Raw genomic sequence first — 72,089 nt, 5'->3', positions numbered from 1 at the left:
AATGGGCCTCCAAAAGAAGAATAGCAATGATATGATAAAGGAGTTGCAGAATCTAGTCAAAATGTAGCAGTGGGAGAAAGGAATATATGTCTTGGGATGGATATTTAAGATGCTAGATTGAGGGGATCGGAATAAAATTGTGTAGAGGAGCTCAGTCACGGAGCACTCTCCCATGATAAGGAATTTAATATCCTGGCACGGACCCCAGTTAATGGTGCTATCACCATGCCAGTATGGATCTAAAAATCAGAATAAAGCTATAATCCGTGCTATGCAATATAGAACTCCTATAACTGCTATGGTAGAGGAAAGAATGGGTTGAGTGTGACCATAACCAATTTAAGACAATGTGTAAAGGCTCAAAGTGGACAGACAATTTGAATAAACTACAAAACTTTTTTAAAATACATTATCTAATTGTGGAACCACATCCATATCTGATTGTGGTTCTACAAGATAACTTTGAAAACCTTCCACTCACCAAGTCAATCAAGACTATTGTTGTGAGGAAGACATCCATGTTATCAAGCAGCTCCATTTCTGAAGATAGAGCTGCTGGGTGGCAGTGTTATAGCAGGGCTGGGTTCCTTGATATTAGTGAGGAAGACAGAGGACCCTGAGGAAACAGGAAATAAGTGGCAGTTGATATGGAGATGTTATGATATTCTGGCCCAGGTCTAGTTTAGAGTGATTCTCCTGGATGCACAAGCCCACCCAGTGCCAATTCTCAGTCCTTCACAGTTAGAATCACGATGAATACACCTGTCCCTGGGTAGTTGGGAGAATGCCTATAGTGACCTATAGATTAAGATCCCTTACAGTGGAAACAATGACTGGCCAAGATACTAAGACAAATATAGTATTACATCCCAGAGGAAATAACAAATATTAGTGCTACCTTTAAAATGTAAAGGACACAAAAGTGAGTGTCTGTATTATACCTGTATTTAATTTACCGGTCTGGCAAAGAAAACAGGTCCTGGAGGAGGATCACAGACTGCTAAAATCTTAACCAAGTATCAGCTTCAGTGATGTTTGTTGTGCCAGAAGCTATTTGCTGGAGCCACTCAATACAGCCGTGATACGCAGCCACTGATTTCTATTGAAGAGGAAGATCAGTTGGAAGAAATAGTGGCTCACATTCATGTTTTTGCTGCAAGTCTATTTAATTCTGCCCTTCTTTTATCATAATATAGTACGAAAGGACCTGGACCATGTGAAGATCCTAAACAAATTCCCCATATATATCAAATTTGTCCACTAGTTAATGACATAATATCCATGAACAAAAGAAGCAAGTATAGCAGAAACCTTGGTAAAACCAAAATACTTGTAAAATCTATGAAGATTCAGGAATCTATCACATTTGCAAGTTTGGGGATTCTGTAATCTAAGTCATGCTAGACTGTCCTCTCCAAACCAAAAGACAAATTTCTGCATCTTGTAGCTGGTAGGCTTTACTAGGTTCTACAGGCAGCATGTTCATACCTTGGAATTCTCCTTTGACCAGGAGATGCAGAAAACATTTTGTTTTGGGTGGTCTCCAAATTAGGAGGTGTCTCCACATCAAAGACATACTGAAACATGCTGCTCTGTTACTTATGCAATAATGCCTGGTAAACTTACGGTCTTAGAGCTACCTGTCATAGGGAAAAATATCCATAAATTTTATGGCGAGGGTCAATAGAATAAACACGACACAGACCTCTGGTGTTCTAGAATTAGACTATCCCATTGTAAGGATAAATTATTTGACCATTGGATATTAAAGGATCACACAGCCAGAACCACCCATCATGGGCCAGACTGTGTCATCCATTCATCAGGTTAGACAGCCCCCGCAATAAGCCCCCGCAATATATCTATCTGTTATGATAGAATAATATGGTATAAATAGAGGGTGCATGTAAATGTATATACAGGAATCTGTAACCCTATGTCCTCTGCCATTGCGGTCATCTAGGGGTGGGATCTTCATAACAAGCCATCTACAGAGTAAAGGGCCGACTCTGCCTCGTAAATGGATTGATTCACCTGTAAAGTTTAGCCTAAATACAGAGTGCTGCTGCAAAACAGTCCCAACTCAGATATAGTTCTAGAAGACAGCAGAGATGTGAAAAGCAGTACACGTATTACTTATTTTGTGTGGAAGAACTTGCCTTGGGTCAGAATACAGATAATGTTATAACAGTGGCAAATGGCTTGGCTAGCAGGTCAGAAGCCTGGAAACTGTGGTAATGAAAACAGAAAAATAGAGACATGTTAAAGTGGCATGAAGAGTAAAGATATTTGTATGTAAACATATAACACTGGCTATCAACCAGAAGTAGACACAGTGAAGCCAGCTGCCAGTGGTCATCTCTTTCATTAGCATGCATGCAGGTATAATAGGACCATGAAGATTAGCTATGACTGCAGGGACAGAGACCACACATTAACCCAACAGCATGCCTTTTCACTAATAAACACTGATCTGTTTGTCACTGCCAAATGCCCAACCTATAAAGATCAGAGACCAATTCTGAGCTCCCATACATCACCATACTTTGAGTAGACCAATGAAACACTTGGTGGTAAACTGATTATACCAGATTGGGCAACAATTCATCTTGAAAGCAACTAACTCATACTCCAAACAGGTGTTTGTCTCTCCTGCCTGTAGGGCTTCAGACATCATCACTGCCTACAGAGTATTCGGTCCACTGGCACAGGATACCACAAACCACCTCAGATCCAGGAGAAACACTTTGTGGTAAAAGAGGAGGAGACAACAGGCATTTGGTCAAGAGATCCAGTGGCCCTATCATGTACTATGCAATACAGAAATTGCTGGCTTAAATATAGAACTGAAGAAACATTTTTAAAATATATCTTTTATTCTAAATTGAAGATAATACCCCATAAGACATGGACTCTTATTATTTTCTATACAAAATACACAGTATATCAGTGACCATCATGGTGCCAGTCTCATCCCCAACTCTTGGAATACATGGCTCAGGAGAACATAGTGTGGGAGCAGAAGGGTCCCTACTTTTCAGCATTCATAGAGAGTGCTTGTGCTTGGGAGAACTGTGCTTTGTACACCTGCAAAATTAGCTTCTGTAGAGCTATAGTTTTGCACCCACCAGGAGACTCAAGAAGAGTTCCATGAAATTTTGAGACATACCTGTTGCCTAGTCATTTGAGGAGCTTCACACCAAAATACCAACAAGCAAGGAAAAGAGTCACTACGTTAGCAAGTGTAATTTACTGTGATGGTTAAGGCTGATGTTACAAAATAGAGGCCAGAGAAAAGTTTGGCATACGTGCAAGCTACTGAGGGCCTGTCAGTACTCCCTTGGCCAGTGTGACTGAAATTGGCAAATGCAGTACCCACACACTAAGAAGATCACCTTCAGGAATGATCTGGGTTACTCCTCACAAAAATCAATAGAGGAGTTATCTGAAGCTAGAACAGACAAGAAGAGTCTAGAACAGACAAGGATAATTTGAGAATGGATTATAGGCCTGAGACCAGCTATCACAGGCACTATAATACATCTCCCTAAATTTCCTTTTGTAAATTCCATAGTAAATGAGACCAACTAGAATTCTGGCGGGGAAGATCTCAGATGAAATGAACCTGCACAGGTCAAATGGACTTGAGGATGTCCTGTTAGGATGAAATCATACACCATTGGGATTCTTCCTCCAGGACCCAGGCATTCACTCTCCAAGCTTCTGGCAATATTTACCACTTAGTGTTTGCAGCTGAGTCTTTCTCTAGGCCTTTTTCTCCGCCACTAGAAACTGCCTCATGCAACAAGCCCCATTCCCTCAAAGACAGCCCACAACTAATGAGGCTAATTCGGGAACACAAAGGTCTGGCTCCCGTCTCATTTGGAGACAGCTCCACAGTACCACTTGGTGCCCCCTGTGATCGACTGAAGTCTTTGTTGAAACTCCTGTTCTTTTTTTTTTTTTTTTTTTTTTTGTTTTGTTTTTTATTTTATTTAAGAGGAAAAAGAGAAAAAGACAAAACAAAACAAAGTGGTGTAAGGTTACACATAATACAGAACTACAAAAAAAACATAACAGTAAGAAATCACCTATTAATAGATTACATACTATCATCTAGGAAATAGTTGCTCACATCACAGTATCAAAGAATACAAAGTAGACATTCAAACAGAGAGACTGCAAACAGAAACTCCTGTTCTTCATTATCTCCTCATTATCTTACAAAACCTGTCGCCAAGAGCATCTGACTCTAAACCCTGCATGGAAGTTTCCATTTCAAGGTCTTTTCCTGGGAAAGAGCCTACAAGACAAAAGTATGATCACCACAATACCACACAGTTTGTGTGTTACAGTTTCTACAGCATGTGTTACCTTATTGCATTCTTTTTTTTTTTTTAAAGCAACATGGGAGGACTTTATTGCCAACTGGGTGTGGTTAGGCCAAGAGCAAAAAGACTGTTGGCACCGAGCAAAGGGTGAGGGCACATTTTTATAGGGGAGTTTAGGTAGGGGAGGGAGGTATTGCATTCTTAAAACAACTCCAAGAGATAGAATAATTATTATTGTAAAACTCAGTTTCAAAAGGAGCAAATTAATTCCCCAGGCAAAGGGGAAAAATTATATTAATTAGCTGTTCATATTACATCTCATTTCAAAAAGTATTGAGGGTGGCCCAGATGTACAGGATAGTTAGGGTAAAATGTAGGTCTTCTTAACGTAAGTAACCTGGTTTCTATCTCCGTGCCACAAAATAACAATGGTAATAGTATGACTTACAGGAGAGAATAGACAAGTTACTTTATTTATAAGTTTATTAAGGGATTCATTTGGAAAAATTACATTACAAAGTCAAGTCTTCAACTCTTTTCAAGATAGAGCAGATAGGTTGAAATGAGCTGACACTGCAATAATTTGAAATTATTACTTCACAGCTGGCTTTTTCACATTGCTCTAGGAAGCATTAACTGCCCTCAGGTACATCAGTCACCTTGGAACCCACCGTAAGAACATATGCTGGACCATCACCCACCTGGACAAGTGTCTTCCCGCCTCTCTGATTACCTCTCCTCCATTGGCTAATTTATCTATGCACATGATAGACCACTCAGCATAAAATCTAAATGTAATAAAAACAATCGTCACTCATCTTATGTAAGAAAGGGATAGATGAATAGAAAAGCAGAGTTAATTTTAATAGTGGTCACCTTTAGAGAGGGTTGCAGGCCCTGTTATTTCAACAGTCACCTCTCTGCAGGATGCTGCATGGAAGATGGTGGGCTACAGGAGGGGGGTCCCTCCCACAACTCAGGTGAGAGGGCTGCTTTCTTTCCAGTGCTTCTGCTAGCACAAAACAGGGTTCAGTTTTTAATTTGTATTTTTGTGATGAAACTCCATCCTTTAAATGCAGATTTGATTTTTGAGAGCAAACAAGTTACTTTGAGCCAAGCCGCATTGAATAGGGTAAACGCACTGTACTGTGGTTTTATGTTTTGGAAACTAATTTCTGTGGGAAAATTCTCAAAATTGCCAATTCTCTATGACGCATAGGAAGCGAAATCACATAATCCAGAAGTCTTCAGAAAGGAAGACTGTCTTTTAAATGCAAAGATATCCAGTGATTTGCAGAAACTTTATGTTCAAAGGAAGCCTTTTCTCTCCTCCACAAATCCTGAATGGTCTATAATGTAAATTAGGAGAAAGGAAATGAGAATTATTTAGTTCCTTCACTACACTCAGAAATCCACAAAGCAGGCACTCCATGAGAGGTCTGGTTATTCTTTTATAATAGAATTTTTGTAAAGATTTTGCAAAACTCCAGAATTTTGTCATTCCCTGTTTATTATTTCCTGCTTGCTTTTCTAAACCTTAGGACATGGCAATGGCAAAGGGAAGCAGGGCTGGGGGAAAGAGAGAACTTTAGGAGACTGGAGGGTAGTGGCAGCCAAGACATAGGGCAACAACCTTCATCCCAGAGCTGAGCCCCAACAAGACAAGGAGGTCAAGGGATGAGAAAGAAAGAAGGTGACCAGAGCAGAGAGAGAAGCAGCCATTCTTGTTAATGGTACCCCCGCCTAGACTTAGCACTGGATTGCCTGTCTTGTGAGAACACTATCTCTCCATTCAATTAAAACACTTTTGAAAGCAAGGTCCATATCTCCTAGCTCATAGTGATCTCTCTGTGCCCAGAAGCATATCCTAAAAATCCTGGATGCTTATCCTGGATGCAAATGATTTTTTGTCGTTTAAATTTTACCGTAGATTTATATGTATGAACGCCTTATTGTCTCAGTAGTATAAGACCCTGACACAGTAAATAAGATCCAAAAGTCACAATAGATATAGTGAAAGAGAAAAAAACTGCTCAAAGGAAAATCATATTGTTTGATCAGTCTTGCATGCCTGTATCTGGTAACCTAAGCCAGCATTTTGAAGATAACAATATGCAATATAACAACAATTGTTAAATTACTATCATCTTGTTTTGAAATCCTATATTACTGTTGTTTTGTTGTTATTGTTGTTCTTGTTATCATTTTGCTGTTGCTGTTGCTTTTGTTTGCTTCTTGATTTTCTTTTTAAAATAAAAAAAATTTACCCTAGAAATACGTATTCATGATATCTAAAACCATTATCAATTTATCATCTGTGTAGCTAAGGTGAGCTGTCTTAATTGGAACACATTTTTCAAACTTCTGAGCTTTTTATCTTTAGCTCATTTGTTACAGGATGCCCATAAAATCCCCTGGAACTTTTCTCAAAACTTGTGTGCTTTTTTTTCAGTGCTGTAGCAAATATCTCAGTAGATCAGTTAAAAAGTCAGCCGAGCGTTTGGTTGTAACAGATCCTAAAAGTAACTTAGGCATATCCAATGTATCCTCATAAAAATTACTTATAACTCCTGTTCCATAGAGTTTCTAGGTATTAAAAGAGTGTACATTAGAGACGAGGTAGGGAACAGATGTGCATGTTCACCAGCGGTTGGATGAGTCAGCGTAATGGTTCGGTACTGAAGAGCAACAAAATGTTACAGATGCTAAATTAATCACTTCACATATTTCTAACTTGCTGTGTTGAACAAGGGGGAAAAGTGACACAAGCGTGTCCATCACCCTCTTCTGGGAAGCAGTCTTGGTTTTTTTCCTCCATTATAAAGTATCAGCTATCTCCCTTTGTGTAACTTTGTTTTGAAACAAACAGAAACAGATGGTGGTTACCATTCACGGGGCAAAAATAAAATTGCAAAATTTTGAACTTTTATACTTATTACATTTTGAAACAAGTCTCCAAGGAAGAGAGCTCCATCACATATATCAGTTTCTTTATCATTCCGCAGTGTTAATAATTGTTTTAATATTTAGTTTCATTAGCACCTATCTGCAGTACATAGTGATTACATTCACCAAGGGGAGCTGGTGCACATGGCGACCACAGCTCAGTTCTTCTTATGTAATCTTACCCTCCCTCCCTCACTCTTCCTTTTGGTTCCCTTCCCATTTGCAAAAGGTCTGTCTCACTCTCTCCTATCATCTATTTTTATCTTGCTTTTTAATTTATTTATAATTTGGGTCTCTTACATAAGAGAAACCATGTGATACTTAAGGTTGTGTGTCTGATTTATTACACTTAACATTCTGGTCTCAAGGCAACCATTCTGATAGTTTATATTTAAATTCTAATTCCCAGATTTAAAAATAAAACTCAATAGAAATATTAATTTAAAGTTTCCAGGGAAGTGAGTGAATAGCCTTTTAACAGTTTATTCTTTTATAGTATCAGGACAAAAAGAAAAAGACATATAAACAATTTCAAAGTATCTCAATGAATATCAATATTTTGCCAAAGTCCCTTAATTCCCAGAATATAAGAATGTTTTTGTGTATCATTAGATTTTTCTAATTCATAGAAAAGTAAGTGGCACAAAATTATATCTTAGCTCTTATGTCCTTTCCAAAAATTTTTTTGTTGAAATCATTATCACGATTATATGGCCACTTTTCTAATCCTTGGATCTTGGAGCATCGCTGGTCTTTATTCATGAAAACTAAAACTGTCCTAATTATACTGCATCACAAATGTTCACATTTACCAAATCCATTTACACTGGATCTTTAATATTTTACATTTACTTGTCTATCCTCTAATTAAATTCTGCAATCTAATAATAAATTTGGGTCGTTCAATAATAAGAATATTACACTTCACTTTGTATGTATGTATTGTTCATAGGTAATTTCCTTTCTTTGTTTTGGGGGTGGATACTTATCATCTGGGAAAAGGTAGTAACAAAAATTTCATGCACTCTACCGTGGTATCTCCCCTCACTCTATCGTATCTCTGAGGTCCAGGACACAGACACGGGCAGCAGCTCAGCCAATCAAACAATGGATATTCCTCTTCAAGTCTTTCCATCTTGGGGCGGGGGAGGGGGATATGAAAACAGGACAAGCTAAAAATCAGTCACTGTGAAACTGGCAGTGGTCAGAGGCGATCAGACATGGGGGCCATCCACAGAGAACCAGCAGAAATGACGCTGAGGTCCCAGTAGCTATGGCTGTAACAGGACTGTGAGTGGCACAGGTGACTCTGGTCATAGCTTCTGGAGTGGGCAGTGCCTGCTGGTTTCTGAGCCAGTCCCCCTACCTACCTACTGGTTCTGTGAGCTCTTCCTAACACATTTCATTCCAGCTTTAAATTACCCACTCTCTTACTGTTACTGGCAGTGAAGAGCCCTAACTGGCGTGGTCTTAATAAGTCCATTGGTTTTCTTTTAATCATCTTTCATAATATTTTAGTTTCTGCATATTGAAATAATATTTTCCTTGTTAGCTTTCTACCCCCACTGATCTTGGTAGCATAAGATATGATCTTTGGACTTTCTGTTTCAAATACCCAAATATCTTTTTAATCCTCATTTTATTTTTCATTTACTAAAATACAGACTTCTCATACACAACATACACAAATCATATATGAATTTTTTCTGCATCTGAATTTTTTCATTTTAACAAAAAAATTAAAATCATCCCTTTCCCTTATGAACTGTTTCCTTGATAATAAAGTACCTACATTCCTCCATGACTATCTTGTCTGTTCCCTCAGTGTTTTTATGAGTAAGACAGTGGGCTTCTATTTAACTGATCTTTACCTCACTTCTTCATTTATTATATCTACCAACAAAATAGTATTTCCTAAATCATGTTCCAGAGAACAAAAATGTTAAAAGGTAGTTCTCTGCAGCCCGTCTCAGAACCTTTAACACCCTGGTGTGCTTTGTGAACCTGTAAAAAGGACATAAAATATTTCCTAACAGTATTTGTTCATGGAACTGTTTGCCCAGAGCATTTTCCATCATGGTTCTTTGGAATATGATTTAGGAAATGCCACGTGGAAGAGACCTTTCTTGATTGCAAATAAAATCATATTTCTTCTTGATTAAAACTCTTTGATCATCAATAATAGATCACAGACAACAGGAATGGAGGTTTATTTGGCTTTAGCCCAAATCCAAACTATACTTTATTTTTGTGAAGTATATGAGCCAGGGAGTCTTTTTAAGATTTTTAATCTTTAAAAAAAAAGAATACATTTATGATATATAGAAATAAGTGAAATTCTAATCTTAGTAGTCATCAATAAAGTTTCACTGGGATACAATTCACACTCACAAGGTCCAAGTTGCTTTCATGGTACAGTGACAGGGTGGCATCATTATGAAAAGAGAACCAATTTAAGTTTATTTATAAACCAAAAGATCAAGTGATAAATAATCAGAAATATTAAAATGCATGGCCCATAAAATCTAGAATATTTGCTACCTGACTTCTTGCAGACAAACTGTGCCAACGCCTTTCTTACCAAGCAGATGGGCCAATTAAGGACCTACGTACTGAGATGACCCCTCCATATTTTGCCACTTATATTTGAAACCCAAAAGAACTCCTTAAAGTTACACTGTCCTCAAGCAAATTAGATTAATGAGTTCTTAACACACTCGCAATATTTTTGTTTAAACGTTGGATAATCAACAAAATTTGAATTTCATTTTTCTCCTGTAACCACAAAAACATTTTAATTACATCTGAAAAAGAAATTTCTCATGGTTTACCAACCTCAAAAGCACTGTATCTTGGCTTTTGTCAAGAAAACTACTTCACCAGATGTTTAAGAGTTCTTGTGTACACATTTGTGCCTTCAGAGATAAATTTATTACCTGCATTTACTGGAAAACAGCCTTTCCACAGAGGAAATGTAGATTTTATGCTGAAAAATTTATCATATATTTTCTCTAAGGAATTTTAGTACTAAATTAATTCTTTAAATTATTGATTAAAGTGGCCAGGGTTTTTGATAAAGTTTCCAACTATCCTTTACCTACAAGATCATTTTGATGTAGCAGAAATACAAACCCTAGGCAAAGAACGGCAATGCTCAAATCAAGCATAAATAAGAGGAAAACACTCAGCATTTCTGCATGACTTGCCTATTTGGTATGCATCATTCCACAGAGAACTTTTAAGACTCAGAGTCCCTTAGCCCAGTGGTGGCTTCTTTGTGGAACATTTTTCAGACCTGGGGATGTGCAGAAATACATGCAGGTTACAGCATAACATGGTAATAAGAAAACAGTGTTAATGGGGAAGTACTAGCCATTTATGCATCTGACATTTCCTCAGCATGTTTCCTGACAGGAAGCTCAAGATCAGTATTTTTAGTTAAAAAATCAGATACTTGGAAACCCCAAGTTTATTTATGCACTAAAATGTCAGTTTGCTAATAAAGGGAGATACTAAAATGTCAAAATGGTTCTTCCCACATCTGAATTATACTTTCCTTAGACTAGGAATTGGGTATAATATGGATATAGCTATGTATCCTTTCCCTTTCTCCTGGATGTCTGCATCAGGAGATACAAAAAAAGGAAGCAAGACCCAAGAGACAATCACTTCTTCCAAGAATTACGCATGTGCAAAGACTTAGTAAATTAGCTTGTTCTTAACTCCAGTGACAAGCATGTTCCTTAATTCTTTTCATATCATTGATGCTCCTCATTTCCAAGGTTATGGAAGGAGGAATTCTAGAAAATCAAAGTTGCAAAGAAAGTACTGTGGCATGGTGTAACTCCTACAGGGTGCTCACCAAGGGTAGGAGTGTATCGTGTGTGAGTGTGTCCTTCTCTCCAGGCTGCAAACATGCCTATGCTGGGTTTGCAAATCGATTACATCCTGGTCATATGTTGCTGGGAATTCCACAGCTCTCAAGAATGACAAACCACATTCCTTTGTCTGGAGCAGATCCTACCTCTATTTCACTCACTTGTTCAGCCAAGACATGAGTTTATTCAATAAATATTAAGCTCAAACATTTCTTAGACATAGAAGTTGTATTCTGTATAGAAAACACTTATCAAGGACCTTCAGAGGATATAAATACATAGCTATATCCATATTAAACCCAAGTCGGGTAATACAAGGCAAATAATGCTAGCAGACATTCAGGAAGCAGGAGTCACTTTTTTTCCAGTTAGTAGACAAGATAGAGCACACGGCCCATCCTACTGTTCTCAAGTATTTCTTCATTAGTGGTGAAGGCTTGGGCGACGAAGCATGCACAGTTAGATGCCAGTACAATAATGAAAAGCAATGAATCAGCACCGGAACTTGCAAAGAAGCGTATTTTGCAATTAAACCTATTCTGTTGAAGAGGAAAGAAAATCAGGATAAAGTTGTTCTGCTTTCAAATATACACAAAGTAGTCTTCTGTAACAAAATAAAAAGGCAGATAATACAGTGCTAAGAAGTCTCCACATAACAAAATTACTGTGTACTCGCATACTAATAGCTCATTTATTTAGTTAATAAATACTTATTGGGCTCTATCCCATGCAAGTATCCTCATGCAAGTACAATGCCATTCTTCCTTTCATGAAGTCACAGTCTCAAAAAACATGATGTGGCACAGGAGAGCTACAGATAAAAGTCATTCATATCAGGAAGAAAAGAAAATGAGCATATCTGAGAAAAAAAGAATAAAAGTAAAATGGGAAGAGAATATAAATAATACTTAAGAAGTCTCAAGGCTTAGGATGGAATTCCTCTGGCACTGAAATGGCATATGAGAATGGAGAAGGGGGATCATTCTTTCCATTTACCATGCTCAAATCACATTCTTACATTTGTTAATCCTCCACAGAAAACCTAGACAAATCTAATCCATCCACATTTCCTTTAGACAGGCAATATCATCTCTAGCAGTATAGTCAAATATAATAACAAATTCACCCACAAGGAAAACCATCAGTTTGTCATAAAGCGACTTTACCTGTACCTCTAAAGCATTACAATGAAATGAACTCATTGACAACTCATGGCCATCAAAGGAATAGTTTGATTCACATAGGCTTAAATTTACAAGTTATATACTTTTGCTGTAATTTTTTTAAAAAGAGTTTTTCTTATTTATGCTGTCTATAACATCAGCAAAGAACATTTCCTAAAATTCACAATGCAATCATCAAACAGACCCACAGAGGCATAGCAATGCACAAGGAAGCCATGTCCAGACTACTATGGACTTAGCTTCATACAGGATTTAATTCTAAGCAGCTGTATATTTTCAACAATACCATTTTAACCAGAATTCACTTTATTGTTCAGGGAACTATGAAGATTCTTCTGCTTGAACTGTAGGCCCAACAAACCAACTCAGTAATTTCAATAAATGTATTTATATTATGTTTGTAAAGTCATAGAATTTTAGCTTAGACTTCTAAGTGTTAGAATTTTAATGCTTGATTACTTCTTTAAAATATGATCCATCACCGTAGAGACCTCTGAAGCCATTTAAGCATTCCCCAACAGCCAGGAGAAAGTTAAGCTAATTGGCCATGAAATACCTATGACTGCAGACTTCACAGACTGTAGCAATCTAATTCCAGCTAGACAGCCAAGCCACGGTGAGGATGGGGCTAGGCAAAGAATCTGCACTAGAAAAGAAGATCTGTTGACTTGTTTCTTGGGCTTGGAAGGAAGATTTCTCTAGTGGAGCACCATCTTGAAGTTTCCAGATCCAAATGCTTATTTTGAAGCCTTTGGAATGTGGTGCCCCTTTTTTGTTTAACCAAGAGCACATCCAACAATCAATGGAGCAGCACTACATGTAATCTTTAATGATTCCAACAGCTGCCAGCAGAGAAGATGCTGGAGATGCTAGAATCCAAGGAGGCCCAATCTGTGCCATTCTTTTCCCAAGCTCTGAACTGATTAAAAAACAGACACATATGTGAGGTACGTGAAAGTCCAAAATATCATCTTTGCCACTAATAACAAATGACTTGAAAGATACAACTTCGTAAGAGAGCCAAATAGGTCTGAAAACTCCCCAGTCTCCAAATCTAACCCTATGAACTACCACAGGAAAGTTTGAGTCTACAAAACAAAGCATTTACGCAGGCCACTAATTCTTCTGGGCCAGAGTATTAAGGAAAGGTGAAAAAAATCTCAAAAGTGTTTTATGGGCAATCTTGTTTATATTATCACTGTTTTTTAGAGGTCGAATGGCAGCTGAGTAGTGACCCTATAGTAGAACAAAGCTACGCACGAAATCTATGCATGTGTCACTGGACGGTCTAGCCACTTAACATATTTTAAAGAATATCATTTTCTCCTATCCCAATGTAATAGGAAGTCTATTTTAAGTGAAAACATATATATTTTCATTCTGATTCCCTTGATCACTAAAATTAGTTCATCTTTACATTTTTTTATCAATTAATTTTACCCAGAATAATTTTACTCTTTCTAGAAGTGTCAAGGGCAGTGGGCACCACTGAACAAAAACATTGTCCGTCTTCCAACAATCCCTGGCTGTCCTCAGAACTGAGATGGGTGGACAATAGAACCACCATGACCTGATGAAAGCCTTGATGCACAGAAGAAATTACTCCTCCAAGAATCCAGAAAAGTGGAGAAGGACCTCGGGTCATAGCTCTCAAGAATCAGCGATTGGTTCCGTCTTACAAGGTAGATCTGTGGGTTCCACAGAGCCACACAGGACTACTGGGGAGACCTGTGAGACAATGGTCAGAAAAGAGACTATGCCAGGCCCCATCTTGGCATCAGCCTACAGAGAAGCAAATAAAGATCAAGATGCTCTGCTCTATGTGTTTCATGCCTTCTCCTTCCAGGGGAAGGACTGTACCCCACTGTCCTGTAGCTTATAGGAATTCCCTGGGGAAAGTAAGCTGTGCCTTCACCCACCCAGAAATTGTGTCTCAGGTACAGCCTCTCCTGACGAAGGAAACAGCCAGCCCCACAGGATGCTAAACACGGGTGCGCTTGCTCTGAGTGGATGATGGGGAAACCATAGGTGTCACCTAAGTCACCCAAACTACCTTAAGTGACCTCAGTGTCATCATCTAAGAATGCCACTTGTTATAACATAAATTCCTTTCTTTGGTATCAAGTTTTTTTGGTATAATTTCCAGATACTCAGAAGACAAGTGAGCACATGTGACTATTTAAAACATACTTGATTGTGGCACACTCCTATCACCCCAGAACTCTGAGAGATTGAGATAGAAAAATCACAAGTTCCTGCCTAGTCTGGGCAATTTACCAACTCTGAAGACCTGATCTCAAAATAAAAATTTTTAAAAGGTTAGGGATGTGGCTCAGTGTGAAGGCCTTGGTTTCAATTTTACCACCACCATGAAACAAAAGAAAAAAAGATGGAGGAGAGGAGGGGAAGGGAGGGGAGGGGAGGGGAGGGGAGGGGAGGGGAGGGGAGGGGAGGGGAGGGGAAGGGAAGGGAGGGGAGGGGAGGGAAGGGGAAGGGAGGGGAGGGGAGGGAGAACACCCTTGATGAAATATTATTTAATAGGAATATTTCACAAAAACAAAAACTATACAAAGAAAAATCTTCCTTAAAATTTACTGAGGGGAAATGAAACAGCATGAGAGGGGAAAAAAAAGCAGCTTTGAAACAAGGAGATGTTGACCTCTTTCATAAAAGTAGCGTCCTTTATGAGAAGATAAAAGTTGGTGCCCAGTCCCATAAATACATTTTTAATACACAATCTAATAGAGATGTGTTCCAAAAAGAATACATATAATACTAGAAGGGGAAAAATCTCGTTAATGAATAGTGAACACGCATTGACTAACAATGAATTTTCGCTATTGCTGCTTGGCAGAAATATATTTTAATAGTATCATAACCTCTTCAATTAATTAATTCTCCAATCATTTATCACAGTACAACAGCTGCCAAAGCAGGCTCACAACTTACTAAAATGTGGGGCTCATTCACTTTCACACAACACTGAGCGGCTTGGACTGTTATATAATCATAAGCAATGCCATTCATATATCCATTTAATTACATCCATTCAATTATAGAAACCAGAAAACCACAGAGCAGGGCGGCCCAGAAAGGCCAGTTCCTCCAGGAGAAATGGAAAGTGACTTCTGGTGTCACTCTGCCACCGCTGCATTTCCGGGCTTGCATGATCCATCTTTTTCTTTCTTGTTCCTCACGCTGCCATTGTTTCCCTTCCCTTCCACTTTGTTTTCCACATTCTTGCATTGGTAGAGAATTCCAGAAGGGCTGCTGATGCAAAGTGGTGAATTTGTAAGAAAAAACTAACAGCTTCAACATCATCTATCTGAGAACAGGACAGCTGTTCCCTGGAGAAGAGCGCATGGCAGCTCTATGGAGGGAGAGGACGCGGAAAGACCCCTGCAGCGGGTAGCAGAAGGCACTGCAGGGCTGGGACCCACTCTCCACTTCTACCAGCCGCGCTGGAAAATGAGGACACCAGGAAATATCGCCAGGCCAATGATGCCTAACAGGCCCCCACCCTGCTGCATCTCAGAGAAGAAAATCCTTTTCTGCCTCACACAGCTGAATTTCCTCTTCCCCTCTTCCAGAGGACAGAGTGCATGATGAAGGCACTAGAGATTTGGTTTCTCCTGCAGCCCTCTCTGTTCACAGATGGCCATCTCCTCCCTGGCTTCTCATGTGGCATTTTCTCTGTGTGCACACAGCCCTGGGATCATAAAGAAAATATTACAGAAACATTTTCAGCAGTTTGCTCTTGCTTCAGACACACACACACACACACACACACACACTCTTCCAAGCGCTCCCCAACTCTGCTCTGAAGCAGAATTGCAATGACACAGTGACACTGGCATCAGCTTACCAACAGTAACTTGCATTTTGTATTTAAAATTCAGGAAAATGTTCAGAATCACTGAAATTTTTCTACACAACATTGTGAACAAATTGAAACCTATAGCAGGTTTTCAACTCATCTCTTCAAAAAGCTTAGTAAGGTTACTGCTAAAGAATTCAGACATATAATTTTATTGCCATTTTCATCACACACTAATCATTGATTTGTGATTTAGGTTATTATCTTAATAATGTTTCAAAGGTTTCTGAAACAACTAAAAGGCAAAAAGTATCTTTTAACAATAGCATACAAATGTAAAATACCAAATTTATTTGTACCTTTTAAAAATTGTCTGTGTATATCAGAAGTCACATAGACACTGATTGTAGCATTTAAAAAATCAAAAATAACTTTTGCATTGTATCATTTTTGAAATCTTAATTTTATACTCTGCTACTCAAAAGGGCCACAGTTTTCTTGGAGAAGTTTATATTTTAGGCCTTAATGTTTTCACAAGCATCTATCTTTCATTTATAGTGGAATGATTTTACAGCAGATGCTGGGTCATTCTCTGACTTTGCAGATATATTCTGTCAGTCCAGAAGCATAACAACCATCCTTTATTGAAAGACACTGAGCTTGAGACCTTTAATATGTCTAAGGTGACTGATATGAACAAAAACTTAGAGATTTCTCTAAAATCTGCATGCAAGATTTTTAAATTCTGGAATGTGGACCAAAGTTGCAAAATATGACAGATACTTACCTCCTCACATCCTTGAGAAATGGGAGCTTGACATCTGAGTTAATTTGGTTTAGAAACACTGGGGGATGTGATAATTCTAAGGGTGTTATGAGTAAAATTTACCAACCTCATTTCAAAGACAGTCATCAGGATTAAAGAAGTTGTTAAAAGCTTCCTGGGTAATAACCATTATATCGTCAATCATCTGTGTCCTGAGGCCTAACTCAATTTAGATTATTAATAAAAACTCATACGGTTTCTAACCATAAATGTGTCAATCATCCCCAAAGATAAATAAAATTAGCTGCCTATACAATGCCTATGACATCACTTTTTGGTCTCCAAGAATGGACAGATTAACTGAGCAATCTGAATTCAGGGAAGGCCCAACATGAGAAAGTTTTATCATCTTCAATAACCACCATTTTAAATCTCTCTTTCCTTCCTCTCTTTTTAGTGTTTTTATTATATATGTTTGTGATGCATAAGGAACACTTCCTGGGTGGGAACAGGTGCATACAGATATGGTACCGTGATCCTTTAGACTAACCCTCCTCCTCCTCCTCTCCTCTCTCCCCAACCCTAGACCCCTTCCCATCCCATAACCTCTATCTCCCTGTCTTCTATCATCTATCTTATATTCTGCTCTTCTTTAGAAACATCTGAGCCAGAGTCTATAATGCTTTTTGGGCATTTTGAGCTATTCAACTTTCCAATCCTGCCTATGTTTAAAACCTCAATTTCATATCCAATAAACACTTTCTTCTCTTAACTAAGGCTCCTTGTGTTTCTCCTTCTGTCTTCTTTTTAACAAAAAAAAAAAAGAATAAAAACAATGATATAGAATTTGAAAATAAAATACTAGATTAACAGTGGTTAATACATTGCATGTTGTTCCCTTCACTGCCTTCTTTTTCCAGTTCTAGCTTTTCCTTTGCTGAAGCAGAGGTAGGATTAGAGCGAAGGGCTGAAACACTGTAATCCTCCTTCAGCACTCGGATTCCTTCCTTAACCCACGCCATTTTCCAGGCAATGAGCTCCTTCTCTAGAGGAACGCACAGGTGGTTCCCAGGGTTTTCCAGGACAGCCTTCTCATGTGGAACACCTGCTTTGGCCCGGGGCTTGCCTCCCACGGCATCCCTGCTGGGCAAGGACACCTGGCTTGCACTGCTACCCTAACATAACCGCCCAGGTCTTGGTTCCCTAAATAACAGGTGCGCACGCCCCTCGCTTGCCCCTCCCGCTCTGCCTTGCATTTTTTTCACCGAGGCTGCTGTGAGAAACCAGTCCAGGGTTAGGGACTAAATCTACCTCTTCAGGTCACCCCCAAATCCTATGAGCTATTCTCTTGAGCCCTATTTTTCTTGGTTTGCGAGCACATAACTGTGGGGGTTGGGGGGAGTCATAGGACTCCTTCTCGGCCAAGACAACACAGTGAATATCCTCACGCCCTTAACTTTTGTTTATATCAGTTTGAGGTCATAGTTGGACTATCGGAACCAATTCAACACACTCTTCATTTAATTTATTTTCATTTTTTTGTACTTAAAAATAACTTTGCCTACATTACCATACAAAGAGACACAAAAGGAAAGTTGACAAGATGTAATAATAGCTCTCTGTAGAATGTGGACATTCTTGATTTTCTGTTTTGTTTTTGTTGTTGTTGTTGTTGTTGTTGTTGTTTTTTACACATCTTGGATTTTATTACTCCTTAGTGCTTATTACTTTCTTGGGGGGGGGGGAGAATACAGTCAAATATGGCAAAACAAAGCTGTCAGTCAAAACCAAGGATAGACATAGCACATGGTGTAGAACAGAGTACAAGGTTATCAACAATGGTTATCAACATTGTCTCTTGTTTCCTTAAAAAGAATTGTCTATCTCATTAGATATTATAAAGTTGGACAAAACAGTAGAGAACAAGACCAATAAAACTTAGGCATTGTAAACATTACAGGACTTCCAAAGAAGACAATAGTCAAACCAGAATGGGTATCTTAGTGAATCTTATTGTCTTCAAAGTAGTTGCCTATGTCTTCAAACTTGATACTATCATATAGAATGGAACAGAGTCTAATCAGTCAAAACAAGATCGTGGGAGTACTACAGGACTTCAAAACAAGTTAATAGGAAATCGAAAAGAGTTACTATTTATATATCCTAATTTTTTTGAATTTTTTCTTTAAGACAAACATAAGAAATGACTAAATAATTTTTTTTGAAACAATAAGGGGGAGATTGAGATAAAACAGGACATAACAATATAACAATAGAGGTCACAACATGTCTGTTTTGAAATTTTAGTTAAATTCCAAAATGAGTCTCACTCACCATCCTGCTACCCTTCCTATTTCCCGGTATCTGTTATGTATTTTGGTATTTATTTACTCTTTCAGTTTCTCCCACTAGAGAAACAATGTGATATTTAAACATTTGTGCCCAAGTGATTTCATTTAAGGCCATGGACTCTTTTTTTATTTTTTTTTAGTTCTTTTCCCCTTTCCTTCCTTACTCCTCTCGTCCTTAGATCTTCTTTCTTCTGAATAATTTCTGCATCATTTCTCTGGTGTGAGATAACCAAATGTGCAAATAAGAAGCAAAGTGTATAAAAAATATTGTGAAATAGGAAGGAACTGCTTCACACTGTTAACCAAAATTTGGGTTGAGGAGAATTTTGTGGGCCTGCAGTAGTACGGGAATTACTATTTTCCCTTATAAAACTAGGGAGATTTAAAACAATCCCATCACTGTATTGAAAAGCCATTTCTAGAAGTACTGGCATTTCAACTCACTTTAGCAAAGGGCTACACCTTCTCCATCTTTTCTATTCTGTTCAAGGCTTGCAAAAACAAATACAAATAATTATGTGACTGTAAAGTTGGCTTCTTCTTTATGGAGAAAAACAAAATAAAAAATAGAAACACTTCCTTGAGAAATTTTTTTCCTTTGGTTGTTTTCCTCTGTATTCACTGCAATTATCTTAAATTTTTACTCCATTTCTTAAGCTCTATTTTAGATTCTTCAATTCCCTGCTGTCTCCACGTTATCAGGTCATTCTTTAGATGTGTAATGGTGTTGTTTTGGTTCCAAATGTTGCTTTTATTTTATCCATTCTTTTCCAACCTATTCTGCTCTTTAATTGTCCAATCATTGAGCCCCAGTTTTAGTAACTCATAGTTTAGTAACTATGAGTTACTAAACTATGCTACAGAGTATAGCAAAAGGAATATGCTTTCAAAGGCTTTCTTTTAGACTGTGTATGGTATATGAAGTTCTTTCTCTCTTTTCTCTTTGCAATGTATGCATAAGGTTTTTATGTGTGGTTTGGGCTATTCACCATACTTACAATTCTCTTATGTTTGTTTTAGTTTGACTGTGTTCAAAGTAGAAAGCTCTGTCCAACCATGTTTTTGCTCTGGCATTGTCTGCATAAGAACCATTCTGATTTCTCTTCTAACAAATCTTGAAAAGTGGTTCTACCCACTTTTACATAGCCTAATAGCGAGACTAGAAAATGGGCTGTTTTCACCAGGGCCAAGAGTAATCCTTGCTGATAGGCTCCAGGCTCTTATCCCTGTGATACCTAATACCCATGGGCTCCACTCCACAGGCTCAGTCGGATCATCCAAATCTAGCTGTAAAAGGCTAATTACTAATGCACACATACACCTGATGACAGCCTCATGATCCACCAGATTTCTAAGGCTCAGATGCTCAGGATTTCCTCCATTTTAACCCATGCACCATTTATTTATCATCACCAAATGTATCTGTCCTTCCTTCCAAGATTCACAGTGTTCCCAAACATTATGGGAAAGGCTATTTATAGGTTCCTGATCTTCCAGTTGTCCTTTTTCTGCTTCAATGGACTCTGTCTTACTACATGCATCCCCAGCATGACACAGAACCCAGAGTATCTCCATAACAATGAGTGGGTCTAAGTTCTGTAGCACCTCGACCACGAAGGACCTTCTTCCTTCTCATTAGAGTTGAGTCAGTCATTGCCTTGCATGCTGCCACCACCACCACCACCCACAGCCTATTAGAACAGTAATCAACATTCCAAGGTCTCCTGTGTGAAAGACTGCCTGCTGTAACCCTCAGTCTCCCCATTTCCTAGCTATTTTGTAATTTGCTGAAGGTACAGAGGGCATTCGGTACCCTCTATCTTAGAACTGTGAAAATACTGGAAAAGACTGCAGTTCCTATAATCTGTTTAAAAAGCAGGGTAAGCTATTTCCTTAATTTTGGCAACCTGAAAAAAATTTAGTTATGATACTTGAATCCATTTATTATTGTTCTATAAATCAAAGGCAAAATCATTTTACTGAGACAAAAGAAAAACAGGAAAGTTAGATTCAAATCTAAATTTAAGACTACAAATCAGAAATGATGCCTCAAAATGCTAAAAAAATTAGTATGCTAAAATTTCATGCCTCAAAGTTGATTTAAAATTTCTAGGGTTCAAAAAGCATTGACGATAGCTAAGGCTTAATCATTTATACCTTCAGATGAAGGTTTTCTCAAGATGTTAACTAAATGCAGTGACACTTCAGAGAAGTAAAAGGTGATTTGTCTACCCTATCATTGTTTCACAAAGTCTGTGTTTAATCTTGTTACCAAAAAATACGTTTCTCACTGAAATCAGCTACATTTTACTACATTCTCATTAACTGCAGGCAATTTAACAACAATTAATTTAGCAGTTATGGTTTTGAATCTGTAAACAGTCTCTGTAGTCCTCCCAAACATTTGTTTTGTGTGAAGAGTGTAATGGGTACCTTAGTCATGTGAAACTTGTAAATTATTTTTAAATCATAATGAATTATACAATAGTTTGTTCACACTGATTCAGTGTCTTAAAGCTCTGTGTTTTTGAGGTTACCAAAGACTAAAATGATGGGACAAACATTCAAATGAAAACTCTTCCACAAGTCACTTACCCGAATTTTATTTTATTTGCCACAATTTTGATTACAATACTTCAAAAGGATCTACTTGAATCATACATTTAAAAAATAGCAATGCTTACTGATAGATTTTATGACAATTACAAATATGGCTACCTGCAAATGACTGAAACAATCTCTAAAAGAGATGTATATTCATATATCAATGACTTTACCTGAGCTACAAATGCATACATAAACAAACTGACTCTACACAAAAGGGCTGTGATGTCAAGTTCTAAATGCACTAAGAGACTGGCAAAAATCCTCCCCTGTGAGGTCCAAGCATCCTCCATCCCAGACACGCCAGTTGCCTCCCCTCCATTGCACACTGTGAATGTACTCCAAGGGTGCCACCACCTCAATGGCACTGGCTTATGGATACTACATGTTTATCACTTCACAGTCATTTTCACACGGAGGACATCAGCACACAGGCTCAAACTTACTCCATCGATTACCTGCTGTGGCTCAGAATGTCCAAGACAAAGGATAGGGACTCCCTTGTCTTTAATACTATTTACCATCATGTAATTTCAGTACAACGAGAGTGTCATTTCCCATGGAGGATCCTGCATGAGATCTGACTTGTGGTTTGGTTTTTACATACGAATTATTAAATTTTCTAATCATGCCTAACCGCATGATGCTGTCATTGCTATGGTTCCCCCTCTTTTCTCTCCCCTTTGGTGATATCATTGGCATCGTTTGCATTTTCTGCAGCAGATAAGGAGGAAAAATTCAAGCAAAGAAGCCCAAGCATATAGATCCTTCTAAATAGAAGGCAAACATTTGTACTGAAAATTAAAGCCATTGGCTAACATCAGATTTGTAATTGGACTGGTGAAGTGAATATTCTAAACAACCAGTGCTTTGTAAATCTGAGTGAAAAGGATTTACTCTAAATATTACATTTTTAAGTGAAAAGAATTTTCAAAGTGTAAGTTGGCTGTGTGAAAAACAATCTGAGCAAGAGTGTTAAGTTTTAGCCACAAGAAAAATTCAGTCATATTCAAAGATTCCCATTCTCTTAGAAAAGGTGTGTCATGGTAATAATTCGAATGATCTCACTTGAGTATATTATAAAATACATTTTCAAGTAGCCATGTTTTCAGACTTCTGTAATTTTCCAGAGAAATTAGTACGAAAGAAGTAGGAATAAGAAACAGCCAACTTAGTTTTTATTTGCTCTTGAAAAACAAAGTCTTACAAGACAGACAGAAAACAGCTAAGTGAAATTACTACGGCACCCAGCTCTTTCCTCTTTTTTTAACTCACAGCTACTTAAAATGCAAACCAATTCACCATAGCCCTGACCTATTCTCTTCAATTTCTTAATGTCAAACATTTAGAGCAATTTCTGGCTGTCAGAGTTAGAAGTCTGTGGAAACAGAGAAACTGGACATTTGGCATTTCCACATTCTGCAACAAGCGATTTAATTATTTAATTAGTGGAAGAGAAAAGCAGCTACACAAAAATCCAGGCATATACTCCCTGTTTTTCAGAAATGTCTCTCAAACGGTAAAGCATATTAAAGAAGTGAGAATGGGGATAATATGTCATCAACCTGTATTAAAGCAAATTAACTGCTAAGTTCTGATGATAAATGGAAGCCTGGAGTATCAAAAATGTTATTTAATCATCATGATTAAATCCACCAAATTGCTGTTTGCGGAAGCATGCTTTTTATACATTTCTAATGAAGTTACTGATAGTTTGTGGTTTTTGTTCCTCGAAACTGAAAAGAGAAATCTGTTTGATCTAGCTTTAGTATAATGAAAATGCATCTGTTTCTTTCAGTGCTTTCAAATGTCCATTAAATCTTTCTTCATAATTTTCCCATTCAGTGCCACACTATTTTAATGCATAAATGGTGAGATATGTATATATCAGCATTTCCCAAAACACATTCCTTGGAAATCTAGGTCTAGTTATCTTTTCCTTAAATAAAAATTTCTGTTTATTTGCTGTCTCTGCCTTTTTAAGCTTTTATTTTAGTATATAAAATATACAGGGAAAAGGCACAAGTAACTTCTCACAAAATGAAACATCCAGATCAAGAAACAAAGACTAACCGAACTCTAGAAGTCCCTGTGAGTCCCTTCCAGAATAACTGCTGTCCTGTTATCTAACACTATAAAGTTGCCTGTTTATAGACTTGAAGTAATTAGACTCAGAGAGTATGTATACTTTTTGTGGTTGGATATTATATCTCAAAATTATGTTTGCGAGATTTACTCCTATTTTTGCAAATAGTTGTAATTTGTTCACTCTCACATGATGTTCCTTTCTGTGACTTTATCTCATTTTTTGTTTGCTTCTTTGTTTAATTTCATTTTAAAGAGAATAAAGCCTAGCAAGATAAAACATAATAAAGCCAATCAAAACAAAACAGTGTGATAACAGGATTTTAAAACAATAAGAAATCAGCAATGGCTACCATAATGCCTCTTGTTGCCTTCAAAATAGCTGCTCACACAATCAGACGTAGGAAAATCAAACAGAACAGAACAGAATAGAATCAATAAAAACAAAACAGTGACTGCAATAAGGGACTTCAAAACAAGATAATAATAAATCCAAAATGGCTATTTTGTTACTTTTGAAATACCTGCCTATGGCATCATATATAATAAAATCAAAGAAGACAAAACAGAATAAAATCAAACCAAACACAACCATGAGTAGAGAATTAATGGCCACCACCTTCAGAAGGAGATTGCCCATAGATGCTACACTGTGTTGTTATTCTCTAATTAGATGATCAAACTACTGGCTTAGGCCCTGAAGTCAATGAAACACTAAACACTACAAGCATTAAATTGTATTTTACTTCAATAGATATCATCTCAGCCTGTGTTTTTCTGGATCAGCGGGTCATGTGGGGCATGGGGATCCTAGGTTCTTCTTGTCTCGCAATCTGCACTCCAGAGGGAGCTGGCATCCGGTTCTCTCCTCCATTGCCAGTGCATGGTGCCAACTCACAGGCTACCTCACTTCTGCTTATGTACACCACTTTTGGTAAACATCTGGGTTGTTTTCAGTCTGGGGTTATTAATAATACCATATGGACATTCAATCACATGTCTGTTGGTAAGCATATACACACAGTGTTGTTGGGTACACAATCTAAGAGTTCTATGACTTAAGTTGGGTCATCAGGTAAGCACACGTGTATCTGTAGTCATTACTACCCCAGGTTTTCCAGATGGTCCTCCACCACTGGAGGGTGGCCACTGCTCCATGTTCTTTACAATAGCATGAGTCTCCTTTGGCCGTTTGAGGGTTCCCTTCTGACATAAGTGTTCAAATCTTTTGTTCATTTTTCTACTAGTTTGTTTCCATTTCATATTGGCTTGTAGTAGTGCTCATATCTTTATAAAAAGTCTTTTGTCAGATTTATATCATATAGATGTCTTATTTCAGTCTATGGGCTGTCTCCTAATTCTCTTGATGGTTCTTAATTTACATGTTGGTCAATTTACCATTCTTTGCCCCTTATGTGTCTTATTAAGAAAAATTTTATATTCCATGTCATGTCTATCTTTCGTTCAACAAGGATACTGCCCTATGTTTTCTTCTGAAAGCAATATCACTTTATCTTTCCTATTTACATGAAATAAGGATCATTTTTCCTTTTGTGCCTATCTACTTAATCCAGTGCCTATTTCTGAAAAAAGTATCCCTTATTCACTACCCTGAAGCCACCACCTTTGTGACAAGTGTCTGAGAGAATCTGCTATGGACTCTCCAATCTATTTCATTAGTTTTTCTGCCAAAAACAGACTGATCTATGTTAAATTCTATGAAATCTTAATAGGAGAGATGACAGAAAGAAAAGGAGAGACAGAGACAGAAAGAGACACAGAAGAAAAGGAGAGAGACAGAGATTCCTAAGATGTCCATAAAACAGGTATCATAAACATTTTAAGTATGAGAAAACATACTATAATTATCTCAGCCTATATAAAGTATATCCCAATATTAAATTAACTATGAAATTTTTTTCCACTGAGTGCCTTGTGGAATTAGTGTTCTAAGTAATGCACTTTGGAAACAAATAGATGGATGTTTTCAGATAGTATGAGCTGATCCCCAGGCTAAGTCCAGGTTGGTGATAAAAACAGTTCTCAGCATGAGACAAGGTTTCTAATTTTCTTCACAAGCTGCATGAGGTCAATTACATTAAGCCTTCAACATTCATGTGCTTAAAGGAAGACAGATAAGTATTTGGAATTCAGTGGGCAAAATATAAAGTCATCTTTCGTACCTTCCTTTCTGCTCCCATGCCAAGATCATTGGTGCTTCTTCCCTCACTGAGAATCAGAGGACTTAACATGTTCTTTTAATACAAGTTTTAGCCACCTGACCATATGGATGTCCTGGCCTTTATGGTACCCCATTATTTATTCAGGCTTGAAATGTACCAAAACCCTAATCATAAAAGTAGTTACCCATTTGGTTTCCTATAGGGCTCTCAAATTTGAAGTTCTACTTATTATCAAAGATGAAAAGAATTCCAAAGAGTACAAGTCCTTATGCTTAAACAATATAAGCTATTTGCAAATCATTATGATAGAATTGTCCACCATTAAAAACAGTGTCTTTCTGAGTCAGTTGCAGCATTCAAATATGTTAGTCTTACTGCATTTAACAAAACTAAAAATTATTGAACAAGACACCTATGAAATTGGCTATACACTACCTGTGGAAGCTAAAATGGTATGGATTACAAAAATGACTATGATGGCGTCTTGCTATATTCCATTTTCACAAATAAAATGAGTAAGAAAGCTTGGTTTAAAATATATATTGTTTACCATAGTCAAATCCCAGATATAATGCATATTTACACAGATAAGACACTTTTAGAAAGCCTTGATAAATTCATACAAGGAAACCCTAGGCAGTCTTCAAAATGAACGAGGAAATTCATTATATACTGCTGTGAAATGATTGCCAGGGTATGTAATTAAGAGAAAAAAGCAAAATACAAAACAGCTTGTAGTAGTCCACTTTGTAGTGAAATTGAGGACTGGCGCAGAAGAATGCAAATATTAATGCTTACTTTTTAATATTAAAAATGAAAGAATAACCTAAAATCTTTATAAATATGGTTACCCCTGGGGAAAAGAGTAACCACTGACTTCTGTAACTGTTTTTTGCTTTAGAACAACATAATATTTTACATAAATATAAAATATAATTTTAAAAAGAGCCCAGTATTAAAAAAAAAAAAAAGTTCAGGATAGTGCTACCTGTAATCCCAACATTCTGGGAGGTTAAGGCAGAAAGATCACAAATTTAAGTTCATCCTGGGCAACTTAGCAACCTACAAATACCTTGTCTCAAAATTTTTTTAAAGTTTGATTTAATTTAATTTAAAAGTTCTGGTGATGTAGTTCAGTGTGAACACTGAATAGTATTGGTTCAATCCTCGGTATTGAGAAACATTCTGTACTCAGTTGCAATAAAATATACACACGCTTGAAGACATAGGTGTAGGCAAAGACTTGCTAAATAAAACACTGCAAAAGAAATGATGCCAAAAATTAACAAATAAGATTTCATCCAATTAAAAACCTTCTGCACAGGGGCTGGGGATTTAGCTCAGTGGCATAAGCGCCTGCCTTGCAAGCAGGCAGTCGTGAGTTTGATCCCCGGTACCGATAAAAAGGAAAAACAACAACAACAACAAAAAAAAAAACCTTCTGCACAGCAAAAGAAACCACTAAGAGAACAAAGAGACAATCTATAGACTGGGAAAATATTCTTTCCAGCTACTTCTTGGACAAAGACTAATATCTAGAATACATAAAGAACTCAAAAAAATTAGATCTTCCAAATTTAAAGGCTTCTAAAGTGAATAGATACTTCTCAGATGAAGAAATGCAAACAGCCAATAACACATGAAAAAAATGTTCAACATCATTGGTCATTCAAGAATTCAAATTAAAACAATATTAAGATTCCACTTCATTCCTGAAACAAATGGTGGCACGGCTGTGGGAAGAAGCCCCCTTCTAGGTATCTTCCCAAAATATTAATGGCATCATACCACAATGATGCATGCATACCCATGTTTATAGCAGTACAATTCATAATATCTAAGTACTGGGAACAACGTACGTGCACATCAACAGATGAATGAAGAAAATGTGGTATTTACACAAAACGGAGTATCACTCAGCCGTAAAGGGTGAATTTGAGTCACTAGTGAAAAATGGACTCACCTTGAGATCATAATGTTAAGTGAAACAACTCAGACACACAAACAAATAGTGCATAGTTTCTCTTATATGGAAAACTTAATATGTATGTATATATGAAATAAAAGACAGGTATGAGGAAAAAAAGGTATTGTAATCCAGTGCAGACAATGTATCTAAAAGTTATCTCAACTAACTACAATTGCCTTACAAGTTTTATATGTTCTTTGGCCTATTAGTCTGATTTTCAATCTGTATATATTATATCTATATATTAACCTTATAAGGTCTTATAAGATAAATGAATCTGATGCTGGAAACATAAAAGAGGATGGGGAAAGAAGGGAATTAAAATGTGTTATGTACATTTACCAACTCCCTACAGTGAATATAATTAGATATTGTGAATATGTACTAGTAAAAGGCAAAAAATAAATAATAATAAAGTAGTCTAGATAATTGAAAAAGTGCGTATATACATCCTTCAACCTTTTCCTCCCACAGAATACTACTATAAAACTGACAGTCATTGTGCACCTACTTGAAGACTTTGTAAGATAATCAACAGCAAACATTCCGAGGATTCAAACAACCACCCAGCTGAAGGCGTGTTTACCACCTCTCCCCACGGCGGCCCCCACTCCAAGTCCCCACAGCCAGAAACCTGGAAGTGAGCTCCATGATGCAGACAGGAGGTGGAGAGAAGCCCACCGGCTCTGGCTGGAGGATCAGAAGCAGCTTCTGCCAATGCTCAAAGGGATGCAGAAATCCCTGGGTTCTTCCCTGATTTCTCCAGCCACTGTGGAGCTTCAGCAGCACCTAGAGAGCCCAGAAGAGCCAGAGCTGTGGGTGAGCACACACCATAATGTTTTCACAGGCCTGCTTTCTGTCGATTAGCACTCATTTATCATATTTTTGATCACATCTCATAAAGACACAAAAGACAAATTTTGGATCTATTTCAGAAAGTAGTAAGAACACGGGATGACTGTGTTAGAAGCAAGGGGCAGTCTTTTGAGGGGGATTATTAGCAATGTGTCTTTTATTGTAATAAATGTTACAAGATACAGTCACTACAAGATACAGTCACTGTATCTTGATCATGATTTGTACAGCATTGTTTACGGATTATTATTTTTAAGAGGAACAAAAGCTGATTCAATCAACCATCTTGTATATAATTTCACGTACAGAAAATCTATAGAATACATTCCTGTCCCTATGTAAAATCATACCAGGAGAAATAACAAGCCAAGTTCAAAACTGGGAGAGTCTAAAAGATAAATAATCCAATATGTTCAACAAAAAGTTGAAGAAAAGAGAAGGAACTACTACAGATTAAAAAAAAAAATGGGAAAGAGAAAAATTTAAGAGACATGGCAAACAAATACAATGCATGGGTCTTAAGATCCCAAATTTAATGAAGTATGAAAAAACATTTTTAAGACAATGAGGAACAACAGAACAAGGGCTAGGTGTTAGCTAACATAGAACAATAGATGTTGAATGTGTTTGGTATGCTAATGGTCTTGTGGTTATGATATTTTAAAAGCTCTTGCATATTAGAGAACCACATTTAAGTATTTATGTGTGAAATTATTTGATGTCTGGGATTTACTATAAAACCCTCTAGATGTATTCAGGCATTACTAATGCATTAAAATACATTAAAAGGTAAGTAAAATTTGAAACTCCATGTTGATTTCTTAGCACTATTCAAAAGAAAAAACTGTGGTGGATAAGAATCTCATAGCTCTCCATATTTCACACCAAATTTCAACTGTCTTCAGTTCATTCTCTATTCAATGTGTGTAATACATGGCCTGCCAAATGCCATAATGTCTGAACTTGCATGCAAAATATCTAAACTATAACCAATGTACCCCATCTGTCCCATGTCAACTGGAAAAATGGTGTAGATCACTAGAGATACTTCTGATTGGAGTTTGGAATAAATCTTCCGGTTGACTGTCCCGTTTTAAGCTATCTTGCTCCTTGTGATCGACAGAGTTTAGTTATCCTGAATTAGTGAGACCTGCTGTCTTAGTCCCTTTCTTATTGCTGGAACAAAATATCTCAAGTGTGCAACTCACAGGAGGAGAGGTTTGTTTATTTACCTCACAGGGGCAGTCTATGGTCCTCAGGCTCCAGGGCAAAAATGGTATGGCAAAGAGGCACAGTGGAGGGAGCAGAGAGAGAAAAGGGGGTGTGGGGAGCGAGATCTACCTACCTCAGCATCCGGCTTCCCAGAGCAGACTCTACCTCCTAACCGGTCATCTATGTCCCCCATACCCACGATCCAATACTGTTCCAAAAGTCAAGCCTATGGGTTCGTGAAGCCATTCTTGTTATAAACCGTAACAGTGTAGCAGACTGCTTAAATTTTGGTTCAGAGAACAAATGGATCAGTGTATAACCAGCAGATTAATTTAGTCTTTTCTCCAAAGCAATTTGATCACCATTGCCCCATTAAAACCTACCTCACAGCATCTCAATCTCTCTATATATAATTTCACTTACAGAAAATTTAGACCAACATCTCACCATAGCTTCAAAAGAGAGAAATCAATCCCTTCTCTCTGGTGACTGCACCTTGAAATGTGGTTCCTTAGAATTCCTGAGCCATTAATATATGATCTCCCTGATGTTATTGTAAGAAAAATGCACAGTACAGGCTAAATGAACACTGGGCTTCTCCATTGATGGAGCTGAAGAGTAATTTTAATCCCTGAATCTGCCGTGGGGATGTTAAAGGAATCACCGCAGCCTTTTTGGGAGGACAGTCCAGGAGAAGGCTTGCTCATTTCCTGTCTGAGTTTGTCCTGCTCGCTGTGCCCATTTGCTTTCCACTAACATCTCAAATGAGCTGGCAGGTGAATGAGCAAACAATAGGATCCTTGTGTATATGAACAGGCTGTCTCACCAGTTAGTGAACTAATTCTCAGGTTGTCACACACCTTTGCTGTGATGAGCTTATACACTTTTGCTTGAATTCCATAGCCTAAAATAACATAACTGAAAAGTGAGTTTTGTTCTCAGAATCATTTACAAAAACATTAACAGCCTGAACCTACTCACAACAAAGCGATTTACAATAATATTAACTACCTCCACTTGCAAAAATCATTACTGCTTAATTACTGATCCTCTACTCTGTATTGATCAAATCTGAGGCGGCACTCTCAGGAACCAAAAATCAATTGGATGTTGATTGACTATTTTAACATAAATCATATTTCAGATTATGTTTGCCCTTAACAAACAAAATTCAGAGATGATTTTTGCTAGATGGTGATCTTATGGAGTGAAAAACCCAAAGAATTTTCACCTTTCCTTTAAAGGTTTTAGATGCTGAGTGTTGCAGTGTTCATAGTTTTGTCAAGGCTTATACTCCTTGCATGAAAGAAGATTCAATTCTTTGTAAATATTTTTGCTGTTTATTTAGATATGTTACATTCACTCCAAAATCATCCAAACCATTCCACCCAAGCAGCTCTGAGAATGTGAGGCTCTTCAGTCAGGCCAGACTCTGTAATCATTTTTGTATGGAAACAATTCCAAAAGCAATCATTAAAAATCAGTGTACGTGAATTCTTTCCAATTGCAGGATTTGGTGTCTTTATGACTTAAGAGCACATTTATCTATCCAGTCCAAAAAAAAAACCTAAGACACAGCTAATTTCTTCTCCGTCCCTTTCCTTTTCTTCACTTTCTCCCAACTCACTGTCTGACTGACAATCATGAATAAAAAGCAGTAATGTCTGTAGTTACTTTCAGATCCAAAACCATCAAAAGCTGAGAATGGAATCATCTGAAGTATTACCTTAAGTCGTCTCTTTGATTTCTCTCTTCCTTTTCTGACTTTGTGTTTCTACATATGTATCTTTAGCCTGTCTTTTGTTTCTTCTCTGTATTTTTAATCTTTTTTCAATTCCCCTTCCTCCTTCTCCTCATGTTTAAAGTTATTGTGACTCATTATCCCTCCTCTGTATAATTTTTTCTGTCCTGTATTCCCTGTTCTAAGTAATCTCAAATATGTCCTCACAGAGCAATGCAGATAAGAAATCCAGGCATCTTCAGACTGCCACTCTTTCACACAAAATGCCATCCAACCACTGACTCGTTTTGATTGTGGCTGCTAAATAACACGCACATCTGAGATATTCTCTCCCCTTGCACTGCACTGTCAACCGTGTCTTGCTTGGACAACTGCAATACTGTCTTCATGCATCCTTCTGTCACCTTCCTATTGGGTAACGAGTGCAATCTAATCCAGACCTGCACTGTCCAGTAGAAGCTATTTCTCTAACTCGTTTATAAATCCAACTCTCTGCCATGCTTAAAACCCTCCGGTGATTCCAGATTTTCCAAGCTCTTCAGCATGGAATACTGTACAGTAAAACCCATGTCTCCCCTTGAGTCTGTATTTCACATCTTGACTTTAGACTCTTCTTCCCCAACATCCCCAACCATAGGCACACCTCTACACTCCAGGAACCTGCGGTCTCTTTCCTTTTTCATATCCAACTCTTCCTCCATGCATGTGAATATCCTTCTTCCAGTTTCTTACAATAGTATTTCTGTGCTTTATGTACTGTTATTACATAACCTATCACATTGTATTATAACCACACATTAATAAGCACCTATAGAATGAATTCTGTGAAGATAAAGGTTGAAACTTAGGTGTCTTTGCATACTGCTTAGATAATATTATCCCTGTTCCACTGTAGACATCTCATTGATATTTACTGAATGCCTTCAAAATAGAGAGGTGCTCCAAACATTTTGCTACTTGTTGAATGGAATTCTCCATTTGAGTCTAGGTAGTGCTCACTGTGGGAATTCAGACTGAGTTGGCAAAGCAGATTTGAAAGAAGCATATTTTCAAGGCAAAGTTTACAAGCCCTTTGAGAAACAACTTTAATTATACTACCACTAAATCTTAGATATACCTGAAAATGTCTGATAAGCAAGAGGATGGCTATATTGGTCAGTTTCCTGCCACTGAGACAAAATAGTCAATATCCACAACTTAAAGGAGACGTTTACTTTGGATCATAGTTTCAGATGGTTCAGTTAATAGTTGGCTGGTTCCAATGCAGAAATGGTGCGGTGAAAAGCAGTGGTAGAGGAAAAGGATGATGGTATCCAGGAAGCAAAGAAGGAAGGGAAGAGCCAGAGATGAGGATACACCCTTCCAAGTCATGCCACCTGTGACCAACATCTTCCAACCAGGTCCCACCGACCAACAGCGTATTTAGCTATGCATCATCAACAGATTCACTCACTGATGACTATAACACCTCCATGATCCAATCACCTTCCAAAATCTCTTTATATGAGACTTCTGGAGGACATTTAGATGCAAATCATAATACTGGTCTAACAAGTAACTTATAGTGGACCAAATGTATCAATGAGAGAAAATTAACTGAAAGACTGACTCAATTTCAGAAGAGAGTAGTAATTGTGGTTCTACAGAGATGGTTCACTCTGTCCCTAGGAAAGACCTTAAGTACATCCTAGCACCAAGCAAAAACTTTAAGAGTGTTCGCCAAAAACACTGGAACTCGCAGAAGCACAGTCACAGTGCTTCTGAGACACACTAAGATTCGTCTGGAAATGGAAAGGGGACCAACAGATGGAGGGAAGAGGTAGGAGGGCAGAGACAGGGGAAGCGGGATGAATTAAGATGTGTTACGTGCATGTACCAACTCCTGATGGTGAATGAATCACTATGTACTGTAAACATGTACTAATAAACTTTTATTTAGTTTTTCTAAAAGATACACTAGGGAAGAGCTTAATACTAGCAGGAATCCTGGTTGGGTAGCCCACTCCACCCTGGGATCCTCTTTGGCCTGGTCAAGGCACAGGAAACCACTGTTCCAGCAGTAGAAGGCTCTGGCAGGAAACGCAGTTCCAGCAGGGACCTGGGGGTGTCAACTTATAGCACAACTTATAAAACATATCCAAGGAATTGCTAAATGTACTTGAAAGAAGACCATGTATCAAGCCAATAAGGACCCAAGTGAGGTACAAAAGACTGTTAAAAATAACCAAAATTAGCTCAGCACAGGGGAGGCTAAGCAAGAGGATCTTGCATTTCAGCCCAGGATAGCAACAGAAAAAGATTCAGTCTCAAAAGGTAAAATAAATATATAAATAAAAGGACTGGGTATATAGCTCACTGTAAAAGTATAAATTTAATCCTCAGTACCATAACAGATAAATATATAAAATTATGTACATTTTAAACTTTTATTAGTTTATAGATTTATTGCCATAAGATAGTTAGATTCAGAAGCCATTTACAAAAGAAATCTTTTTCTTTAAGAAAAAAAGATAACATTTATCCAGATACATTAAAGCAAAGAAAAAAAACTTCTTTATATTTGTTATTTAAATATTTAAAAACAATACAAGCAAAACATTCATCCTTGGAATACAATCATAATTTTTTTGTCAGCTTCTTTTACTATGTTAATAGTTTTTGTCAAACAATATATATTTTCAAAATGCTCATCTTATGTTTTGATGTATAAAATTATTAATAGTTATATTACAATTGATGATTATTAGTAAATTCAAAATTGTTGAGATCCAAAATGGATTATTTTCTGTAGAAAATAAAACTAGGAAGATACTCTCTAAATTAAGGTACCTAGAACACTCAAAGAGACAGATGGTCTCAATTCTAATTTTGCTTATATTCCAGTATTTAAGTATTTCACTCCAATTGTTTTTACTAGTTTTGTTTTGTTTCATTTATTTTGTTTTGCTTTGCTTTGTTTGCTTCTATCCAGAATAATCATTTTCTTCAAAACTATTTTACAGAAAAACTTTACTCGTGATTCTAAAGAACACTTCACCAATAATGGGTACCGTAAAATCATACATTTTCTCCCTTTTATCTCATTCCAATTAAGAATATAAATTTATCCAAATAAAATCCATAAATTCATATTCTTCCATAGTCAAATTTACCCAAGTTCAGTTACAGAATTTCAAAATTAAGTCATTCACACAGTGCTGTTTAGTTTGTTCAGTTCCATCCATTTTTGCGTAGAATAAATTCTGGAATCTTGCTACTTGAAGCAAAAAAGATGAAAGAACTGACTGATACATAATGTGGCCAGGAGTACCAAATATTATCTCAACATTTCAAAGGAAAAGCAGCCACTTCAGTCTACATTCACTTGGTTTTACCAACTCTGCATACTGTCCTCAAAAGAGAGGTGCTAGTTACACTAAGTCTGGAAAGAGTCAAAACAGAGGATTACCACTGGCTGTGTTTTCAGATGTAAATATGTATTACTAGGAGCTCTACCTACTGCATGATGGTCTCATGTATTACCAGAAAGAACAAGCATAAAAATAGTGCTTACCAATAATGGAATACTACTCAGCCTTAAAGAATGATAAACTTGAGGCTTTTATAGATAAATGGATGCAACTAGAAAACATATTCATAAGTGGAATAAATCAGACTTGTGTGTGCAAACACAATATTGTCTCAGTAGTGCAAGAAACTAACAGAGTAAATAAGATCCAAAAGTTACAATAGATATAGTAAAAGGGAAAGAAACTACTCAAAGGGAAATTATATTATTTGGTCAGTCTTACATGCCTGTATCCAGTAGCCTGAGCAATTACTTTGAGGACAACAATATGTAATATAATAACCACTGTTAAATTCCTATCATCTTGACTTGAAATCCTATATCTCTATTGTTTTTTGTTGTTGTGTCATTTTGCTTTTGTTATTGTTTTCTAATTGTTTGTATGCTTCTTGATTTTTCTGTTTTATTTTCTCTTTAAAATAACTACCATAAAACAAATCCATAGAGGCATATTCTAATCAAGGATTAAAAATAATACTTTTTTAAAGAAAAAATAAGAAATCCAGGCAAGTGCTGAATGAGACAAGATACTAGTTTAATAAGCATAAACCTTGACTACGCTTACCATTAACCATGATAATCATCCTACTCAGAAGAGAGCTGTCAGAAAACTAGAAGCCCTAAATAAACTTACTAAGTAATAGTGGTGAGAATAGAGCCAGGAATTTTACAATTAATTCTTTTTAAACTTATCTGTGAGTAACGAAGCCAGAGACAGCAGGAACTGAACAAGTTATATTACTAAAATGTTTTCTAATCCTCTCTGAAAAGTAACCACTAAATTAGTTAATATACTTTTTTAAAAATTCCACTTAAGGATGGTGGCTCTTGGAAAAAGCAAATTTTCTAATCCAGGGTTTGTGGACTAGTTATATAACACACGTGCTTGGATGGAGAGTTAAAACTCCCTAATGCTGTGATGATCAGTATCCGCACAAATCCTTCATTCCCTAAGGCAAAATATAAACTGAAATCCTTTTTAACTTACCCAGGGGATAAAAACATAAATCCAGTATAAAGAGAAGCAGATATTGCCCAAGAATCAGCAAATGTAGTTTTTTTGAGCTGGTTAATGCCTCTTGCCTTAACTCTTGGTTCTCTAGCCTTTGATTATTCTCAAGAGCTTGGAATACGCAAGCAAGGACTTAGATTCATGAGTTCCATGTAATCTTACCAAAAATAGTTCCTCTGCACTGTGACTTGAAACCCAGAATCGTGGTGTCTCCTGCCTTCCTTCTGCTATGTTGAATCTCTTCTGGTTCCATATAAATCTTAGGATAGTTTCTTCTACTTCTGTGAGGAATGCTCTTGGCATTTTTATTGTAATTGTACTACATCTATACACCAGTTTTAGTAGTATGGCCATTTTGGCAATGTTGGTTCTGCCTGTCTACAAACAAAGGATATCTTTTCATTTTCTGATATCCTCTTTGATTTCCTTTTTCAGAGTATTGCACTTTTGGTCTAGTTGTCTTCCACTTCTTGGTTAGATTAATTGCTATGTATTAAATTTTTCTTTATGCCATTGTGAGTAGTATTATTTCACAATCTTAGTGATTAAAAATATCATGGTTCTCTATCTCTGCCTCTCTCTCTCTTTCTCTCTGTCACACACACACACACACACACACACACACACACACACACACACAGATCAATGGACAGAACAGAAGATGGAGAAACAATACCATAGACACTAAGTCACCTCATCTTTAACAAAGGAACCAAAAGCATACACTTGAGGAAAGATGGCCTCTGTAACACATGATGCTGGGAAGATGGTTACCCAAATGCAGATTAAATCTAGACTCATATTCACAAGCACCAGCATAAAATCAAAATGGATCAAAGACAGATATTAAAACAGAAACATTTAATTCACTGGAAATAGATAAAACTCTTGAAGATGTAAGCATAAGAATGAACTTTCTAAGCAATTCTAATTAACAAGAAATAGCACCAAGAATCAACACATAATATATAAAATTATAAACCTTTTGCACAGTAAAGGGAACAATAGTAGAGTAAAGAGACAACCTACAGAACGGGAAAATTTTCTGGTAGTTACTCCTCAGACAAAGAACTAATAACTATAATTTACAAAGAACTGAAGAAAATCAGAACATGCAGAATAAATGCCCCAATCACAAAGTAGAAGACTAAAATAAATACTTCTCAAAAATACAAATGGCCAATAAATATGGGAAAATATGCTAATATCTCTGAGTACTAGAGACATGCAAATTATCACAATATTCAAGTTCAATCTTACTTTAAAAAGAATGGCTCTCATCAAAAAATTCAAATAATAAATTCTAGCAAGGCTGGGATATCATAGTAGGAATCCTCTCCACTGTTAATGGGATTGTACACTGACACAAACACTATAGAAATTAATATGGAAATTTCTCAGAAAATCAAAGCTAGAAATTCCATTTAACCCAGCTATTGTCCTTCTAGATATCTCCTTGAAAGAGTTAAAACATACTACAATGACACATGTATAGCTATGTTTATAGCAGCAAACACATAACTAAATCTTGAAAGTACCTTATATATCCATTAACTATGACTAGACAAAGAAAATGCGGTACAGCATTTATAAATAATGGAGTACTACTCTGCCAGAAAGAAGAATAAACTTGAGTCATTTGTAGAAAAATGGTTGCATTTTGAGATCATAATTTTAAGTGAAATACATCAGACACACAAGCTTAAATATCACATAACTTCTCTTATATGAGAAAATGAAAGTATAAATTTTAAGAAATAAAAAAAAGATACACAATAAGAAATAGGGAGATGATCTTCTGTAAATGGAAAGAGGATACTGAGACCAAGGAAGGAGAAGAGAATAGGAACAAAAAGAAGTAAGATATGTTAAGCATATGTACCTACTCCCTAAGATGAATATAAACATACGTACTACAAACATGTAATAATAAAAATAAGGGAAAACTTTTAAAGTTTCCTAGGAATCATCTTGTTCTTTTCCACATTCCTGACAACTTACCTTAAAATATCAGATTGCAATATGATGCTCTTACTTCATCAAACTCTCCACTCTGCTTCTTGGGGACCCTGGACCACCCCAATCTTTCCCTCCGCTGACATCTATATCATCCTGCTATGGTTGGTGTTTGGATGTCCTCTCAAAGCCTCATGTGGTCATGAGAGGTAGGCCTTTCAGAGGTGGCTGAATTTAGAGTTTGTGATAGTTCATTGTCTAGTGCTGGCATTGACAATCTGAGTGCTACAACCACCCTAGGACAGGCAGCCTGCATATAATTTTTGGGAGGAAAAGAGGCTTGCTTTCTCCTTTCTGCTCTTGTTGCCACCGCACCACTCTGCCTTGGAGCCCACTGATTATGGACTGAAACCTCTAGAAAGTGTGAGCTAGATAAACTTTTCCTTCCTTAACTTTGTGTGCTGGGTACTTTGTCCCAGCAAAGAGAGAAAAGCCAGACACATCCCAACAATTAGGCTCAAACCCTGTTGGCCGGAACAGTGTCTTCTACTTTATTCTCTCCTCAATCATCTAACCTGTACTTTCCCCTGAAGAAAATAAATACTCAACCAATTCTTTCCAACAAAACAAATTGTCATGACTCTTGTTGAGTAACTAAAACTTAGCCTCACTTTGAAAGATGAAAATAAAATGTTTTGGTGGCATTTCCTTGGTCTCATTGTCAGAAGTAAACAATCTCGTAAAATAAAAATAAACTCAAAGCAAAATAACTCTTGCTTGTGCATTTCTCTAGATGAAAATATAGAAAAGCATCCATTTTGGTAGAAAGTCTAGATTAAGGAGTTACAATGAAAATAAACCTGCAGTATATTCCAAAATGTTTTCTTCCTTATGTTACTGGAACTCATCTATTCTATATCCAAATCATAAATCATTAACTGAAAACCAACATTCAACTTTAAAAATATTTACCTATCAATTTATTCTAAAATTTATTATTTAATTCTACCATCTCCTGAATGGAAATTTATATAAATACAATGAGGGTGTGGAAAAAGGCCTTGAAGACACATACACACACTAAAAGACAATTACCTTGATTTATCATGAAAATGCTAAAACATAATGAACTACAACTTAGCCAGAGAAATTCCTTAAATAGACAGAAAGAGCATGCTCTAGGCATCTGATCTGAATTCTGATATGGATTAAGATATTAAGTCAGTTTAGTTCCAGCCATATTTAGTTGGCTGGAAAATGCAATGTAATTATGTGATCTGCTTTATCTATATGAACTATGTGTACTGTGTGTACTATGTGTAAGCCTGCTCTCAAGTTCTAAACTTGTCACGCTTGCTTATTGCCTAATAGTATTGCTAGGAAAAAAAAATAAGAATTTGTGCTATGAGAGTGTCTTGCTTGGAAAGCTCTCATCTGGTTAATGAACAATTAGTATAAACACAGCTTCAGATGGTATTCATGTCTTACAGAGCCTTAGATGCTAATTTGCTCTGTTTACTCATTCATTTAAAACATACATTTAGTTTAAGCAAACAAACATGACTTCATCTCACGTTTTGCACTTGGCTATATTTAATCTAGTTTGATGAAGAATAGATGTAAGTAGGTAGTAGCATAAAGTATGAATGGTGAATTAAACACTTTCAGCACTGAAAGGTTTGTACTTCGTTTAACTAATTCCTCTCAAAGCAGACAATCACTCCTTACATTCTGTTATTGCCACGTCAGATTTAGGAGATTACAGTGAAAGGGAAAAACTGTACAAGAGAAACTGCTCGCTTTAAAACTTTGCTCTTTTGAAACTGCCTAGCTCTGTAACTACTTCATGGATTTGTAATTACTTTCTTAACCCCAGTAACCATGAGCGTGTAACCAAACACAGGATGTCTGATTGTGCCATTGTACCAAGCTTCATACACTGATGATCATTAATCTAATCTTGTAACTGATCTCAATCTGATAGCTAAACAGAAGAACTGCCAGGTTGTTCTGTCTTGCCTTTGTACCTCATTTGTCCCTCCTGTTTGTGCATCATATAAAAGCCCTAGACTACCATAGATGAGGGCCTGATATTCTGGGAATGACCCCAATCAGTGCCTGTCAAGGTAAATAAATCTGGCTCCAAATCCTGGGTGTTGTTTCAGTGTTTCTGCTTGCTGTTGCATCAGTAGTCTCAGGAGCATCAAAATCAAAATACCTCATCTAATCTACAGTATTCTGAGTTTACAGCTGGAGTTCAGTGGGGTCAGTGTAAGCAGCATCTGGCCAGAAATGAGACCACTGTACTTTTTCCCAATTTTACACATTAATGCAAACAGGTATTGTCACTGTCTCCCCATATTTTTTCTATTTTGATCTTTCAACAAAGCAATAATAATAAATAAATTGAAAGATCCAGACATGGTGGCACATCCTGTAATCTCAGCACTCAAGAAGCTGAGTGAGTTTGAGGCCAGCCAGGACTACAAAGTAAATTCAAGACCAGCCTGAACTACATAGTGAAACTTTGTCTCAAGGAGAATAGAAAAACAAAAAATAAAGTGAAAATTATTCAAAGTTTAGATCAAAGTAACAAAGAGTCCATAAGCACTGAAACTAAAAGTTCAAATGAATAAAAATGTCAACACAGCTACATTTAATAACTGATTATAATGTTATTTATTTTAAGTAAACAAATTATGTATAATTGCATTTCTTTATTAAGCAATGTTGAAACAATACAGACAGACCTAAGTTCCTTTTGACAAGCTCTCCACACCTAGAAGTCATCCCTACTTGAGACATAACAAAAATTATTAATCAGTATGTAGAATTTATTCTCTTTGCTAATTATTGCCCCACATTTATAGTAGTGGAAAAATAAAAACAATGTGCATTGTTTTAGGAACTGAAAAACCAAATATGAAATATACACCCTAGGAATTCTCAACAGAAATGGCACTGAATATTAAAGGTCTATAATAACCAAAATGGAGTAGGAGAAGATTCTAAGATTCACAAGGGAATTAAAAACAAATACAAAAAACAGTTGCAAATCTGGCATTGTATTAGTCAAAATAATGATCTTCAATATATCAGGTTCTAATCTTTGGAATCTGTATTACATTATTAGAAAAAAGAGTGCTTGCATATGTGACTAATTGCAGCTCTTTAGATGGAAATGTTATTCTGGATTGTTTGTGTGAGCCTTAAATATAGTCACATGCTTCATTATAAGAGATAATTAGGGAGTGATTTGACACAGGCACACAGGAGAAGACAATATGAAAGCAGCAGAGATGTTCAGCCTGGAGGGATGTGGCCATGAGCCAAGGTATAATGACAACCTCCAGAAGCTGGAACAGACAAAGAATGGATTCTTCTGTATACAGCTCCTTCAGAAGGAAGAAATCCTACTGGCATCTTGTTTTTAACATAGTGATACTTATTTGGGACTTCTGGCCTCCAGAACTGAGAGGGAATAGTTTTATGTTGTTCTAATTTGAGTTTGTTCTAATTTGTTACAGTAGCCCTACATATGATATCAAATGCATTCAAAAAAGACCAATACTGTGTATTTTCTATAAACTACCACAATTTAAATTTCAAGAAGTTTAAAGTTTAGTAAATGAAAGCTTTATTAGGTTATTTCTATTATGGAAGCTTGAAGTATTTCATATTTAAAAATTTAAAGTGGCCATAATTGCTCCAGCTCATTTGTTACAGAAAGTGTTAAACACACCTCAACCCCATTCTCTCTTCCTCCTACACTAAAGCTAACCACTATCTTCAAATAGGTAGATATTTTTTCCATGCATAATTTTATTCACAAATATGTAACATCTTTATGTAAGCATATTGTACTATATGTTTTATTCTGGAAGTTATATTTCCCTTCAATATTGAGGTTAAGGATTATCCATGTTGACGTCTACTGCATTAGTTCACTTGTTTTCCTTTGATGTATTTTATTACATTAATAATCTATAATGTGTTCGTTCCCTTATTGACCAATGTTCCTTTTTTCTACAACCTTTTGCTGTAACAGTGAATACTATGGCACAGATCTCCTGGTACATAAGTGCAAGAATTTCCTACAATATATATTTAGATGTAGAATGACCAGATCTTGGGCTGCACATGTCTTTAACCTTACCCAACATGACTAAACTGCTCTTCAAGGCAACCAGGACGGCCTTACCATTCCATTCAGTTTGACTAAATCTTACAGAAATTTCCTCCTGACTGCAGTCCTCTGACTTGTCCTTTCTTAGGGCATTTACTTTAGAAAATTTGTACTTGCAAATTCTTTCTCTGCCCCTTACAGAGGTAAATCTTCTTAAAATCTTGGCAAGATGATCCTTCCAGTGCACTCTGTCCTGTGGCAGAATACAGTCCTCTTCTCCACTGTCCATCTTTAATAACAGCTTAGAACTTTTTACTCCATGATTTACATAAATTTTATCAAAAACTGAAATAGTTCAGTAATATCGAGCCCAAAATGAATAATACAAATAGATAGGAACTATGAAAAATTAAGCCACAGCCAGAAGAGTAATTTATTCTCTCAATTTTCCCAGTAGTTGAACAAGCACTGAATTTTTTTTAGCTCAGCAAACAAAGTTGTTTATCATTTTTCTCAAGGTCACAAGAAACTGTAATTTCTTTGTATTTATCAAGACACAAAGCCTTAGAAGATTTCTTGAGAACAGTTTCAAAGATATTCATAACTTTTAAGGCTGATTGGAAAGCCAAGTAACTGCTAATGCTCTATCTACGTGAAACTGAGTCCTTAACAGTAGAAACCAGCCTTATGGCTGCCAATGTCTTCCCCATGCCCACCAGGCATGGGCACTGGCACATAGGCCACAGGACTCTATATCTTTCTGTGCCACATTAACTCTCTGAGAACTGTTTCCTCAGATGTAAATAGGTATTTACATGGCCATTTCCACAGGTTCAGTTACAGTAAGACAGATGAAACCCTGAACATCATAAAATTCATAAACTCCAACAGGGTAGCCAATGTAGCTAGTAGATTAGGACCACTATTATAGCTAGTTACCTCTTCATCAACTGATCTCAAATTTTGATCTTAAAATCTCCACAAAAATCATTACTGTAGTCAGGTATGGTGTACACCTGTAATTCCATCACTCAAAAGGTGGAGGCAGAGCAGCTTGGAGAAAGCCAGTGAGCCCAGTGAGGGCTTGGAAAAGAAGCCATACAGAGAGTGAACCACTTCTCCATGCATCTCCATCACTCCAGGAACCCTGAATTGGAGGAACCCAGGTGCCTAATCCAACCCAGGACATTGAGGGACTGGCAGCCAGTGTAGGAAGCTCATAAGATGCAGCAGTGGGCTTATTTGGAATAACACAGGAAGATGTCAAGATGAGCAAAATACAATCTCAGACCTCCAGCCCACACAGAACAAGTTCAGGAGACACAGACATAGGAGAAATTAGACATCTTATATCTGAAATTCTGGAAAAGATAACAACTGAAGTAAAGGAGCAATTTAGTTTTTGTATATTTTGGTCAATTTTATACGCCTATGTCTGATGGTCTGAACAACTATTTTGAAAATAACAAGAGGCATTATGGTAGCCATTGTTAATTTCTTATCATCTTGCTTTGAAGTCCTGAATCATTTTCATTATTTTGTTTGGTTTGGTTTTATTCTGTTTCATTTTGTTTGATTTTATTATGTCTGACATTTTAGGCAGCTACTTGGAAGACAATAAGATATATTATGGTAGCCATTGTTGATTTCCTTTTATCTTGTTTTGAAGTCCTGTATCATTTTCATTGTTTTGTTTTGACTGACTTTATTCTGTTTTGTTTGGTTCTATTCTTTTTAAAATAAAAAATAAAAGTTAAAAAACGGCTGAGGCAGGAAGACTTGGTGAGTTTGAGGCTTGGTGAGTAGCCCAAGTTGGGCTACATAGTAAGTTGAAGCAAAACGCTGTCTCAAAGAAAACATTATTATTATAATTGTGCTAGTATCCTATGATTGTTGCAACAAACACCACAGACTTATTGGTCTTAAGGAATGTAAATACAAAATATTGAAGTTTCAGAGCTGTGAAATCTGAGCTAGGTCTCATCAGCCTAGTCAAGGTGTTTGCATGGTTATGTTTTACCTGAAAGCTTACCAGAGAACTGTTTTGTTGTCTATCCCAGTTTCTAGGAACCACTTGAATTTCTTGGCTACTGATCCCCTACCATCTTTAAAGCAGCAAAAGCCATTTAAGTCTTTCTCAAACAGCATTCATTCCCACAATGTCTCCTCTCCCTTTTGTACATTTCCAAATGGGTTTTGGAAAAGCCAGTGGAATTTGGGCACTGAAAAAAATCTAAGATAATCACCTATTTTAAGATCACTTGATTAGCAAACCTAATTCTATCTGTAATCTTAATTATCCATTGTACAATAATAAAATTTCACAGATTCTAAGAATTAAAGCATGGACAGATTTTGGAAGCTATCATTCTGGACACAATAGTAATACTAAGTTTTAGCAACCCAAGAGTAACTTGTAGTTTCTTTTGTTATAAATATACTTAAAAATCATCTCATAGGAAGTTAAAGGTCTTACAAGTGATTTTTCTTCTTTGAATAGCATTTAAAATTTTCCTCATAACTTTCTCTGGCAATAAGACATGAAGATTTAGTAAGATTGTCTTCTGATTGCATTAAACTACATGACGTGACAGTTGTTTCAATAAATTGGCTTAATAAGGCTCATACTCAGATATTCCCCCAAAGCTTCATATACTTTGTCTTAGTTACTTTTCTCTCGTTGCTGCACAAAATATCTGACACCCAAAATTAAGGAAGGAAAGGTTTAAATAGCTCACAGTTTGTGGAAGTTCAGTCCGTCATTAGCTGGTTCCAAGGCAGGGTGGCATGGCCCTGGGAAAACACTTTAAAGAGGCAGAATACAGCAGAAGCAGCAAGAACAAAAGGGAAGCAAGCTTCTTTCTAGCCCTCGTGTTGTGAGCAGGCTATTGCCATCTAGGTGAGTCTATAAAGCACTCACATCATCTCTGTGCCCTCCTCTTGCACAGGATGAGAATGTTTACAAAATAAGGACCCTGGTCCCCTGCCAAGTCACTTAGTCAAACTTCTAAACTTCTCAAATTGACACAATGCATCAACATAACACATTTATGAGTGAAGCTTTTGAGCAGTAGATGGATAATGGGTTTGTGATACTTACTGGATTGTGGGTATGTGATATTGTATTAGTCTACTGCTTTGTTTAGCATAGGTGTGACTGAGTGGATTTACAGATGCCAGAAACTCTGGATCTGGGTGGTACCAACCAACAGGCTTTCAGACACAGAGTGATAAAAAGGGAAAGAAGGAGGGCTCATTGCCTGCTGACGACCCTGCCACAAACTGTTTCTCCTCTGTTATGCCCCTGTGCCATGCCACCCTGCCTTAGAGCCAGCTTACTATAGGCAGAAATCTCTAAAAACTGAACTAAAATAAATTTTTCTACCATTAATGTGTAGGTTTTGGGTACTTTGCCCCAGGACAAGGAAGTAACTAAGGTATAAGGGTTGATACACTAATTCATGTTGTATGGTATTTGAGAATATGTCAGAATGTCAACTATTAGATGAACAGATGTCAAAGCTTTTCATTTGTTCTAAGAGCATTGTGCATTGGTCTTCTTTCTTGTTACTAGGAAAAAATATTTGACACTCACAAGATAAAGGAAGAGAGATTTGTATCATAAACAGATTTTAGTCTGTGTTCAGCTAGTTTCCATCACTGTGGGTCTGAAATGGGGTTGAACATTGTGGCAGAAAGGTATGGGGATTTAAAGCTGCTCACTTTATGGTGGCCAGGAAGCAGAGAACAGGGAAAGAGCACAGGCAAAAGATAGACAAGAGGCATGGCCCCAGTGAGCCACTTCCTACAACTGAGCCATGCCTCTCCACAACATACTGAGCTTTGAAGATTAGAGGACTAGCTCACTAATGAGCACAATGCCCCCATAATCTAATCATTTCTGAGTCTTCATGAAGTCAAGTTGATGATTAAGATTAATTGGCAAGCTCTTGGCCAGCGGGGTGAATAGAAACCGCAACCCAGGGGGTTGCTATCACCACCACCACGCAAAAGCCCGCTGTGTGGCTCCCACCACACCAAGATGAGCTGTGGGATAGTGCTAGCAATTCAGACCTGAAAGTGGAGGCCAAAAAAGAGAGAAATATCTGAAAAAATCAAGCAGAAGATTGAGCTACTGATTCAGTTAACTAAGAAGTTATCCTTTTCAGAAAGGCTGCAGCCACATTGGAAAGCTCCTTTAGTCCCCCCCCACTACCCCCTTCCACCCCCACTTCCACCACCACCACCACCACCACCACTACCAGACCCCACTCCACCAGAGCCAAAGGAGGAGATCCTGGGATCAGACAATGAGGACAGGGAGACCCTGCAGATAACTGTAAAGGTGGCTATTTTACAGTGAAAACTGGAGAGCTCTTCAATGGTTGATATCATGTCATTAGAAAGCCAGGATGGGGGCACTTCTCTACTGTCTGTCAGTGCCAGGATATTCAGGGGGAAAGATTTGTTGCAATGAAAGTTGTAAAAAGTGCTCAGCATTACACCAAGACAGCCTTGGATGAAATAAAATTGCTCAAATGTGTTCAAGAAAGGGACCTCAGTGACCCAAACAAAGGCAAGGTGGTCCAGCTCATTGATGACTTCAAAATTTCAGGCATGAATGGAATACACGTGTGCATAGTCTTTGAAGTGCTTGACCACCATCCCCTCAAGTGGATCATCACCTCCAACCATCAGGGTCTCCTATACACTGTGTGAAGAGTATCATTTGACAGTTAGATTATCTACACAGTAAGAGGAAGATTATGATATCAAGCTGGAAAACAACCTGATGTGTGTGGATGGTGCATTCTAGTGCAGAATGGCAACTAAGGCCATGGAGTGACGGAAAGCAGGCACTCCTCCTCCTTTGAGGTCTGCAGTGAGTACACAGTAAAAGCCTATAAGAAAAATGCCTACAAACAAGAAGAAAAAGCTGAAGAAGAAACAGAAGAGGCAGGCTGAGTTATTGGGATAAATGCCTGCAGGAGTTACAAGAATTGGCATGAGAAGCTAAAGGAAAATAACAGAGGAGAACATCAGCTCAGCTGTACCTTCCAATGAGCAAGATGATGAATTCCTCTCAGAGGCCAAACTAAGAGCAGCAGGATTAGAGGAGACCATCAAGGAACAGACCACAAAGGACAGTGTCAAAGACCAGGAAGAGAAAGAAGATATCGAGAAAGAAAATGCTGAGAAAGACGAAGGTGATGTCGAGCAGGAACTTGTGAACTTAAGTCCTAGATGGATAGAGTCACCCAAAACAAACGGCCACACTGAGAACGACCTATTCTGACTGGAACAGCAGCTGGAAGATGAAGAGAATAATGACTATGACTGTCCAAATCCCAAAGGCTAGGACCTCAATGAACCAAGTGCAGAAAATAATTATACGTACAGCAGCTCCTATGAACAACTCAGTGGTGAATTGCCACATGGACAGCTGTAAGATTCCAGAGTCCTGGTTTCCAGAGTTTTCTACCTCTTTGTTTTCTAGGCCTTTAAAACCTGTGACCTGTGGCTCTGTACTTTCTAAGGGATCACGACTTATCAAGGAGGAGGAATGCAGTCCGTCCTATGACAGAAGCAAGATGGTTTCAGCCTCCAGTACTAGAGATTTGCCAAAAACAAAAACCAGGGCAGATGACTTGTTGGTGAACCCCCTGAATCCTAGAAATGCAGATAAAATTAAAATAAAAACTTCTGACCTCCTGGGAAATGTTTATTGGATGCACAAACACTTCACCAAGCATATCCAAAGGCATCAGTATAGATCCATAGAGGTGTTGATGGGAGCAGGTTACACACTCCTGCAGGCATTTGGAGCATAGCATGCATTGCATTTGAGCTGGCAGCTGGAAACTGTTTGAACCACATTCTGGAAAAGACTATTTCTGGGATGAAGACCACATAGCACACATCATAGAGCACTTTGTTCTATCTGGAAAATATTCTCAGGAATTCTTCAATTGCAGAGATCACGTAGCACTAATCATTGAACTGCTGGGGAAAGTCCCTCAAAAATACATTATGCTGGGGAAGTAGTCCTAGGAGTTTTTCACCAGAAAGGAGAACTGCGGCACATCACCAAGTTGAAGCTCTGGTGCCTCTTTGATGTACTTGTGAAAAAGTAAGGGGCTACACAGAGACACTGCATGGTTTATGAATCTCCTCATCCTGATGTTAGAAATGGTTCCAGAAAAACAAGCCTCTGATGGCAAATGCCTTCAGTATTCTTGGTTGAAGTCTTAGCAAATCTACAAATACACCATTCTAAGCAAACAAGAGTTTCCCAGTACTAAACGGTGACTCTCTTTCTTTAACAGGATTACAGAAGATTCATCCTCAGACCTTTATTTTGCTTTGAGGTACAGTTGCCTATACTTTGCTTTTTGTGCCCTGTGATCTCAGGGAAGGGTAGTCTTTTTATCTTCAGCTAAGTAGCTGACCATTTTCTTCTAGAAATAGTAACATGTCTCCAAGCATTGTCTCTTGTGTTATGTGGCCTTCAAATGTCATTTTTATTTCAAATGAAAAATTGTTTCCCCTATGTGTTTTGGCAGGATTTGTAACTATTTATGAAGAAATATTTTAGCTGAGTCCTATATAATTTACAGTCTTAAGAAACTATCAAGGTGGAACCAAGAAGTAGCAAAGAAACGTACAATTTTATCTTCTGACAAAGGGACATCGTTCTTATATTATAGCATATGTAAATGCACCTTTGTAAATATCAATTTCCATTAACTATGGGGCAAGGACTTAAGTTTCAGCAGCTAGCATTGCATGCGGCAGACACACTGCTGCGCGGGGTCACATGACCATATTTGTCTAAACACAGGCATGGCATATACAGTTGCAGTACAGTGAGCAGAATACTCCTCACAGCTCAGAGGTGACAGGGATCATGTCCATTATAGTTTGATGTGTGCTAGTTGGGTTTTACCAGCTTTCTCATCATCTTTCCGTGAATGAGAAAATGATTTTTTCCTCTGTAGGTTGCACATTGTTTTTCTTTACACATTTCCTCAAAATTAACTGTAAAATCAGGGACACAAACCATTATTACTAGGCAATATAATTTTAGAATGTAATATATAAAGGTATAGTTAGCCTCTTTCAGAAGTCAGTGAATTGAATGTCTTTTTATTTTAAATTTCATGTTCATTAAGGTGCCTCATTTTTCTTGACTTTGTCCATTAATATGTATCCATATGCCTTTGCAATAACTAGATTGTAAAAAGCTAAAAAGTACTATAAAAATAACCTGTTGTGCCAGTAAAGATGGCAAATAGATAAGAGCAGATTCCAGAGGCTCCCTGAGACAGACAATTCAGATGCCAAAATAATGCAGCATGGGGAGTCCCGGACAGAGGGACATGGATCCTACTGACCCAGGAAGAAACTAAAGCGAAAAGAACCAGATGTGCAGTCCTGGGGTACTATTGAGGCAGCTAAGATTCTGTGATCTAGCACGCCTGGATTCCTGCTGTTTCAACTCACTGGAACCGCAGTCACACTGCAGTCAGAGGTTGGAGAGCCCAATGGAGACTGGAGCCAGCAAGGGAGCTGCATCGACCTGCGGTGAGTGCTGGGAATAAAACCCTTCCACGGGAAAGGGGCACCAATGGGATGACATTTTGGAATTGGGCAGGACTGGTAAGAACAAGGAACAGCAGTGACTTCAGTTAGTTGTTCATTTCCCAGACGAGATCTGTGGGGTATGCTTGGCCTGGGTCACACCCTTGACTGAGACCCAATCAGCTGTCCCAAACTAATTCCCTATGCATGGCACACACTAACACAGTGAAGGCCTCAGCAGGTTGACTGACCTGGAGGGGAGGAGCCAGCATACGCTGCCTCTGTTTGCACTTCAATAACACACCGGAGTGGGCAGGATCACCAAGCTAGTGCACTTCAGAAGAATCATAACCAACAAGGAAAGGGACTGGGACCTCCTCTATATGTCTATATGGAAGAAACCAAAAACATGAGAAGAGGAAGCAACAAGAATAAGTCCCCAGCCCCCAACCCTGAGAACATTCATCCAGGAGAGGTAAATACAAAAGAGATTGAGTACAGCAAACATGCAATATCAGACACTGCATCATTGGACATAAAGAGATATCTTCGGGACCTCACAGACAAGTTCAAAAGTGAAATATTTAATCAAGTAAAGCAAGATATAAGTAGATAATAAAAGAAATGCTAAGAACCTCTCAAGGAAACACAGATGGAAGAGTGAAGGAACATAAAGGAGAGAAGCGTTTGATGAAAAATATAAAGAAAACATAGAATACAGGAAGCAGGTTCAAATAGATTACTAAGAAATAAAAAAACTCGACTGAAAGCTGGCAAAACTGCTTGAAAGAAACTAAGGATAGATTATCCAAACTGGAAGACAGGTTTGCAATGTGGGATCATGAAAGGAAATATTTCTTAAAAATAAGAAGGAAACAGGTGGTAACAATACAAAAGCTAGAAGATGACAAAAGGATCAATAAATTAAGAATAAACAATGTGAATGAAGAAGCAGGGATACAAACAAAGGAACTACAAAGGCTTTTCACAGAAATAATTAAGGAAAACTTCCCAAGCATAGTAAAAGGAAATGATATTCAGATATATGAGGCATACAGAACTCCAGCACCTACAACCAAAACAGAGCTACACCAGGCAAATAATAATCAAGATCCCAGACATTCAGTATAAGAACAGAATATTAAAAGCTGTTAAGAGAAAAGAAACAAATCACCTATTAAGGCAAACCCATCAAAATCACCACAGACTTCTCAACACAGACCATCAAATCAAGAAGAGCTTGAAATAAAGTATTCCAAGCCCTGAAAGAAAATAACTTCCAGCCCAGACAGATATACCTTGAAAATCTGTCTCTAGAAATTAATGGAGAAACAAGATGCTTCCAAGACAAAGAGGAACTGGGGGAATAAATGACCACCAATCCAACTCTACAGAGAATACTGCAGGGCATTCTAGAGAGAGAGAAAAGTTCCAGGATTCCAGGAACAGTGGCAGAGAGGCCTCAATGAATGGAGCAGAAAGCGGAATGAAGAAGAAAAGGGCACAACAGAAATGAGGCAAAGAAAGTTGGCTATAACCTCTAATGTGGATGGCCTTAACACACACACACACACACACACACACACACACAAAGAGAGAAACACAGGCAGAGTAGATCAGGAGGTAGGGTCCACCAAGATGCTATTTATAGGAAATATAATTAATCTGGAAAAGGGTTTATGGACCAAAATTCAAATATAAAAAAAATGCACTATGTGACAGGGAACCAGAGAGTAATGGGGGCAACTCGACCAGCACCTGTAGATAGGGTGGAAAGCCAGGCTTTAATAGGTAAAGGAATACAACTAGAGATCAAGTCCAGGAGGGAAAAGGTTCAGAACCACTTAGGTAAATAGCAGGTTGCCCCCCCCAATCAAAAACTGAGGGTGTTGGTGAGACCCAAAAATGTACAGTACACCCTGGGAGAGTGAAAGGGGAGGAATAGTCTTTTAAAAGATGGAAGAAGATATTATTAATAGTGTATCAGGATTTAAAACTCATATTACTCACAACACTCTGCTGAGATAGATTTTATTCTGTCCCAGTTTGTCTACTTGCACCACATCTGAGGGCACAGACAGCTACCCCAAAAATAACAGGATAATACAGTAATCATCTTTAATTTCCTATTACCTTAATCTGGAGCCCTGTATAACTTACACTGTTTCATCATGACTGATCTTAGTTAAATCTGCTTTGTGTGATTGCTGTTTGGTATCGGCAGATTTTATTCAGAACTGAAGATGACAAGATTCACTATGATACCCATTCTGGTTTGATTACTACCTGTTTTTGAAGTTTTATACTATCTACAAAATTGTGTTTTTAATTAATATTGTTATGTACTGCTATATTCAAATATACTATATCTGATGATATAGCCAATTCTATTGAAGATAACAAAAGACGACACAGTAACCATGGTAGAAGTCCTTGTACATGGTTTTATATGTCTTTTTCATTTCATGTGTTTACAGGAATATATTTTGTTTAGTCTTGCTTTGTTTTGTTTCTCCCTCTCATATAGAAAGTATATAAATACATATTAAGACTCATACATGTGTAGAACTTATAAAGAGTTTGAGAATTGATCTTATAATGCATAATGAAATGAACAAATACTTTGAAGAAAAAGAGACACTACAGTACCCAGTGCTGACCCTGTAGTGTCATGATGTGAAATCTAGGAATACTATTATTCTTTGTTCAGAGTGATTTTAGTCTGCTTTGGTTTGTTTAATCTCATCATAAATGAAGATATGGATAACTGCATGTATGTTTAAATGTATAGGATTGACAATCATATTTCTAAGTTTTCGTTGGATAGTTGAACAGAACTGTTTGCAGTCTCACTGTTTGAATCCCCACTTTGTATGTTTCACTTTTGTATCTTGAACAACTATTTGTAAGAAGACAATATGTAATCATCAACTAGTGATTTCTTACTGTTTGCTTTTTTCTTTGAAAGTATGTATTATTTCTACCCATTTTCTGTTTTGTTTAGTCTTTCTTTAAGTAAAATGTTAAGAAAAAAATAATCTCTTGTTTGAGGTGCTTGCAGTTGTTTTAAAAATTGAAAAAGTTTCATTTTTTTCCCCCAGAAAAGAAAAAAAATTAAATGGCATACATAGCATACATTTTAAATTTTTTAAAAAATTGCATACGTCCTTTAAAATATTTTTACTTTGTTTAGCTACATATTCATAGGACTCAAAATTGTTAAAAAGGCTAAATAACCTCACTTAGCAGGGATCACACTCGTGCCAAGCACTTAGCAGCCAGGTGCTGTGCCCCTACGCTATATTCCCAGACCTAGCCTCACTTTTAAACTGTAGAATTTTTTTCTCAATGCTTAAAGTTAAAGGGCTGCAGATTTTATATCTTTCAAAGTTAATATAATTTTCATCAATTGAAGTATACAGTTTAATTTCAAACTTTGAAAATAAATGAAATGATAAAGAAATGAAACACCAAATCAATCTGCTTGATCATGGGAATTCCTCAGAATATGTTATTTTTTTCTTTGACATTAACTTTTATTGATTTGGTCATTTTAACAAATCAGTTCCTATTCTCATATCTTCAATTTTATGCTCCACTATTCCTAGGATTAAATTTCTTTAAAGTTTTAATATTAGGCACGTTCTTAGTATTTACTCTGGTGGAAAAATCCATTATAACTATCTTAACCTTAAAATTATTTTTAAGGAAATCATTGGAAAGCCTTTTAAAGAGTCTGAACTTTAAATAGACCTATTTAATCATGTCTTTGATAATGCTATATTTACAAAGTGCTAAAAGTGAGGGCAAAGTGTTCCTCCAATAAAATATTTACTGTTTCTTTACATAGGAAATACTTCCCTAGAGTAGGAGATTCACTATTCTTAAGAAATATATGAATTTAGGTCAACAATTAAAATTTAAACAAGCAACTAAAAATGCAAATAGATTTGAACCAGCTCCTTATTTCTTCATATAATTAATATCACAAAGGTTTCAAAACTTTGTTTTATAGGTTTTCTGCCATTAGATCTCAGTTTGTGGAATATTTAAAAATTAATAACTGAATATTTCTGATTTTTATCTTAATATCCCAAAGATTAATGGCTGTTTACATAGACAGCCTTGTAAAACTAAAGAATGTTCCATTAGATTAAAGCCATTGTGTTAATTGTATCATTATCCTTTATTTTAATATAAAGGTTAATAAAAGATAGATTTAAGAATATTAAATCATAGCTGAGAGGAATATTAGTAGTTCTATTTTTAAAAATAAGCATAAAGTTTTCAATTGCTGTGGATCATAAAACTCTTAACACTGTTGTTTATATCATATTTCTTGACGAACTTGCTGGAGATACCACCTTACCTAAAGAATTAACTTTTATGAGCAATTCATGAGTTATAAGCATTATAAGCATTTTTTCCTAAACTGACATATATTTTATGATTGCAGTTAAGGACTATTTACATGGTACATACAATATTCTAGGATTCAGGCAACTTATGATTTAAAAAGGAAAATATTGTTTCTTTTTCTGTTTTCCTGCTTTTTCTGTTTCCTGCTCAGAAACACAACAGACCACAATAGACTCATTCCTTCAACATGAAACTGAAAGAGTTTTTAAATGATAAGACAGCTTCTTTGCAGTGTTTTCATTTGGTCTGGTAAATGATTTAAATGCTCAATATTACGTGTCTGCTCTAATCACTTTTGGTTGCTGTCAATAGTACAGAGTTGAAAAGGATCAATTATGTATCAATTACTGCTTATCAATTACTGCTTGATGTTTAGCCATTTTCACTCTGACTGCAAAAAGAAAGCTAGTAGCCTGCCTGCTACAAGTGTGCTCCCCTTGCTTTAGAAAGCCCTGTCAAAGTATAAAATGTTGCCTTGTTTCTAATAGTAACAAAAGATGGAATCTTTGGTTTGAAAAATAATACTCATATGATAGTATTTAAGGGCCCAGGATACAGCTCAGCAGCACAGCACCTGCCTGACAAGTACAAGGTCGTGAGCTCAATTCCCAATATCTAAAAATAATAGTACTTTTAATACTATTTAATAGTATTTAATTTAAAGTTAAATTCCATCATCTTCATCTTCTAATTGATTTAATATAATTACAGATGTATTTATCTGCCCACTAATACAGTTACTTTATCAAATAATAATTTGAAAATTATTCCCAAAGCACTGTGATAGTACGTGATTGAATATAAGGCAGAGAAAACAACCTTGTGCTCCAGTATAGGAAGTAAAACATTTGCTGTGTTACGAACACAGGACAGATACTGTAGTACAAGGCTTACGTAGTGAATGCAGCCTGGACAAACATACAACGTACTACGTAAAACAAAAACTGATAAATACCAAAAGAAAGGTCAAAAATACTATAAGAAGTTAAAGGCAGAAATCTGAAAAATCATTGAATAAAATATTCGGATAGTGTGGTCAAAATAAATTACTTTACCTAGCACAGGAATGAGAGTGTGAGAGGGAAACTGCTTAAAGCTTAAACAGCATGCGTGCCTGTTCTGTTATGCAGAGAACAGAGGAAGGTGGAGCTCAAGACAGCAGAAGCACTGAGGACGACAGAATAAGAAGGGGCAGCAGCCCGGCTGGTGCTAGAGCTGCCTCCTAGTGCATTTGAGGGCTTATGGGAAAGTGGAGGTGTTTCTAGTGGAGAGCAGCCCAGGAAGTAACCACTGGCACCCTCAAGATCTTGACTAAGAAGAGCTAACTGGAGGCAGCTATCCTGCTCTCTGGAGGTGGATTTCCAGATGCAAACCTAATGTTACCTCTCAGCTGAACTGGAAGAAAAAGAGGGACCACAACATAATGTGAGCAAGAGCAGGTGTTCTTGTGGCCAGAGGACCATGGCAGCTGGCCCCAGTGATACCTGGGAGTTCACTGAAGAAACCAGCTCTAACCAGTGCAAGTGCGTGAATCATGAATAAGTTAACGGCTATGAAGGCTAACAAAGTGTTGTTTATTGGAATCCAGAGGCCCAGAAACTGATTCTTTATTGCAAAGATTTTAAAATGATCATAATGCACACCTGCTTTTAGCTACCATTTAGCTAAAAATTTTTATCACTTGGAAAATTACTACCTCTGTAATAGAAAATGTGCATCCAACTGAAGAAAAACAAGAAATGATTTCCTAGAGGAGTCCGTCTCTCCCATTCCCTCCCTCACCCATCACTACTCTGACCTTTTTCTCATGTTCATCGGAATTACAGATGTCCTGCTAAATACTCTCTTCCGAGCTGCTGGGACAACACCCTGCACCCTCCATCTGCAGGTGGCAATGCTGAAAATTTAGCCAGACCTCCTCTATGAGTTACATATGAATTAATGCATCAACACTCCTATGCTGCTGTTTCTAAGTCACAAGTTTCTCTCAAATCCTATTAAAACCCCTGTCCCTGACTATACCTTTTTCCCACTAGCAAAGAAGTATTCTCTCTCCTGAACTATTTCTTTTGTATGCCTTATACAAAGGAATGTTGCTTCTTCTCTCATATCTTTAAGGGTGATGAGTTCACAACAGTGTCTTTTTTCACTCCCCGAAGTCCAGTCATTACCACCTCCCTTCATCTGTAAAAATTTCTACCTCCAAATCTGGAACAATTTTTCTTACATCCTACAGTAAGCATTGTGACTTACCTTGTGATAGATAATTGTGACTGCCAGTATCATTGACTTGGGAGACACTGAGGAGATCAATAAAGCACAATTCCAGGCATACCTGGCTGGGTCATGGGGGCACAACCTTGGGGACCATATCCAGTCCCTGACCCCTGGCTCTTTCCCTGTCTCTCCAATTCTTAGTTCCCATGATGGGGACAGTTCTGCTCTACCATATCCTTTTGCAATGAACTGAAACCTCTGCAATTGTGAGCTGAAATAAACCTTTTATCCTTTAAATTGTGCATGTCAGGTACTTTGTGTAGTGACAGAAAAGTAATAACAATATAGAATTCATGCCACCTTCTGCCCTGGCTAATTATACCCCCAATTATTTTTGGTAGCAATGCTTCAACTGTAGATATTATCTGTACTCCCAGAATTGGTGCATGACTGGTCATGATTGATGCAGGAATACTATTGGAGCAATGCTCAAAATTTTTGTCCAGTGTTTATAAGGCATGGTTCGTATCTCCTACTAGATGCAAACTGGGAAATATGGACTTTACTGCTGAAAGCTATCATTTCCATCAGAACAATTCAACCTAAAAAATAATGTAATATATAAATACAAAAAGAACAAAAGAAGTAGAAAAAAGAATATATGAGCCCTAGTTGAATAGTTCCACGGCAACTCTACTTCTGGACTTGAAATGTTTTTAAACCTTTCAGATAGATTTGCTGTCATAGTAATTGACTTTGTATCACTAAAAACAGCCCCTTCTCAAAGCTCTACTTTAAAAATTCTGTCCTCATCTGTCAGTCTCTGTCCTCTGTCCTTTCTGTTTATTTATATTTATGGTTAGTACCTCATAATGATATCATATTCACTGACCATATTTACTATCCACCTGCTCCTCCATGTCTTAAGATACACATTTTATTCACCAATGAGTCAACCATTGTAGCTCAGTGCTTCACACTTACTAGGCAATCAAAACTTGTGTTAGTTTTAGCTTCAGTCCCCCCACACACAATGATTACTCCTTTTAATTTTCTAGTTATTTTTCCATAATACAATTGCATATTTATCCCTCTCCCATGAAAACCTTCACCTTGAACCGAACCTCAGTTATGGGCCATCTTATAGTCACTGCCCTCTAAACTTACCTTTCAGTGACATCTGACAGGGACAAACTCTTTCTGAAACAAACTCTATGTTGAGGCCCATCTTAAAATGTCAGCCCGAAGCTGTCTGTGGGTGTAGTGGTAGAGCACATGCTCAGTAGGCATGAAGCCCTAGATTCAATTCTCAGAACCTAAAAGAAAGAAAAAAGCTCCAAGAACATTCTAAAAGTACATACCTCTAAAATTCACCACTACATATTTCAAAAAAGTCCACTACTGATCTCCTATGATGTATCTAAATTTTAAAGAATTTTATTCAGTTCTACACATTATATTTTAAGTGAAGCCTGGCAAAATAAAAGCTACACAAAGAATCATCAGGATGGTGAAAAATCAAAGAACTATGTGTCAAGTGAAAAACAGAATTTCTTTACAAAAAGAGGACTTATAGGAAACAATATTTATGTTCTGACATTTGAAGAATTGTCATGTGGAAGAACAAACGTGACAATTCTCCTCTTAGCCACATGGCTAAAAAAGATTAAATTTTACTTTTATACAGAGTTACATCTTTACTCAATATGAGACACAACCTTAATGTTTCTATCTGCCTGTAAAAGAAGTTTACATAAAAGCAAACTTTTACAAAGTTATTGATCAAGTTGCTCAGATGTGTACTGGACCAACAAAGAAGTCCCAAATCTCAATGGCTTATCACACAAAGTTTGCTTCTTATTTACACCATCTACTCTGTACAGGCCACCAAAATTGTGCCCAGAGTTATACTCAGAGATCCAGAATGATAAAGTTTCCATGATCTTGCCACACTGCCACACCAATACATGTCCCCAGGGCCATCAGTGCAAGAAAACAGAGATAGACTCACAAACTGATTCTTCAGTGCTTCTGCCTGGAATGGTTTCACTTCATCTCCACTTAAATCTCATTGAGCAACCTCTGTCCATGGCCAAGTGGCATTTTAAGGAGATGAGGCATGGAGTATCCCCATGTGCCTGAAAAGAGAAAAGTGTCAACAGTTTCAGTGAAGACCTGTAACATTTACAATTTTGTAGCATTTAAAGGAAGACCAATTATCCCCAAGAATATTAGAGAAAAGCTTAGATCTCTAAACTCCTTTAAACTATGGGATTCTGGAATTCCAAATTTGTATTATACAGCTCCTTTTAGACCTGGAATTTTTTTTTCTTTCCTTGGGTCAAATAAATAATTCCAGAGTTCTGACTCACTCATAGAAAAATCGCTGTGCTCAATATTTGGATGAACTAAGATGAGCTTCCAACCACTTCACTTGGAAGAGCAAAATATTGACAGGTCAACAGCTCTAACTCTGTTTGATAAGCTTGCAACATTCCACTTTTTCAAACATTGCTTCAAATATTTACATTTGGCTTCTACATAAGAGTTGTTGATTTTCAGTAGAGGCTGAGATGAATGACAGTTGATAACTGCTCTTCATGTTCTATAGAATTGACTTGCACAGTTCCGAGCTGTATTTCTATCTGCCTCAATAAGAGCATAAGCTTAGCTGAACAGGTGGTGTTAAATGTTGTCAGCTGTATTCTAGTAGCTTGATTGTGTCTTTCACTATGTGAGAGCCACAGCTTACAGGTTATGTCATTTATATTAATCTCCCGATTCATTTTGCTGCCATGTGTTGCTTAAATTGACAGCAATTATCCAGCTCATTTTTGCTCACTTAAAACCAGCTGTGTCCTCGGTTCTTTGGATTGTGGATCAAATAAGGACAGCTGTACATTTTCAATACAATAAACCTAGAGTTGTGACCCTGAAATGGGTCCTTAGGAAAGGCCCCAGTCCTCTAGTTGATCGACTTGGTTTATATACAAAAAAATCATAAGTTAACATTTATTACGAGTTTACCATATTCTAGGCCTGGGCTAATGATTTCACAGGTATTTGCTCAATTAATCTTCTCAAGAACTCAGCGAAATAAATATTATTACCCCCTTTTCACAAATGACATTCTCCCCTTTTCACTTAGGTAAAGAAGCACAGGGTGTGGGCTCCACTGTCACACAGGACATCCATGCTGCCTGGACACCAAAACCCTCCTTCTCCTAGCTTCCAGTCTCAACGCTATCACTCCCGTCACCCACACATGGAAAAGCATCCAACCCCAGCAAGGAATTCCAACAGAAATAACAACAAGGAGCACTTTCTCCTTCTTGGGCACCAATATTGAAAAAAATAGCAAATCCTAGCACTGGCAAGTATGTGGAGAAATGGGAGCACCCTCCTTCATGGCTCAACATTTTGTAATACGTAGCTCACACTATTGTATGCAGAAGCTTCCTCCATTTCTCCATAACTCCTACACATTAATCTGGGGAGAAGGTGACAGAACAAATCCCAAAAGAAAAAAAGTACACAGTCTCACCTATTGATTGCCTAAGTGAAGTGAAAAGAAAGCCTGTAACATTATGTAATCTGAGAAAATGATAGAAAAGGAATTTTGAAATTACTAACCATTGAGGCTTGGGTCCCAGACGCCTGTAACTGAGAAATTTTAGAATATTTTCTAGAGCCATTTAATAATAATAGTTTTTTCAATGGTGATAGTTTTTCCACTTCTGATTGAAACCTTTAAGTTTTAATAACACTCATCTGTGGATGAAGGGATTTGTGAAGTGTTTTTTGTATTTTTCTTCGTACCTTTCAATATTATCTAGCCTTCCACATCAGTGACAATTTATAAACTCAGTAAGAAGATTTAAAGAAATGCAACCAGTTTATTGACTAAGCTGCACTCAAGAGGGAGAAAGCAAAAGGCAACTTTATTCTTTCTCTCTATTTGCCCTGCCTGTGCCACTGGGCCCTTTCCCGTGGGTCGCACGGAATGCAGTCTTTCACAAGGGAAGAGGTGAGTTCCCTCCTCCCACTGCCGAGGTTTTCCACTTTTACAAAACTCTGCCCCTGTCCACACCCACTGTAGGCTATAACCCAGTCCTTCAGCTTCCCCTCCAGGAACTCATTCCCGAGGTCCAGCCCTGTGCTGCAGACACCTGTATCAGCCTCTCTCCAACAATTCTGCATCACAGGTTTTCCACCACCCTGGTGCCACCCCAAGAGCTTCACTCCTCTGCTCGAGGCTGGGCATGGTGTCCAGCTCAGCACTAGTGCCTAAGTGGAAGGATGGGGCACAGAAGCAAGTGTTCCTTGTGTTACACAAGAGTCCAAAATGATCCTCCAATGGAAACAAATAAAGCCTCTGCATTACTAATGTATGGGCACAGTGTGGGTTAAAGGCTTTAGCAGGCTGAACGGGAGGTATAACCTTTATTCAGCACACAATTTCTATGGGAAAAAACGTGTCAGGTTCAGAACAACTGACCTACAAATGCTCCTTAGGAACATAACTCGTCTGGAAACCAGGAGCTGCCTTTACAATCAACTTCACCTGTCAGGGCCAATAGATTAGAGTGGAGACAGCCACATTGATTTACAGCCTCGGCCCTGTAGCTGAACCACTTCCTAATTCACATTTTTTAGCCCTAAAATGAAAGGAATAATATGTCTGCTCCAACTACAAGGTTGTTGAGATAATAAACATGGCTATTTCGGAGCAAATATCTTACAAAATTGACAACACTTGTGTGTTTACCATTATATCATATTATACATTATAGAAGGTATAATATGTTTAATCAGTTATAAGGACATAATTTCTGAGATTAATAAGATTTTCTCAAAAGTATCACAATATGCTTCTTACTTCCTTTTCTGATTTTTTTCACTTAGCAAAAATGCCCTTGTTTCTGTTAGCTTATATATTATTTTTAGAATATTGGTATTACCCAAACCCATCTAATTTTAAGAATGTTAATTGAGGCTACACTAATAACAGACACATCTACACAATTCTAGAAAATGTTAATTTTGTTAAACACCATAAAAAAGTAATCTCTGCCACATTCACTACAATTAATGTCAAAATGCTAAAAAGAATCCAAAACTTGAAAATAAGAGCAAAAGATACAGCAATCCCTTTCAATATCTTCCTAGCATAATATTATTTCCAAAGCCCACTTAAATACTACTTATCTAATTACTTATGTTTAACTTTACTATTTCTTATTTGATGAGACTAGACACTGTGGAACATATGTTAAATTGTTGAATTATTTTGAATATAAAAATATAACCCTAACTGGCACATGGACTGAGAGAACCAGAAAGGAAATTAAACAGGGGCCTTGTGAACCCATCAGTGCACTAACTGGGGAAAACCAGGAAGGAAGATATACTCCACCCATGTGCGCCAGCCAGCACACAGACTAGGGAGAACAGGAAAGAAGTTACACCCCTACCTGGGGACCAGCCAGCACTCTGGCTAGGAAGAGAGAACCTAGGAGAGAGCCTAGGCCCCCACCATGTGAGCCAACCAGAGCACAGAGCAGGGAGAACCAGGAAGGAAGCTACACCCCTCCCCCTCCCTCTGTGAGCCAGAAGCACATAGGCCACAGCGAGAACACCCACCCTTCCCCCTGCCCCATAAGCAACCAGCTGATTCTGAGGACCTGTATTGTTTGATTGATTTTGCAAGTCTAAATCCAGTAGTCTGAGCAACTATTTAGAGTACAACATTATGCAATATAGCAACTATGGAGGATTTCCTACTGTCCTATCACTGTTTTGTTTTGCTTTATTGTTCTGTTTTACTCCCTTTAAGAAAGAAATGTACACATATATCTAAGATTCGTCTTTTGCTGTCCTGTGGGTCACTCACCAATGCTATATCTAACCAAGCTATCTTATTCTAACACTATCCCTCCTAATGGAGTATATATTTGCATCTTTATCTTCAAGTCTTCTCTCAGAACTAATTTTTTCTCCACATTGGATCTATCATTAAATAATGAGATGGATAAAATCTTTGACAGGCTGTCATTCCTATTTGTATAACAGTCATGTTTTCAACTTGTTGAAAATCATATTTTGATAAAAGTGAAAGGGAAAGAAATCTTATACCTCAGATCCTTCTGAATTTCAGGCTAATAAGTGCTGAAAATTTAGAAATATCTCTGTTTTAATTCAATTTTACTGTCACAAAAGCATGTAATAGTTGTCCCACTCCTGAACATATTCTTTGCACTTACAACGGATTGGCTATTCTTGTAAGTGCCATACCAGGCACTGTTCCTGGTGCATACAGGTCTTTGAAAAGTATTTGTTGAATGAAAGAACCCATTATTTGCAACTCTTACAAGGACTTGTAAGACAGATACTATTATTTTACAAATGAGAAAAATGGGAGGACAGAAAAGACAATTAGTTTGGCCATGGCCGTAGTTGCCTATAAGTAATCAAGCAAGGATTCAAACTTAAGTGTGTCTGCTCCACTCTCTTTTCCCTGTGCCTTATGACAGACAAAACTCAAATGTACCCCAATGTTCCCATCTTCAATAAATAATAATGCAGAGTATGAATGTCAAAAAACAAGAAGTGCATACATACTACTAAAATACATAATATTAAAATTGTGGTTATTAAATGTAGATTTTAGGGGCTGAGGATTTAGCTCAGTGGCATAAGCACCTGCCTTGCAAGCAGGCAGTCATGAGTTCAATCCCCGGTACCGATAAAAAGGAAAAAGAAAAAAAAATGTAGATTTTAAAGTCCTTGTCCACCCTTGCTTCTCACATGCTCTAGCTTTAAGCCAGCAAAATTGTGATCTTCAAACTGGAGTGTGAACACAAAACTTACCCAATGTGTAAAAAAAAAAAGTAAAGTCCCAAGTTTCAATTTGTATTACAATAACACTTTCCTTCTTGAAACTAAAGCAAAAAAAGAAAAAAAATTCATAAAGAAATTTTTGAGACAGCTTTGTTTCATCCAAGGGAAAACTCAAGGCAGGATTCTATCCATTCATGTCTAGTGTTATCCACACACCTAGCAATCAATTCATCTTTCCATCAATTAGCATGTCTTAGTGCAGAGGTGCTAGGCAGATGCATGAGTATATGAATTTCAAAATGAAATCATACCTTTTCTAATGAAAAGTAACACTGATTTGCTTGATTAGTTTCACAATGAGGCCTGATTATCTGAAGGACATGATCTGTGAATTGGATGAGCTCCAACTACAACTCCAAGATTTGAATTAAAATATATTTAATTTATGTAGGTTACATAAAATACATGCTGAAACACATCCTCTGCAACTATTTTACTTTATGTGTTTTAAACTTTTAATTTTGACTTTAAAATGTATGAGAGGAAGATAGTTTCTCAAAATTCTTTGTTCTTATACAGAACAAAACAGATTCGAGAAGTATCATTTCAGATACTTCTTTATAAATGTCCCATTTATTTTGTCCTCAGATCCAGCGGGAAAATGCCCACCAAGTCTGCCATCTCCTTGCCTAAGCTTAGGTCATCATAGACACCGCAGAGGAGGGAAAAATCACATCATCATAGTGGTGTCAAGATAATTTCATGGCATTCAGCTTCTACTAGGCCACTTGGTACTGGCATGCATCTGTGGGTTTTGTTTGTTTGTTTGCTTGCTTTTTGTTTTTGTTTAGCTTTCTTCTGTTTCCCATAGCTGCCATTTCAAATACTTAACAAGATTCTCAAACCTACACTTGCCACCACCCCCTATTATTGGTTTTAATCAGCCAGGTTACTTATTCTTGCCTAAATTTGGTCCTAACTCTGCTGCAACAGAGCTGTTCTTGGGACCCCAGGACCCTCTCCCTCAACGTCAGGGATCTTTTCCCTTTCCATTATTCAACCCTACTTCTGCTCCTCTTCGGTCTCATCTCTCCATCTATATTTTAATACACTTCTATCTCACTTATTAAAACAAACAAAACACTCCCATCCACAGCACACTCACCTTTTAGCAGACCCCTTGTCTCACCAGCACCACCCCATCATTCTCTCCTCATACCCAACTCTCCTAAAGCAGTATATACATTCTCCCTGTCTCCTTGTTTTTTACAATGGGGTTTTTGCCCTGATCACTCCAAAGAATCTGCTCTCTGCAGTTACTGACCACCACTTTATTGTGGTCCCTTTTTCACTCACTGTAGTACAGCATCTGATGAGTATTTCTCAAAATACTATGTTCCCTCGGCTCCCTTTGCAACACACTCTCTATTTTTTAATTTCCCAGGGGCACCTTATTATTCTGAAAGGACCATCTGCATCACATCCACACTACCTTGATAAACCTACTTACTTGATCATCCTCCATCTTCCTGGCCAATTACCCTTTTCTGTTCATTTGTTGAAAACCATGTCTGTCTAGGGCTGTGGATGTAACCCAGTGGTAGAGAACTTGCCTAGATATGTGAGACCCTAGGTTTTATTCTTAGCACTACCAAAAAAAAAAAAGCATTTCCAAAGATCCGGTAATGAGATGAGATTCTATATGTTCACCTTGAGCACCTGAATCAATCTTCATCATTTTTACTTTCATTCTTATGTTTATGGCTCTCAGTGATCTTTCATCAGATCATTTTGTGAGCTTACAGATTTAACAGACTTCTAAACAGCTTTTATAACTTTCCCTCAGGTACCTAAAACAGCATACCTAAAGCTGAATTGATATTTCTGCCTTATCTCTGTCCTCCTTGCCTGGGAAATGGCACTATCCAACCCACTGAGGCAGAACCCTTTGGCCTTTCATGAACTTCTTCACCAGACTACTGTGATCCACACACTGGTTTCCATAACAGTGTCCTGAATTAGCCCACGTCCTCTACCCCCACAGCCAACCCTCTACTTCAGGGTGCAGCTGCTTCTCACTAGGCCACCGCTGCCTGCTTGTTGGCTCCATCTGTGTTTCATACTGCAACCAGAGAAAGAGTTCCAAGTCTTAAAATTTTTCAATAAATTCTTCTTATGCTCTACCCTATTGCTCATTTTTTTTCAGTTGCTACTCTAATTATACACAAAGGATAAATTCTAGGCTCCTCAGTCTGGATTTCAAAGCCCTTGTGTATCTGGCCTACCACTGTGTGAGCTTCAGTTTCCCGTTCCCTTTACTCTCTGTCCAGAGTGCTTTCAGGTCCCAAGACTCACCAAGCTCCCCTGCCTAGAACAATCTGTCTGCCTCTGCTTTCCAGCTGCCTCCTACTTAACTGTTAAGTTAATTACGGGTTGTCTTGTGGTGAAATACTGTGTTTCTTACATTGTTCTGTTCTAATTTGCTTTGTTATGTCCTCTTTGTTATGTCTTAATCTCTTTAAAAATAAAAAAAGATTACAGCAGCGATGTTATCTCCTCTATAAGTTTTTGCTAACCTCTCAAATCTGGTGTTGATTCTATCTTACCTCCTTCCGGGATGCATCACCTTCTAGTCCGCTAGAACACCTACTCTATGTTGATTTTTAGCGGGTTGCAATGTGTACATTTCTCAAGCCAGAGAGACATACGTGGAAGTATATTCACCACTGTATCCTCTGTGTTTGGGGCACTAACCACTGCCTGGAACAGAGAAAATATTCAAGCAACATATATTTACTGAATAAATCCTTGAAACTCCAAAAACAACTTTGTCTGCAAAACAAATCATATTACTTCTATGAATGTATTATAAACATATCCAATGTCTAAATACAAGGTTTTCAAATATTTGGCCAAAGAGAATCTATAAACTTGTTGGAAAAAATACTGTGCCCCAAAGCCATATATATATATATATATATTTGCCTGAGATCTGAAGATATCAAAAAATTGAATTTCTCATTCTTTTATTAACTCATTTGACAATCACTAGTCACCTAACTCTGTCCTCATGAAGTTTCCTTCTCATATTTCTCCTATGATATCCATTGAACCCTATACAAAAGCAAAGCTATTTCCAGCTTTCCAAGTGTTATTTTTAACCATCTAAGAGTATCTGCTTTTGTCCAAGTGGGAATATTTTGCAAATAATACATTTTCCTTGTAGAGAGGAAGTTCAAGTTGAAAGTAACGTTACAGTTCCTAAACCTTTCATACTCCTGATCTTATTCGCCTTCTCAGTTGTGCCAGAGTCATGAACTGTTACACTCTCAGCTCCAGTTAGAAAGATGACTTTTTGGGCTGGGCATTTAGCTCAGTGGCATAAGCACCTGCCAGGCAAGAGTGAGGTCATGAGTTTAATCCCCAGGGCCGCCAAAAAAAAAAAGATGACATTTTTAAACAGACCTAAATGAAAGACAGTTTGGTATGGATACACTTAGATTCACAACCCATACCTTAAGGCAATTTAGCATCAACTTTCTAAGTGAGAAAGGAAAAACTCTCTCATTACTTCTAGATAAATGTCTGAGCCTACCAATTGTCATCTGCATGTGATCGAAGTATCAAAAACTAAAAATGGAGATTCGGTTGTTCACATGCCAGCTAGAATTTCAATTCTGTGATGTTTGACCTCTGAACCAGTTGTCAATGGTATTAGTCTAAGGTATCTTTTTGGCATTTCTAGGCAAACCCTCTAGTATCCATTCCATCTAACACTTTTCCTTCCCTTCCTTTCAGTGATGTTGTACAATATAATGATTCCAAAGTTACATTGGTGAAACCGCTTTCACTTTTTTCCATAGTTAAAATCAACTCAAAACAAGTTTTAAAAAATCCATAAAAACTTAAATATTTTTATTTGATTTATGGGAAACTATAAGCCTGGGCTGGGTATAGAGAATAAAGATATTACCTGGCTTTTTGTCTCACTTTATTCTCAGAATGTGCATGCATACATTCCATTTCCTTGATTTGACCCTAATTCAAGAGTCCAGGCTAAAGAGTCAGCAGTGCTAATATGCTAGATCTTAAAGGGAATGAATTCAAAAAAACCAAAAGATAAAAAGCAGGATGTCATTTTTATCATTGCTGTCATTTTATCATTTTTATCATTTCTCAATGATAGGAATCCTTTATAATGGAGAAGTATTTAATTTGTACTGAACTCATAAATTGTAGTGTTCTGCTTGACTTCACTGATCATATGAAAGGACTTCTTTATCCTGAACAGGTAGAACTCAATAAATTGAAACAGTCCAGAAATATATAAGTACCTTTCCTCTAGTAGAAAGCAAATTTAACTTATGAGAACATTACATTCTTCCCCCAAATTCCCAAAATTCCTGTTACTGATCATGGCTCAAAATTTCACATAGGTTTGGTCTTGATTTATTTCAGAAAAGTCAGAAATGTACCTTTTTCCTTATTCTAAGAAAAGACACTCCAAATATCAAAATATGAATATGATTAGGTCTAGACATTGTATCTCTTTTATATTCAAGAGAAATTGGGTAAACATTAACAACAGAATGTAAATAACAAATGCATTCTTTATAGATATGCCTTAGCCATACATCAGACTTTGAAAAAGTAAAATTTTAATTAGAAGATAAAACAAAGGTTTTCAGACCAAAAACTTCCTTCTCAAAAAGGTATTACTAGGGCAGATGCCCTAGTAAGCAAAAATGGCGAATAGATAGCAGCTGGCTACAGAGGCTCCCTGAGATAGTCAACTTAGAATTCAACATAATACAGTGTGGGGAGCCCTGAACAGAGGGAGATGAATTCTCTCATCCCAAGAAGAAACTGAGGTGAGAAGAACCAACCAAACATACAGTTCTGGTGCTATTATTGGAACAGTTAAAGTTTCAGTGCACTCGCCACAGCAGAGGACTTGCTGAGCCGTCCAAGGTCCCACCACTTCAACTCACTGGAGGCGCAGTCACACTGAGATCAGGGGTCAGCCAGCCAAATGGAGAGCTGAGCTAGTGGGGAGCATGTATCAACCTGTGGTGAGTGACGGAAGTGGAGCCATTCCACAGAAAGGGGGGCTCTGGCAGAAGACATTCTGGGGCAGGGCAGGACTGGTAAGTACAAAGGGAAGCAGTGACTTCAGTCAGTTGTTCCTTTCCTGTACTGGATTGGTGGAGTAAGGTAGGCCAGGATCAGGTGACCTGGCTGAGACCCAATAGGTTATCCAAAATCAATTTCCTATGGCTGCGGCTCACACTAACTCAGTGACGCTTCATAAGTTTGACTGACCCAGAGAGAATGCGGCGCATAGTAATATGGTACAGGCCACAGCAGCTTGACTGATCCGGAGGGGAGGGGCCAGCATATGCTGCCCCTATCTGCAACACACTAGTACGCAGCAGTGAGGAGGGTCATCTAGCCAGCTCGCTTCAGAAGAATTGTAACCAACAAAGAAACTGGGGCATCCTAAAGGAATGAAAAGATGGAAAGAGGAAGCAACAACAAAAAGTCCCCAATTCCCAACCCTGAGTACATTGACCTAGGACAGGTAAAAACAAAGGAGAATGAGAACAGCAGACAAGCAATATCAGACAGGGCACCAGTGGACATAAAGAGATATCTTTCGGACCTCATAGATGAGTTCAAAAGTGAAATATTTAGCCAAGTAAAGCAAGATATAGAATATTAATAAAAGAGATGTTAAGCACCCCTTAAGCAGACACATATGGAAGAAGGGAGGAACTCAAATAAAGGAGAGAACCATTTGATAAAGAATATAAACAAAATATAGAATACATGAAGCAAATTCAAAGAGATCACCAGGAAATTAAAAACTGTATGGAAAGATGGAAAATCTGCTTGAAAGAAACTAAGGATAGGTTATTCAAACTGGAGGACAATTTTGCAATGTGGGAATATGAAAGAAAAAACTTTTTAAAAATAATAAGGAAACAAACAGTAACAATACAAAAGCTAGAAGATGACAAGAGGATCTATAACTTAAGAATAAAGACTATGAACGAAGAAGCAGGGGTACAAAAAAAAATAACTACAAAGGCTATTCACAGAAATAATTAAGGAAAACTTCCCAAACATAGGAAAAGGAAATGATATTCTGATATACGAGGCATACAGAACTCCAGCCACCTACAACCAAAACAGAGCTACACCCAGACATATATAATCAAGATCTCAGAAATTCAATATAAGAACAGAATATTAAAAGCTGTTAGAGATAAGAAAGAGATCACCTATAAAGGAAGGCCCATCAGAATAACGGCAGACTTCTTGACACAAACCATCAAGTCAAGAAGAGACTGGAGTGAAATATTCCAAGCCCTGAAAGAAAATAACCTCCAACCCAGATTGATATACCTTGTTAAACTGTCTCTAGAAATTAATGGAGAAACAAGATGCTTCCAAGACAAAGAGGAACTTGGGAAATTCACAACCACCAATCCAACTCTATAGAGAATACTGCAGGGCAATCTAGAGAGAGAGAAAAGTACTAGGATTCCAGGAACAGTGGCAGAGAATTCTCAATGAATGGAGCAAGAAACAATGAAGAAGATAAGCAGATAACTGATGGCAAAAAAGATCATAACAGAAATGAGGCAGAGAAGGTTGGTTATAATCTCTAATATTGATGGCCTTGATACACTAAATTTTAAAAAAAACCACACATGGAGTAGATCAGGAGGTAGGGTCCACCAATATGCTATTTACAGGAAATATAATTAACATGAAAAAGAGTACATGAGCTGAAAATCAAATATGTGAAAACAATGCTCTATATGACAGAGAACCAGAGAGTAATAGGGGCTACCAGACCAGTATTTGTGGATAGGTTGGAAAGACAGGCTTTAATAGGTAAAGGAATTCAATTAGAGATCAAGTCCAGGAGGGAGAAGGTTAGGAACCACATAGGTAAATAGCAGGTTGCCCCCCACCCCAATTTAAAACCAAGGGTCTTGGTGAGACCCAAAAATGCATAGTGTACCCTGGGGAAGTGAAAGGGGAGGGAGAGTCTTAAAAAAGATGGCAGAAGATATTGTTAATAGTGTATCAATTTAAAACCCACATTACTCCCACCACTCTGCTTAGATAGATTTTTTTTGATAGATTTTTACCCTGTCCCAGTTTGTCTACTTATATTAGATTTGACGTCATAGACAGCTATCCCCAAAACATCAAGATATAGCACAGTAATCATCTTTAATTTCCTATTATCTTATTCTGGAGCCCTGTATGACTTATACTGCTTTATCATGACTGATCTTAGTTAAATCTGGTTTGATTGCTGTTTGGTATCAATAGATTTTATTCAAAAAAACTGATATGATGGATAGTATCAAGTCTGAAAGTATAGGCAACTACACTGAAGATGACAAGATTCACTACGATACCCATTCTGGTTTGATAACTGCCTGCTTTTAAAGTTTTATACTATATACCAAGTTGTGTTTTTATTACTACTGTTATGTACTGATACATTCAATTATACTATGTCTGATGATATAGTCAATTCTATTGAAGATAACAAGAGACAACACAGTAACCATGGTAGAAATCCTTGTATGTGGTTTTATATGTCTTTTTCATTTCATGTGTTTACAGGAATATATTTTGTTTTGTCTTGCTTTGTTTTGTTTCTTCCTCTCATATAGAAAGGATATAAATACATGTTAAGACTCATGCATGTGCAGAACCTATAAACAGTTTATGAGAACTGATCTTATAATGCATAATGAACAAATACTTTGAAGAAGAAGAGACACTACCGTACCCAGTGCTGACCCTGTAGTGTCATGATGTGAAATCTAGGAATACTATTATTCTTTGTTCAGAGTGATTTTAGTGTGCTTTGGTTTGTTCAATCTCAATATAAATGAAGATATGTGTGTTTAAATGTATAAGAGTGATAACTGTATTACTAAGTTTTTGTTGGATAGTTAACAGAACTGTTTGCAGTCTCGCTGTTTGAATCCCCACTTTGTATGTTTCACTTTTGTATCTTGAACAACTATTTGTAAGAGAACAATATGTAATTATCAACTAGTGATTTCTTACTGTTTGCTTTTTTCTTTGAACGTTTGTATTATTTCTACCCATTTTCTGTTTTGTTTAGTCTTTGTTTAAGTAAAATTTTTTAAAAATAACCTGTTGTTTGAGGTGCTTGCAGTTGTCTTAAAAATTTTTAAAGTTTTGGGTTTTTTTCCCAAAAAAAGAAAAAAAATTAAATGGCATGCATAGCATACAGTTTAAATTCTAGACATGTCATTCACTTTGAAGAAAGAGAGACACTAAAATACCCAGTGCTGATCCAGGAGTGTCATAATGTGACACCCAGCAATAGTATTATTCTTTGTTCAGAGTGATATTAGACTGCTTGGGTTTGTTCAGTCTCAACACAAT

At 37.3% G+C, this 72,089-nt stretch overlaps 1 long non-coding RNA gene and 1 pseudogene across 2 annotated transcripts; one reads left to right on the top strand and one right to left on the bottom strand.

Annotated features, from left to right (window-relative positions):
* Nucleotides 1–14,966: 14,966 nt before the first annotated feature.
* On the bottom strand, nt 14,967–62,384 carry LOC134470947 (uncharacterized). 2 transcript variants are annotated; one of them, XR_010040221.1, is made up of 3 exons: nt 62,276–62,384; nt 58,813–58,939; nt 14,967–16,048 (listed from the first exon to the last, which is right to left on the bottom strand). It is a non-coding gene; the product is annotated as an uncharacterized LOC134470947 (long non-coding RNA). The 2 variants fall into 2 exon arrangements; XR_010040223.1 differs by lacking the exon at nt 14,967–16,048 and adding an exon at nt 57,987–58,117.
* On the top strand, nt 46,627–48,836 carry LOC100734077 (SRSF protein kinase 2-like; annotated as a pseudogene).
* Nucleotides 62,385–72,089: the final 9,705 nt, after the last annotated feature.

This window comes from Cavia porcellus, unplaced genomic scaffold (assembly GCF_034190915.1).
Source record: "Cavia porcellus strain 051 isolate PalLab524CR breed Dunkin Hartley unplaced genomic scaffold, mCavPor4.1 scaffold_1, whole genome shotgun sequence".
NCBI lineage: Eukaryota > Metazoa > Chordata > Mammalia > Rodentia > Caviidae > Cavia > Cavia porcellus.
The sequence above is the reverse complement of the archived record's forward strand: the minus strand, read 5'-3'. Positions and strand labels throughout refer to the sequence as shown.